The sequence below is a fragment of the Canis lupus genome, chromosome 31, assembly GCF_003254725.2.
Source record: "Canis lupus dingo isolate Sandy chromosome 31, ASM325472v2, whole genome shotgun sequence".
Taxonomy (NCBI): Eukaryota; Metazoa; Chordata; class Mammalia; order Carnivora; family Canidae; genus Canis; species Canis lupus.
The window spans coordinates 34,032,560-34,104,648 of NC_064273.1; the positions used below are offsets into that span (position 1 = coordinate 34,032,560).

Here is a 72,089-nt window from a genome sequence, read left to right on the forward strand (position 1 = left end):
TGAAAGTGCAGGAAGCCTTTGCTTATTTCAAGGCCCGTGTGGCTTATTGCGGACCCTTGCCGTCTGTTTGCAGAAAGCCTGGCATTCACGGCGTCCTCGGGGACGAAGCTGGGGTCTCCTGGGCCTTCCCTGCGCCCGGGTGCGCGGGGTTGCTGCTCGGCGGTCTGGTTGGTGCTCGGCGGCCCGGTTGGTGCTCGGCGGCCTGGTTGGTGCGCGGCGGCCTGATTGGTGCGCGGCGCAGCCTGGCCTTGTAGGGGCTGTTGTCGAGCGTTCAAAGTCAGTGGCCGCTTTTATCAACCAATCCTGTCTCCGCCTGGCGGATCCCCCTCGTCCCGGGCCAATGGCCTGGGAAGTCCGCGCTGCCCGCGCCGCTGGGGCAGGCGCAGGGCTTAAGTTGCGGAGGGAGGCGCAGGGGCTCAGACGGCGCTGGGCGGCCGCCAGCTCGCACCTGGCACCTGCACCTGCACCTGCACCTGGCACCTGCTACCTGCTCGGCCGGGCCGCGGTCGGGATCCGTCTAGCGCCGCGTTCCCTCACGGGGGTGTGTTGGGGGGAGCCCTCTTTCCGACTGTCAAAATGGTTATCAAAGTGTTTGTTGCCACATCTTCTGGTTCGATAGCGGTAGGTGTCTGATGGAATCCGTGGGGCTTTCTTCCTGTCGTACTTTCTGAGCAACTCAGACGGGGAGGCAGAAGCAGCGGCTGTGGCCCAGCGTTGGCCTGAGCTTTCTTTTATGAGTGTGTAAGTCAGCCGTGGCTCTGCAGTCAGCCCGCGTGCCTTTGCTTTCTGCGTTCGCTTTAACCGTGCTGGAGAAGTGTGTAAAATGAATGATCCGGGCCAGCTGGGTGTGAAAGGGATTCCAGGAAGGGGGCGTGTTTGATACTAGAATTTTTAACATGTGATTTGTGTCGTGTTGTGTTTGCATATATTATAGAATCAAAGTTTTTTTTTTTTTTTTTTTGGTGGGGTGCAATGTTTCTGCCAATCATTCTGTAAGACTTAGACTAACTTAAAGTTGCAAATACATGACACTTTGTGTAACAAGGCCGCGATGAACCAGATTCCTGGGTGTAATTACAGTTGACCCTTGAACAATGGTGGTGGTGGGGGGTGGTTGCTTAAGGGCTCTGACACCTCCAGAGTCAAAAATCCATGTACAACTTCTAACTCCCCCAAAATTCACTAATGGACGACTGTTGACCAGAAGATTTAATGACAACATAAACAGTCGATTAACACATATTCTGTATGTTCTATATAATATAACCTGTATTCTTACAATAAGTAAGCTAGAGAAGAGAAAATATTATTAAAATCACGAGAAAGAGAAAATAACATTTAAAGCAATTTCTGTATTTATAGAAAAAAATCTGCATCTAGGACCCATGTAGTTTAAAGCTGTGCTGTTCAAGGCTCAATTTTACTTGTGTGTGCGATGCAACCATACCAAAAGTGTAAAGTTAGCATGTGTAATCGTATTATTTCGGGAAAATGATGTCACAGTGACAAGAGCAAACATCTCTAAGGCCACAGTTTTAAACCCTCTAGGAATTCAAACGGACCAAAAATAGGTACTAAGAGCCCACCCCATAACACTGTGCATCTGATTTCTCTGGAACCAGGCTCAGAGTCACCCCTCCAGTTCCTGCCTTCATTCTGTGCAGGATAGACCTGCCTGAAGAAACAAGGATGATAGAAGGAGCCAATTCTCTTTGATCTTAGGCTTGATTCTTCTGTGTCTATCCGAGACTGACATTTCAATGAGCATTTGAGCATTGAGGGGGCTGTGGCGGGGGAGAAGCTGTTTTATCAGTCCTCAATGTTGGATGCCAGCAAGGGGGCTGTTTCCTTTTATATCTGGTTCCTGGGCCATCCTGCAGCTTGGATTTCACTCAGCCAGGATGATACCCTCAGCCAGCAGCTGGCCGGGAGCAGCCCCAGCGCTGGCTCTTGAATACCCCCCGTCCCCCACAGTCCTGAAAGTTCACGCATTTTCCAGAGGGCAAGAAGAGAACAAGAGAGAAGAGGCTGGTTATTCCTCTGAACACAATTCATCAGCAACTGCTTAGTATCTGTGGAGCATCTTTTAACAGAAACAGATGAGAGTAAATTCCAGATGTAAAACCACAAAATCTTTTGTGGCTGTTGATGACCTCAGAAACTTTTAATTGATCCATGAAGAGCACATTTTTCAGATTATTAGATTAAAAATGATTTTTTTAATTGAATAAAATGGCTTTAGTGGGCTTTCAGTATGCTGTTGATGCTCATTGATGGAAACTTTTACCACTGACCTGCCAACCTTCTACATGTTCTGTAGGCCAGGTCTAAGTGCCCTATGCATCCTTCCACAGACAGTGAACAAACTTGGGGTTCTGTTAGGATTATTTGGTATCTTATCTTTTTTTGTATATTTTTTTGTTGGAATTTGATTTGGTGTGGTGTCTTATATTCTTGAAGTTTGGGTGTATGATTGAGTTAGCCTCAAAGGGTCTGGAGAGGAACTGTTCACTCCAGAGTCCTGGAAAAGCCACATTAATTCTGGTTCCCTAAGCAAATGTTTTGTTGCCACTTGGAGTTGTTTGACCTTGGGAAAGTTATTTCACCTTGCTGAGCCTCAATTTCCTTATCTGTAAAATGAGGATAAAAATAGTACTCATCTCATGGCGTCTTATTCCTAAATCCTCTTGAGGATTTAGGAAATAAGCATGGAATACCTTACATAGTGTCAAGTGCTCAATCAGCGCTTAATACATATTATAATTATTCATTAATTTTATAATTATTACATATGGCTACTTAATATTATGATAGTTATAACTATTAGGTATTATAATTATTAGCTAATGTTAGTTAATGTTAATCAGTATTATGTAGTTGTTCTAATTATTAGTTAATATTAGTATATGTGAGTCTGGATTATGTTTCAGAAGAATTATCCCAAGCCACATAAGTGGAATAATTTCTGTCTTATCCTAAAGAATGAAAACTGATTATTCCCATATTATAAGTGCTAATGATTTTTCCTGAGTGGGGAGATTTCACCCAGAAGCTTCTTTGCAGGAGAACCCCAGGGCACCTGCCAGTGTGTGGGGTGGTCAGTCTGCAAATGCTTTACTGCTTGTTTCTTCAGTCTCCTTACTTTAAAAATGGATTCTTGCCTGCAACTTAGTTAGCCAGGGCATATGACTTCTATGGGATGAATTAAATAAATGAAAAGGAAACACCTCTTTTTGAGGGCTTACACATATGCAGCTGTGTGTCACATCTCTAAACAGTTGATGATAAGGTGCTGTCACATGTTTTACTGCTTTACGGAGGAACATGGTGAAGAGACCTTGGGAGTGGGAGCAGGTCTGTGTTGTCCCAAAGGCCTGTGCTACAGTAGGCTGGGGACCAAAGGGAGAGAGGACAGCCCTCACTCTCTTCAAGATGCACAGCCCCTGGAACCATGATCTTCAAGGACAGATCCTGATGGTGGCTCCTGGGTTTCTCAATCATTTTTTTTTTTTTCAGCCTTGCTTGAGTGTAAATATAGTGGGCAAAGCCTCAGCCCTTGAGCAAAAACTCCATCTTGAACAAGATGGATCTGGGTATAGATCTTGGAAAATTCCTTAGTTTAATGGTGCCTTAGCTTTGTTATTTTAAAATGATGATCAGAGTACTTAACCTGGCTTGGGAACCAGGATGAGTCAGAGGCTCTCACCTCGTCCAAATGTCATGTTCCTTGGTTCTCACCAGAATCTGAGGAGGGTGATGCTTTACCAGCTTGGCAGATGAGGCAATTCAAGAGTGGATCGCTGCTCAGTGGATCGCTGCCTTCTGAGCCAGGGCGGGAAATGCAGGTCACCTCTGCTCAAATGCAGTTTTTCACTAAGTGCAGGGACCTAACTGTGTAAGACAAAAAAAAAGGAGATGCCAAGCAAGTGACTCAAAGATCACTCTGATACATTCCAGTAATCAAGAGTGGCTGGTGATTTCAGGAAAACAACACTTTCTTAAAAGTAAATATAACAAGATAGGAAAACAGAGCTCTCTGAGCCTCTGCTGAAGTCCCAAAGGCTCCAAATGACCCAGACCCCAGGGACCCCCAGATCCTCTAGAGGGGCTGCCTAGAAAGAAGGTATAGCCTGGGGAGCCAGCAATGCCATGGTGCTGTAGAAAGAGGAGAAGGGGTAGGATGTGGGCTGAGAGGGTGTCTGTGGTGAGAACCACTGGGTGCTGTGCATGCTCCTCTCCCAGGGGCTATAGAGGGAGATGCCCTCTGGGAGCTGATGTCTCTGGTGGTCAGCTGAGGAGGCCACATGGAGAAGAGCTGCACTTTGCATGTGAAGGTCTGTAGAGCTCCTTGAATAGGAGGGAGGACTGTGGGAGAAAGGGCCACACTCAAGGTGGCCATCAGAGTGTAGGCAGAGGCATCCATGCCACCAGGTGAACTCATGTACTCCCTGCTCCCCTCTCCCCTTCTCTGGGCTCATCCTAAGACCCTTCTCCAGCCCCAGGCAGAACTCGGGTGCTCCAGACAACCAGATGAATGATGCATTTAACCCAGCTTAAAGTACTGGTGTTTGGGGAGGATAGAAGGACAAATTTTTCTTCTCTCTCTCTTTTGAGTGAGAGGCTGAGAAATAGCACTTAACACAAGATCATGCACCTAACATTCCATTAAGTTCCTGCAGATGCAATTGCTTGTCTTGCAAGAAATAACAGCAGACAGATCTTCCCATCCCATTTTCTCTATCTCTCTTTGATTTTCTAACCAAAGAAACACAAGTCAGGATTTTGGGAACTGTTTTTCATCTGCTCAGAAATCTTGGAATAAAGTGAAACCCTTTTATTTAACCTTAAGTCCTGAGGCATGATTAATAGAGGTGGAAATAACGTTGGTGAGGTGGCAGTGGACCTCAGCCAGGCTGATTTGGGTTCCTGGGAGGGTACCTGAGAAGGAAGGAAGACAGGATTTTGAACAGAATAAAAGATGTTACTTTTAATCAAAGAATTAAAGAATAAAAGATGTTACTTTAATCAAAAGTAAACCTGCCTAAAACAAAGACATCTCTACTCTTCAAACAGCAAAGTTATCTCTGGAAATAGCCAAAGGAAAAAGTAGTTTATAGAGTGGCATGGATAATTGTGGACAAGTTGGAAAGTAGGTATAGAAAACATGATTAATTAAAATAGTAATTTAATTCCAACAACCTGTCATCAGGTCTGATGGGATTTTGTAGTATTCAGAAATTCAGCTGTGAAGCTATGGAATTTGGAGCACAGTTTTGGTGGGGAAAAGCAGAAGGTACGCCAGCCTAGATTTAGGGGAGGGCACATGGTGGAGAAATCTGAGCTCCTCCTTTGCTTCTGATATATGTGACACTCAGGAATGTGCCAGAGTGCTTGTGCCAGAAGCTTAAGGGAAATTCCGTCACCCCACACCTATCTGTATGACTTTTATTTTTATTTTTGTACATGCTTGCCCCAAACTGAATCTTGCTGATTAGGTGTTGTATTGTAGCTAACAGCAGCCTTCAATTTATTCATCTAATGCTTTTAGTCGAATTATCTTTGTTATGTTGATGGAGCAAATGTTAATTAAAAAGTAAATGTGTGATTACCATTAATACATACATGGGTACATAACTTATATATTCACTTTTATATGCAATTTATATTTACTTGTAGAAAATTAGAAAGTTATTTAAATTCATTTATAATTAATATAATATATACAATCGGATCACCACCCAAACCAAGTTATATAGAATTTGGTTTGGGTGGTGATTTGCTTCCAGAGCTTAAGCATCCATGTGTGCTTTATTTTTCCTTATATTAAGAAGGAAATACTCTACACATGAATCACTGATAAACTCATTAATTTTGGTAAAAATGAATAAAAAATATATGTATTTGGTATACAAATCTACAGAAGGAATTGGTTTTGATCTGAAGAGGGTTTGAGGCTAGGCTTTAGGTTTGGGACAGGCCTTTTATAACATTTGTTTGGTATTCTCAAATTCTGGTACCTCTGCTGATAAATGAGTTACAAGAGAATGACAGGGGCCTCATGCTCTGTTAAGCATTTTTAGTGACTTGTTTTGATATGAGAAAACATTGTATGCAGAGGAGTTAACAAGTTAAGATATTAAATATTTTTATGTCAAAGAAAATACTTAAAATTTTACTCTTATTTTTAAGCAATGACTTCTTTTGCCTCTTGATTATTTTCAGTATGTTCAGTCTAGAATGTACAAATTAGTTCTTTGAATTTTAAAAATTTTTAAATTTTTCTAAGATTTAATTTATTTGACAGAGAGAGAGAGAGAGAGAGAGAGAGAGAGAATAAGCAGGAGAGCAGTGGGGAGGGGCAGAGGGAGAAGCAGACTCCCGCTGGGCAGGGAGTGGGGAGCGGGATGTGGGGCTCTATCTCAGGACCCTGAGATTGTGACCTGAGCTGAAGGCAGATGCCTAGTTGACTGAGCCACTCAGGCACCTCCCACCCTTTTTAAAGAGAGTTCTTCACATTTTTTTCCACATGAAGAATTTGGTATACTGTTTTGTGCAGAGTAGAGTGGATAAATAAGTGTTGATTGACTGTTGGGTTGACCACTCTGGACCTCTCTCCCAGAGAGTGTGCTCCAAGTTGTTTACTAGGGTGTATGAAAAAGGGCATTGTGCATTCTGGAAGTGGATTCTTTGAAACAAGAAAATGGTTGTAATTGTCTCTGGGAACAGAGGTCTGAGCCATGAAGAGGGCCACTTTCCTGAGCAATGGTGGCTGGTAGACAAGAGCCTCAAGTAGGGAGATGGGCACAAAGAGTTGTCTCTCAGGTGGAAAGGAGAAATCCAAGGGAGAACAGGTTTTTGTTTTGTTTTGTTTTTGTTTTTGTGAGCTGGGAGACACAGCCACTGGCTTTTTCTGGATTTTCCTCTGTCCTTTCCCCTTTCACTCATTTTAAGTGGGCTTTCCAATCTCTTATATTATTTCTAAAGGCATTTTTGTTCAATGTGCCCATTTTCATAACTGTGCGTGGAGTTCTTTTTAGTTGGATGTACTTGGTATTTGAGTTTTGTAGTGAATTGTCTTTTCTCCCTTTCCTTCTTGCTATTCTTCCAATCCCCCCTTTTCTTCATAACCAATCCTTATTTATTTTTTGGCATTAAAGCTTAGGAGAGGAGATCCCTGGGTGGCTCAATGGTTAAGCCCTTGCCTTTGGCCCAGGGTGTTATCCTGGAGTCCTGGGATTGAGTCCCACATCAGGCTCCCTACATGGAGCCTGCTTCTCCCTCTGCCTGTGTCTCTGCCTCTCTCTCTCTCGATTAAGTAAATAAAAATCTTAAAAGAAAAAAATAATTTAAAAGCACGTCAAAGACCTCAAGTAAAAGCTATGTTGAGGGCATCTCTATTCTTATTAAGTTGATTATATCATGATTGAAACATTGGTGGAATTAAAATTTTAGAATTTTAACAATCACTCCGTTGAGTCTTTATAATGAAGAGGTGTGACTTCATCACTTTCCTTGTTTAAATAATAGCAAGATTATTTTTGTTATATAGTATAATTGGAGAAAGGATTTAATTTATATAAATATAAGTAAAACATTAAAAAAATAAACCTAGTTTAATAATAACCTTTTTCTATTCTTGATCAGATTAGGAAGAAACAGCAAGAAGTAGTGGGCTTTTTGGAAGCTAATAAGATCGACTTTAAGGAATTAGACATTGCTGGAGATGAAGACAATAGGAAGTGGATGAGAGAGAATGTCCCTGGAGAGAAAAAACCTCAAAATGGCATCCCCTTGCCCCCCCAGATCTTCAATGAAGAGCAGTATTGTGGGGTGAGTATTCAGTTTCTTGGAAAATTCTTCTGCATGTGTGTTTACCAGAAATTGTTTAAAGCCGACTAATTTGGGGGCACCTGGGTGGCTCAGTCTATTGAGCATCTGACTCTTGATTTCGGCTCAGGCAGTGATCTCAGAGTCATGAGATCCAGCCCTGTATTTAGCTCCACACTGAGTAGGGAGTCTACTTGAGATTCTCTCCCTGCCCCTCATTCTCTCTCTCTCTCTCTCTTTCTAAAAAGAAAAAATAAATCTAAGAAAATCAGGTTAATTGGGAGGCAGCATTTGAACTTGTTGACAGTTTTCAGGACATGATCTATTATACCAATACCTGGATGGTAGATCCACCATGAGTCATCAATATAAAAATTTACAAAAGGATAGAAACAATAAAATGGTGATTTGGAAATTCTTAGGATTATTTTAATTCCCTTATTTCATTTTGAAGAGTTGAGGTCACTTGTTCAAAGTATACTTTTAGCTGGAAGAGAATTCTGATCAGCCTTATGATGTACACATCCATGAACCCAGGCAGACACAGGGTAGGCTTTCACTTTTATAAAGAATGATTTACAGAAGGAAAATCTTAATAGAGTTATAAGATAAATTTGTGTAAATGTATCTAGATACTTTAAAAACTGTTCTGGACATTTTGATTACAGCAGCAATTTACTTCATACATTTAATAGTTCATTTAACCTGAAAATCACTTTTCCCCTAGAGTTTACAATCCTGGTTAGTAAATCAAATTGTTGAAAAGAAACATTCAAAAACTCAAAGGACTTCAGAGCACAAGAACTGGAGGTTATCTTAGGGGTCATCTAAGCCTTCTAGTTCATTTTTAAGATGCAGTAATCAGCACAACTGCTGTTTTTTTTTTTTGTTTGTTTTTTGTTTTTTGTTTTTTGTTTTTTTTTTAGGTTAGCTCCTCTTTATTATTGTGTTTCTCATCTAAAGCAGGTATGGTTCAATTAAAGCCTAAAGGCCAATGCCTGTAGCTACCTGTTTTAGTAAGTAAAATTTTACTGGAACACATCCACATGAATTCATTCACCTATCACCTGTGGCTGATTTTGCACAATGGCAGAGCTGAGTAGTTGCAACAGAGACCATATGACCTCCAAAGCCAAAAGTATTTTCTATCTGCCCATTTACTGAAAAGCTTTTGGCCCTGCCTCTGATTTGAAGCACAGAGTGTTTGGTTATTGGAGGTTTGTATCAGTTTTGTAGGACTGATGTAACTAATGAAGCATCACAAACATGGTGGCTATTATGGGCTATATGTTTGTGTCCCCCTCCTCCCAAATTCATATGTTGAATGGTGATGATATTTGGAGATAAGGCCTTTGGGAAGTGATCAGCTTAGATGAGGTTATGATGATGGGGCCTTTGTGATGGGATAAGTGCTCTTAAATGAGGAGGAAAAAAGAGAGAGAGAGAGAGAGAGAGAGAGAGAGAGAGAGAGATCCCTCTCCACCTTGTGAGCACACCGCCAGAAGGCAGCTGTCTGTCCTCGCTGGAATCCAACTGTACTGGCACCCTGGTCTTGGACCTTCAGCCTCCAGAGCTGTGAGATGATAAATTTCTGTTGTTTCAGTCACCCCCTGCCCCCAGTCCATGGCATTTTGTTATGTGACCCAAGTTGACTAATTCAGTGCCTTAAAATAACAGAAATGTACTTTTGCACAGTTCTGAAGGCCAGAACTGTGAAAGCAAGATGTCAGTGGGGTTGGTTTCTTCTGGAGGCTATGAGGGAAAATCTGTTCCGTGCCTTTTTCTTAGCTTCTGGTGATTGCCAACAACCTTTGGTGTTCCCTGGCTTGCAGATCTATCTCTTCACCTCAATCTCTATCTCACCTTGTGTTCTCTTTGTCTCTCTCTCTCTGTTTTCACTTGGCCTTCCTAAAGGACAATAGTCATTGGAATAGGGCTCACCCCATTCCAGTATGACCTAATTGTAACTAATTACATCTGTAACTATCCTATTTCCAAATAAGGTTGCTTTCTGACATTCTGGGTGGACATGGATTTGGGGGGGGAACATTATTCAACCCAGCACAGGGCTGTATAGATATACATAAGTGTTTTAGCATTCTTCAGAGGCTTAGCTCAGTCCTTATATGTGCACACTGAAAATTTTAAGTGGTTCAAAAATTGTCTCCAGTAAAAATTACTCTCCCTCCCATGTAAGACTCCTGTGACTAGTTCCTTTCCCTGAGGGGACTAGCTTCATTGGAACTGTGTGATCGGGGAAATCCTGCTGACCCCATGCTTAAGAGAGCTCTCTGCTTGGTCCAATGCCCTGCTGTCTTGAAATCCACCATAGTTTTTGAAAAAGGGACCCCATGTTTCATTTTTGCATGGGGACCTCACAAATTATGTAGTCAGTCCTGCTTTGACTAATGTTGGCAATTTCTTGTTTGACCTTCAGAAATTTTCTGTGTATCCATAATATAGTATACATTATATAAATATATAGTATATCACCTGAAAATGTGAGTGTGCTATGCACATTTGATTTTTGTTAGCTAATAACCACATCTCAGAGATCATTGTATAACTGCACATGTTCCTTATTTTAATAGCTGCAAAATGCTGCGTCATATGTGACATATTTATCAACACAGTCCTCTAGTGGGGAACATTCGGGAAACAGCATACAAACAATGCTGCAAGAAATCTCTTTATACACACAGATCCTTGCATTCAGAATGAATATATGTATGTAGGATAAATTCCTGGAAGATGTGCTGAGTTGAAGCATGTATACACTTTTCATTTCAGAAGATATTGGCACATGGCCTTGTATTGCACTTGTGCCAACTTTTCTTTCCACCAACCTAATCTGTGAGTGGCTAGTTGAACTCCCTGTGACTTTGACAACATTCTTTATACAAACCTTTGGATCTTTGCCAATTTATTGGATGAAAAATATATTCTCACTGCTTTGACTTGGATTTCTATCTATGTGAAAGAGGCTGAACATTTTTTCCTATTTTTTGAAGGTTTTATTTATTTATTAATGAGAGAGAGAGAAAGAGAGAGAGAGAGAGAGGCAGAGACACAGGCAGAGGGAGAAGCAGGCTCCATGCAGGGAGCCCCACTTGGGACTTGATCCCGGGTCTCCAGGATCAGGCCCTGGGCTGAAGGTCTTGCTAAACTGCTGAGCCCCCCAGGCTGCCTTTTTCCCATGTTTATAAGCTATCTTTTTTCCCCCATGACTTGCTATTTTTCTTTTGGGTTACAGATAATATTTATTGGTTTGTAAAAACCTTCATTTGTGAAGGAAAGTAGCCCTTTTATTACCATAGATGTTGCAATTTTTTCCCCATATTTTTTATCTTTTGACTTTTTAAAGTGATATATTTTGGAATGCAGAACTTAAACATTTTTTATGAAGACAAATTCATCTATCTTTTTTCTTTATGGTTCCTGATCCTGAGTCTTGTTTATAAAAGCTTTCTGCACTCTAAAATTATCAAAAGAATAATTTCATTTTTTCTTCTAGTACTTTTCCAGTGAAAGTAGTATTTTAAATCTTTTGTTTATTTTAACCATCCTATTATTTTTTGTTTTATTTTTTAAAGATTTTATTTATGTATTCATGAGAGACACAGAGAGAGGCAGAGGGAGAAGCAGGGTCCATGCAGGGAGCCCAGTGTGGGACTCAATCCCGGGAATCCAGGATCACACCCTGGGCTGAAGGCAGGCACTCAACCACTGAGCCAACTAGGGATTCCTTAACCATCCTTTTAAATTAAGGTTAGTTATAGTAGAGAAAATATTGAACTATGTAGCTTTCAATCTATGTTAACTCTTAGGGTAAAAGTTCTGCAATTGATTTTTGCTATGAAAAGAAAACCTTGAGGGCATTTCTTATCCTATTTTGATCTATGATTTTTTTCATTTAGTTGTGAAAGAAAACGAAGTTTCCTCTTTCCTAGGGAAAAAACTTCTACTTTTAAAAAAGATTATATTGTAATATTTGAATATGTATTTGTAATACTTCAGTACATATTATATTATAATAGGATATTTGAATATTATTTTGTAATATTTTATATAATATTTTATACATATGTATATGTGTATAATATTTTATGTTATATAATATGGATTTAATGAAAGGAACCTGAAAATTATTATTATTATTTAAAAATTAAAAAAAAAATAAAAATAAAAATTTTTTTAATTTATTGAGAGAGAGAGTGCATGCATGTACCACCAGGGGGAGGGGCAGAGGGAGAGAAGAGAGAGAGAGATTCAAACAGACTCCCTGCTGAGCTCAGAGCCTGATACAGTGTTTGATCCCAGGACCCTGAGATCATGACCTAAGCCAAAATCAAGATGCTTAATTGAGTGAGCTACCCAGGTGCCCTGAGCCTATAAATCATTTTATGTTTAACTGTTAATATTAATTCTTTTCAATTCTGCCTTCAGAGAGGTATTAGTAGTTTATCTTATGAGCAACTTGGCTAAATTTGCTTTTCTGCAGTCTGTGGACACTCTTAGCAAAAGGGGATTAATGAGACAGAGGGCTTTGTTCCAAGAAAGTAGTTAAAAATAGTCATTTGTATTGTAGCTTCAGATTTTAAACGGAGACTCAAAGGTTCCCAAGGCTATGTCAGGCTTAAAATGGTATAAATCTGGATGGCCAGTCCAGTGTGTCTTTCCACGAGATTGAAATGTTTACTATAAGAATAATTATTATTTATATTGAATCACTAGTCTCATCTTGAATGGTCACCCATATGCCACACCTGATGATGGTGGTAGGTAGAGGGAACCTCAAGGACAAGCAGTGGACTTTTTGCACTAGGGCAGTAAGAGGACTGGATGTCAAGGATAGTTCTGAGTACCATCGTCTCTGCCAGTGTGAACTCCTGCTGCTCTGTGCAAAACAGATGAAGATATTATCCCAGGGTGTGGCAGACAACTGTTAGCTAGAGAAAAGAGACACCCGATGGGAAGCCAGGCGCAGTGGAGGCCAGGTTACCCGCCTGGCAGAGGAATGCTAACTGGAAGTAGCAGACATGTCTGTCAATTCCAAGTTGGACTCTGTGCATTTTAGCCCAGGTAAGGGCTGGGTGTTTGCCTGGGCCTGAACACAACCAAAGGGGACCTTGGCCATTGAGCACAGGAAAGTGCAAAGGAGGGTTGCAAAGGAGGCAGGATGCAAGCCCAGTTGCGGGGGGGAGCAGGGCACTCTCCGCACACACAGAGGTTACTGGACAAGCTATTTCACATCATTAAAAACTTAGTATGAAATGTGTCATGTGATAAAAATACAGAGCTTAAAGAGCAATAACAACATGTACAACTGTGTGTGTGCCAAACATTAAAAGAGCCTTCATACTTTAATCACCACTTCCCTATTTACACATGTTTTGATTTTTTAGTACTTTTGTTTGTTGGCCGTCATTGCACCACATAAATTAGACACTTCTAATTATTGTTTTTATAGTCAATACTTGTTTCAGTTTAGATTTGTGCACATATTTATTAATATATTTGCTCATTATTTCTTCTTGCATTGTAGATAATACATCTGGAATCACTTTCCTTTGGTCTAATATAGCCTATAAAAGTTTCTTTGAGTGTTTATTGGTGATAAATTCTCCAAATTTTTGTTCAAAAATATTTTTTCCAGAAAAATGTCTATTCTATCCTCATGTCCAAAAATAGTTTCACTGAAAAAATAGTTTCACTGAGTCTAAAATTCTGGATTGATAATTGTTTTTTCTAAAGACATTGAAATTATTATTTCACTTTCTTCCAACTTCTTTGTTGCTGTTAAGAAGCCAGTCAGTCTAATTGTCATTCTTTTCCTGGGGAAGCTTTTTCTTTCCTCCTTCTGCCTGCCTCCTTTACTCCCTCCCTCACTGCTGTCCTTTTATAAAATTCCTCACCATGAGTTCTAGGCTTTATCCACTCCAGCCTTTACTCTCCATGGCATCAAAGTGGGCATAAAAGATTTACTGGTTTTGTCAGGAACTCAGCCTTGGTATGTGCTTATTCTTAGAGTGCCTGGTCTCACCTGGCAATAATCTTTCCTTTTGTATCAGCTCAGCAATGTATCTAGACTTTTCTTATTCTGGCTTCTTAAAAAAAAATTTTTTTTGAGATAGTGTTTCAGGGCATCTAATCTGCTACACTAACATGACTGGAAGTTGAAAAAACATTTCATACTCATTATTTTCTGTATCTATTTGTTAGTGTCAAGTAAAAAATAATGACAAATTGTTGCTGAGTCAAATTAGAGAAATTAAAGAAGCCATTTGGGCCTAAAAAAAGAAAGAAAGAAAAAAAGATGTTATTTGGATCTAAGTTGAAGCAAAAGACAATTCACTCAATAAGAAAACCTTTCTTGATTTGAAAGCTTCTAAATCTGGCCAACCAGAGAAGTTACAGATGTTTATAGAATTTTTTAAAAAATAGAATAAGTTCACATTATATTTTGCCTACTCTCTACTAATGTGTTCTATCATGTAATCTTTTAAAAAATAATTATTTATTTGTTTTAGAGAGAGAAAGTATATGAGCAGGGTGGTGGGGAGGGCACAGGGAGAGAGAATCTCAAGCAGACTCCTCACAAGGTATGGGGCATGATGTGGAGCTCAATCCTACGACCCTGAGATCATGACCTGACCTGAAATCCAGAGTTGGATGCTCAATTGACTGAGCCACCCAGGCGCCCCTCTATCATGTAATTGTTAACAACATCTAGCAAGTGCATGCCCCAGGAATCAATACCAAAGGATTACTTGCTCTTGATGCTCTATTTTCTTCAACTAAGATTTGGGGAAGCTTACAAAAAATGCATTCAACATAAAAGAATACAATTAACCACTGAGCAAGTCTGAGCAACGGGAGGAAAATAAAGGTTTGGATAAGATCAACACACAAGAATACATGACATTTTTTCCCCCAATGTCAGTGGCTTGTATTTGGTTTTAAGCTTCTTAACACACATAAGAGTAGAGGGCAGTTACATGGCTAAGTTTGAGTGCTGTCTGTCAAGCTGGGCCAGACACACCACCCTCGGTGTGTGAAGAAACTGATCGCTCCTTGATGACCAAGATTGGCATTCATGAAGTAGTCTGGTGAATATTTCCTATGTTTTAATTATATGAAATGAAACTTTTCTGAGCTATTGACAACCACACTACTGAGGTGTGGATTTAGGGATGGACCCCTGGGTGGGCTCGTGGCAGGGTGGATACAGCTTTACTGAGCTCCAGATTTTAATCAGCTACCATGTTTCACCTTACTTGGTAGTTTTTCCCACTCTGCCAAAACAAGTGCCACTGTAAACCCTCCATAATCCTGTGGCTGCTAGTGTCAGAAGGTCTGATGATAGGTCTTGTCCTATAGAAGCTATTACATAACATTAGAGAAATCCTGTGTTGTTTTAGTCACAGCTGATCAGGGTCCAAATCATAGGGCCAAATTATAAGGAAACCAGATAAAGATATGAAACTTTTGGAGAATCTTTTCACTCTGTATATCTGAGTCTTGTCTGCAGTTCCTGAGCATGAACAGGTGTGTGTGTGTGTGTGTGTGTGTGTGTGTGTGTGTGTGTGTATGTGAGTTCTCATTGCTCTGTATTCCACAGTGAAATGATTAAAAACAAATGTAAAGTTCATGGTTAGAGATTTCTTAACTTTTGGGGTTAGTCATCTTTGACAAAACAAACTGGGATAACCTTTTGTGTTAGCTTCTAACTTAATGACTAATAAAAAAGACCAACTTAGGTAAATATTCTGGCTCACAGGTGTGCAATGTGGTTTAAACATTCTTTCCCTTTTCCTCAAGGATTTTGACTCTTTCTTCTCTGCAAAAGAAGAGAATATTATTTATTCATTTCTTGGTTTGGCTCCTCCTCCAGGCTCAAAGGTAAGCTTGAATACCCCATTGGGGCCCCATAGAAGTCAGAGTAAATGAAGCTAGAAATCAGCATCCAAGACTGTTTAATAAGTGATGACCTTTAAATTAAGATGATTCTCATATATTCCTTATTCTGATGAAGTCTTATGCATAGAGATAATGCAAGGTTTTTACTAGAGCATGTTCTAAAACTATGCTTTTCATTTTTTTTTGTTGTTTACACCTTGTTGTAATAAGTTTTGCTTACTTATAAATACCAAGATTAAGAAACATTGCATTCAATAATCTCAAAAAAAATAAATAAAAATGTAAAGATTTGATTTCCCAGGTTGCATTTCTGAAATTATTTTGTAATGATTTAACTTCTCATGTAGCTTATCTTGGTTAATTTTATAATAATATATTACCCTATATTAATTCTTTATGTTTAAAATGTGTTGACTTTGCTTTTTTTTTAGAGAGTGGTAAGGTAAGATCTAGACACAGAATAAGATAAATCTCAACAGATTTTTTTTTCCTTCTGGTGTTGTTTCATCTTTGATTACATATAATTATGTCATTTAAACACAGAATTATATTAATGAAGCCAATATCGTGAATTTGTCTAATGCAGACCATCTGGCTCAGTCTATGCACCAGCCACTGTATCCTTACTTCTCCCAAGAATCTCGCACATGACTCTCCAGAGATACAAGTACACATTTGTTTAACTCATTTATTTCTTAATTAATTTGTTTGTACTCAGCTTCATTTCAAAAGAGATTTGTGATGACTGAGTCCAAATTAATTCTCATTGTAGGAGAAACAACTCAAAATCCTACCTTATAGAGATGGGTTTGTCTCAGAGGCATGTGGCTGTGCTGTCTTTCATATGTCAGCATTCTTCAGGTAATGCCATTTGGGACCTCTTAGTGCTTAGGTTATCATATGTAGGTCTAGCGCCAATTCTTTCTCTGAATGTAACATGTAAATCTCACAGTTGGTTAGTGGTTTTATATGAGGAACAAAATATTCCCTTTTAGTGAAATAGCTTTCTGGCTTTGGTCATCTTAAATGCAACACATTTCACACCCTCTGTTAACAGTTTAAAAAAGGCTATTACATGCAATTCAATCTTTTTTATTTGGCATAGGAGTTTGGTATGGAAGTTTTATTTGGTATAGGAGTTTGTTAATTGGGTCATGTTAGTTTAGTTATTACATTTAAGACATGGTGCCTTGGTGTTAAGGTACATTTCTTGGTGGGGACACTCAGGTCACTTGTGTCTTGAAGATTGGAAGAAAAGGTGGAGGGAAGACTATTTCAGGCAAAGGAAAGAACAAGTGAAAATTCCCCGAGGCAGGATAGAGCATGGAAAGTTCTAAGAGCTGCCATGAGCCCACATTACTGGAGTGAGGGGTGGAAGTACCACAGGAGATGGGAGCTACAGGTGGGCATCCCATGAGCCATTGTGGTGCTCTGGATTCTATCTTAGGTGTAGTGGAGACATTGTAAGGGGTTTAAGCAGAGAAGTAACCTTATTTCCTTCTTGAAAACTCATTTTGGTTACTATAGGATGAATGAACTGCACGTGTACAAACTATCATAGTAATACAGATGAGATGTCATGGCAGCTTGTACTAGGGTGGTGGGATAGAACTACACAGAAGTAGGTGATTTTAGGGCCTATTTTGGAGGAATAATTGATAAGACTTGCTGATAGATTGAATGTGGGGGTGGAGATGGAATGAATGATTGCTTCTAGTTGTTGGGTGTAGACATTCACTGGTGGAGGACCACATTTACAGGGGGATATTTGAATGAGACATCTAAGTAAAGAAGTGAGGTAGTTGCAGATTGATCTATGTCTCATTGAGGTCTGTTTGAAGATGCACACATGGAATCTACTAGCGTGTGGATAGAGCTAAAATACTGATAGAGGGTTGACAATGAGGAGCCCAGGCTTGGAGGTGCTCCAAGCTTAAAGCTGGGTAGATAAGCAGAGGTCACTTGAAGAGGCTAAGATGGAGAGCCTTAGAAGCAGGAGACCAGGAGCATGTGGCATTAAGGCAGCCAACGAGGAATATTTTTCAAAGAAGAGGGTCCAATGCTTCTGAAAGATTGAATCAAGTGAGGACAAAAAGTGACTATTGGCCCAGACAACATGGAGGTCCTTGGTGGCTGTGACAAAAGTAGTTTCTGAGGAGAGGTGTAGACAGAAGCCAGGCTTCAGGGGTCAAAGAACTATCTGGTGATGAGAAGGAGGGATTATACATGGTCAGTTATCTCTGGGGGCATTTCCCATGGACAAGAGAATATGACAGCATCTGATGATATTATTTCATTTTATTTTATTATTTTATTTTGGGGAGAGAGGCAGAGGGAGAGGGACAGAGAGAATCTTCAGCAGGCTCCACACCCACTGTGGAGCCCAAAGCAGGGCTCGATCTCATTACCTTGAAATCATGACCTAAGCTGAAATCCAGTTGGATGCCTAACCAACTGAGCCACCTAGGTGCCCCAACATCTGATTGCTCAATTAATTAATTAATTAATTAAGAGGCATCACATTTCTTAATTAAATTAATTAATTTAAATTCAATTAGCCAACATGTAGTACATCATTAGTTTAGATGTAATATTGAATAATTCATCAGTTGTGTATAACACCCAGTGCTCATCGCATCACATGACCTCCTTAATGCCATCTGATCATTTTAAAGAGTGCCTGTTCATTCCTGCTGCTGGAACTATGAGTCATGAATCTAGGTGCTCTACTCTGCTTGTGCCAGGTGCCCTTGCTTTCTCACCCTGCCACCTTCTGGACAGATTCCTGTTACTTCTCAGTCCCTTCTTTCCAGACCTCAGACCAGTGGATGGTGGAAGGAGAGTCTAGATTTTACAGCTGAAGACCTAGTAGGGGTTTTTTGTTTTGTTTTGTTTCCTTATGTTTGTTGGTTTTTGTTTTTTTAACAAAGACTTCTATCCCAGGTCAACAGTAGTCTGGCAAAGCTTAGAAAGGAGAGTTTTCCTTTAACCTTTTATATGTCAAATTCTTAGGCAGAGACACCTCTTCCCCAGGAGTCACAGTGAAGCACCCTCTCCTTAGTTGCAGCAGATCCTGGGCACTATGTTCCCTTCATGTCTTTACTTGTAATGGTGTGCTGTTTTTCACAATGCTCATGAGCATGTGATCCCTTTGCCTAATACTCCATTAAATGGATGTATCCTAATTGACTTTATTCCTTTATTTATTTTTATTTTTTCTTATTCCTTTATTTTTCATCTTTACTGATTGTATCATAAACTCATTTCTGCTGTGACAGCCTCACAGCAGTCATTTATTTTTCAGTCACTTATTTACTTTTTAAAGATTTAATGTATTTATTCATAAGAGATGCAGAGAGAGAGGCAGCGACATAGGCAGAGGGAGAAGCAGCCTCCCTGTGGGGAGCCCGATGCAGGACTCCATCCCCAGACCTGGGGGATCACACCCTGAGCCAAAGGCAGACACTCAACTGTTGAGCTGCCCAGGCATCCCCTCACAACAGTCATTTAAATAGTTCATGGAATATTCTATCAAGTTGGTGTGCCATAATTTTTTTTATTGTGCTTATATTTTTGAATATTTGTTGCTCAAATTATTCTACAGTAATTCTTGATATGAAACATGTCGTCTTTCTTTTGGACTATTTCCTAAGGATACATTTCTGGTAGTGCTTTTAGTGAGACAAGGGTGCATGAATGTCTTTATGGGCTTGAAATGTGCCTCCAAATCTCTCTCTGGTGGGCTAGGAATATTTATCCTGCACACCCTGGCATACCAGCTTCACACAAAGACCAGTGAGCATGTTTAATCTCCTTGCTCTTAGGACCCTCAGATTCTATTTTAAATTTTAGTTTCTTTAAAAAATTTTTAAAAAATATTTAATTAATTTATTTATTTGAGAGCAAGAGAAAGGAAGAGAGAGAACAAGCAGGGGGAGGAGCAAAGGGAGAGGGAGAAGCAGGCTCTCTGCTGAGCAGGGAGCCCAATGTGGGGCTTGATCCCAGGTCCCTGGGATCATGACCCGATTGGAAGGCAGATGCTTAGCTGACTGAGTCGCCCAGGTACACTAGAATTTAGTTTCTTTTTTTCTTTTTTCTGTCTTTTAGTTAGGATTTTTTAAAAATAATAAATTTATTTTTTATTGGTGTTCAACTTACCAACATACAGAATAACACCCAGTGCTCATCCCGTCAAGTGCCCCCCTCAGTGCTCGTCACCCTTTCACCCCCACCCCCCGCCCTCCTACCCTTCCATCACCCCTAGTTCGTTTCCCAGAGTTAGGAGTCTTTATGTTCTGTCTCCCTTTCTGATATTTCCCACACATTTCTTCTCCCTTCCCTTATATTCCCTTTCACTATTATTTATATTCCCCAAATGAATGAGAACATACACTGTCCTTCTCCGATTGACTTACTTCACTCAGCATAATACCCTCCCGTTCCATCCACGTCGAAGCAAATGGTGGGTATTTGTCATTTCTAATGGCTGAGGAATATTCCATTGTATACATAAACCACATCTTCTTTATCCATTCATCTTTCGATGGACACCGAGGCTCCTTAGAATTTAGTTTCTGATTTTATTGTGCTATGAAGAGGAAATGTGGTGTTGATGAATTTCTATCTTCTTTTTTTTTAAGATTTTATTTTTATTTATTCATGACAGAGAGAGAGAGAGAGAGAGAGATTGAGAAAGAGAGAGAGAGAGAGAGAGGGAGAAGCAGGCTCCATGCAGGGAGCCTGACGTGGGACTCAATCCCGGGTCTCCAGGATCACACCCTGGGCTGAAGGCGGCGGTAAACCGCTGGGCCACCAGGGCTGCCCTGAATTTCTATCTTAAGTGCATCTTTGTGACTCCATGTGTATTTTCATTCCTTTTTTTTTTTTTCATTTCTTAATGAAAAGATTATTTCTTGAGTATTAAAAATTAACTTTGATCAAATTGTATATGATCTCATAAAGGTCTGATGGTGCCACAAGGATTATCACAACACTTAGAAGGCCCCACCTCAAACCTACATCCTTCACCTTTCCTTTCTGGTTTGCTCAGGCACAGAATTCTGACAAATGGGAGGAGTCCATCTGGGAAGTGTGAAGGCGCTGCTCCGTGTTCTGTCTAGATTTGCAGAGTTGCTCTTGCAGAGCCTGATGCCAGCCTGTCTCTTGATCTTTTATTTGTGTGTGCTTCTGTTTTTCTCATTTCTGGGAGACTTAAGGATCGTTTTTTTCTGTTTTGAAGATAAGGTGCCGGGTAGAGGTCTTTTCCTTGTTATTTGTGCTATGTGCTTGCTGGGCCCTTGGAATCTGCAAAATCATGCCCTTTGGTTCTGGAAGGGGTGGGGGTGGGGTATTACCTCTGTGGTGGTTCATTTCCTGTTAGTTCACATGTTCTTTTCTTCTTTCTTTTTAGAATTCCTCTTATTTGAATATTAAACCCTCTGGACTAATTCTACAATTTTCTAATCTCTTCACTTTCATATTCAAAAACATGGATGTTTTTGTCTTTTTCTCCTTTCTGGGAGGTTTCTTCCACTTTCTACTCCACTTTCTGTTTTTCCCCCTATCATATTTTACTTCTTTCAAGGTTTTTTTGTTTTCTTTCCTTGTTTTGGGCTACTCCCTTATTAAATAGCTTCTTGTTCTTGTTATACAAGTAATTTTTCTTAACTCTGAGTTTATTAAATAAGGCTTTTCCTTGTATACAGTTTCTTCAACTCTGCATTCTGTTTCTCTGTGTCCCCTTTCTCTGTTTCCTTTTTAATTTTATGTAAGATATTTATCTCAGATGTCTGGGGATCTTTGTTTTTAAGAACAAGGTGCTAAAAAGTTGAATCCATGGTCACAACTTTCTGTGTGGTAGACTTTACCACGGGACAACTTAAAGATGACTTGTTGGTTTTTTTTTTAAAAAGATTTTTCTTTATTTATTTGAGAGAGAGAGAGTGCACACAAGTGAGGGGAATCTGCAGAGGGAGAAGCAGATTCCCCACTGAGCAGGGAGCCCGACATGGGGCTTGATCCCAGGACCCTGAGATCATGACCTGAGCTGAAGGCAGATACACGCTCAACTGATTGAGTCACCCAGGCACCCTGACTTGTTGGCTTTCTGTTAGGGATCTTGGACTGTGAGCTTTTGCTGTTGGTTTAGCTGAGCTTCTCTGAGAAGGAACCTTCCATTTTCTGAGGTGGTAGTGGGGGTAGTTGAAGTGATGGTGGTGGTGGTGATGGTGGAGGTGATAGTGAAGGTGGTGCTGGTGGTGGATATGGTGGTAATGGTGTTGTTGATGGTCGAGGTGATGGACGTAGTGGATGTGGTGGTAGTGATGGTGAAGTATATAGTGGAGGTGATAATGTTGGTAGTGGAGGCAATGCTGATGGTGGGGGTGATAGTGAAGGCAGTGATGGTGGTGATACTGGTGGATATGGTTCTAATGGTGTTGGTGATGGTGAAGGAAATAGTGGAGGTGGTGATTGTGGTGGTAGAGGTGATGGTGGTGGTAGAGGTGATTGTGAAAGTGGTGAGGGTGATGATGGTGGTGGAGGTGATGGAGGTAGTGGTTGTGGTGGTGGTGATGGAGGAGATATGGTGATGGTAATGGTGGAGGTGATGGTGATAATGATGGTGGTGATGGTGGAGGCAATAGAGGAGCTCAAGACAGTGGTGGTAAGTGGTAAGTAAATCTTGTTGCCAGTGTTCTGGGAGCAAGTTGGAAAGGGTGATAGGAAATTGTTCCTTTTCAAGATGTGGACTTCTCAGATAGATCCCTTGTCCTGGCTCTGGTTCTCCACCTCAGCTGGCCTCGTGACTAAGAGGCCAGGGTCCCACTGGTTCAACTTCGCAGAGACTAAAACTGCTTATTTAGGAATGGGCAGTCACCTGCCATCCAGGGATGAAGAGGAAATCTAAATCTCCTTATTCCCCACATTCCTTTTTGTAAGATATTAGGTCTTAGATTTTTTTCTAATTATTTTCTAATTATTTTTCAAATTATTATTCAACTCTTTCCTTTTCTGCCTTCAAAATTTATGGGCATTCTTTTTAGGCAGTAACCTCTCACCTGTTCTTTTTGTCCCTTACTGTAAGTTTATCCTTTAAAAGAAAATGTCTTTATTACCATGTCAGTGGGGTCCTGGGAAGAAGCCAAGGCAAATATCTGCATTCAATTTCTCATGAATAACTAGAAACTGCCTGTCATTTTCAATGACCCCAATCTTTTTAAAAAGTATCATTCTGTATTCTATTAAGTTCTTGCCCTATGTCAGTTAATTCTATGTAATTTATTTCTCAGTTATGTGATGAAATTAAGTGTTTAATTTTTGGTTGTCTTTTTAAAAACACTATACTGAGATGTAATTCACATAGCATAAAGTTCACTCACTGAAAGTGTGCAGTTAATGGCTTTTTAGTATATTCACAGAGATGTGCAACCATCATCACAATCTACTTTGAAACATTTTCATCAGTCACCCCTCAAAGAACCCAGCACTCCTTAGCTGTTCACCCCTACCCTCTGTTCTCATTCTCCCAGCCCTAAGGAATTACTAATATAATTTCTTCTATATAGACTTTCCTCTTCTTGGCATTTTTTTTTCCTGGCATTTTGTATAAATGGAATCACACGACACTTTCCTCTTTCTGCCTGGCTTCTTTAACTTCGCATGTTGTCAAGGTTTGTTCATTCATTTTCTAGTATGTATCAGGACTTCTTCCTTTTTATGCAGAATAATATTCTATTGTATGGGTAGACCACATTTTATTTATCCACCTGCCGGTTGATGAATACTTGAATTGTTTTCACTTTTTGGCAATTATGAGTAATGCTGTTATGACCATTTGTGTATTTTTTTCAATTTTATTTAAATAGTACTATTTTGTATGATAGGCTGCTGTGCAGTAGAGTCACTTGTATAGTTTTAAAGATTCAGATGGGGATGCCTGGGTGGCTCAGTGGTTGAGCGTCTGCCTTTGGCCCAGGGCATGATCCTGGAGTCCCGGGATCAGGTCTCACATCGGGCTCCCTGCAGGGAGCCTGCTTCTCCCTCTGCCTATGCCTCTGCCTCTCTCTCTGTGTCTCTCATGAATAAATAAATTAAAAAAATCTAAAAAAAAAAAAAAAAGATTCAGATGCCTGAGTTCTACTTCAGACCCACTGGTCTTGAATTACCGGGGAGAGGACCAAAGATCTGCATTTTAAAAAAGTTCTTTGGTTGATTCTGATGTACGCTTCTGTTTAGCAACCACTAATCCATGGACTCATTTAAATATTTATGGATGTGCCTCTCTAAAATGAATGTGATACCATATTTGCTTTAGTTAAAACCCCAAACATTACAGAGAAATCATGAGGTCGCTCTGCTTCCTTCCCTCCCTGGGAGCCATCAACATCATGAATTAAAAACAAAATCTATATAAAAAGCTATATATATAAACTATTTATTTATCTACACAAGCAATACATATATTGTTTGGTGCTTTTAATGGCTGATTGGTATTACATTGTTTAAAATGTTCTATAATTAGTTCTTTAAAAAACAGCATTATGCTTTGAGATATATCCATACTAGTATATGTAAATCTATTTCAGCCTCTGCTATGTTTTATCTTGTCCCATTAAAAAATATCTAATTTCAGGGGTGCCTGGGTGACTCAGTTGGTTAACTGTTTGCTTTCATGCCTGGGTGACTCAGTTGGTTAACTGTTTGCTTTCATGCCTGGGTGACTCAGTTGGTTAACTGTTTGCTTTCATGCCTGGGTGACTCAGTTGGTTAAGCATTTGCCTTCGGCTCAGGTCAAGATCCTAGGGTTCTGGGATCAAGCCCTGCATTGGGCTTCCTGCTCAGTGGAGAGTCTGCTTCTTCCTCTCTCTCTGCCCCTTCCCCCACTTGGGCTTGCTCTCTCTCTCAAATAAATAAATAACATTTTTAATAAAAAATCTAATTTCAGTTTTTAAATCCTGCCCTGACCTGTGCTTAAGTACTGTCATATTGTATGCAATTCTCTTTAGCTAAGTGGAAGAAAGGAATGGCCATGGAATTATAAAATGAAGCCTGGAGAAAGCTAAGAGACCATCCAGTCCAGATTCTTCTCTTCCCAGAGGAGGGGGCTTGAAGCCCACAGCGTTTACATGATTTGCACAGATACCCACTAGTTAGCAGCACAGACTGTGCTAGAACCTCTGGTGTTGTCAGCATTGCTTGGATTTATAAGTGTTTATGCATGTGTACACGGGGGAAGTCCTTCAAGTATCCTTTGGGAAGACAGACACTTGATGATTTATGGAAATGATATAATTTGTCAGTGTCATTTTGTAGTAAACAACACTGTGGACAAGTATCAGCAAGGAAATTAAGCTCTCTCTAAAAATAGACATCTTGACAATTACATAGAAAATATATGCTTATAAAATGATACTAAATATCATACACAGCATTTTTGCTTTTGGAATATTGTTCTTGTCTAAGGCAGGCTGTATGGGGCCAAGCATGAGGCCAGTTTTGCCCAAGAGGGTTTTGCCAATAAGCCTTGGCTCCATAGAGGCAATTTTAGTTCTTTAAAACCATCTGATCATGTTTGATTAAATGAGCATCATTCTCAAAAGCACACTCCAGGCAAGACTTTGGTTGCATACCCAGTTTCCAGTTATGCCCTGGCAACAAGAAATGCACACTCTTATTGAACCTAGCCATAGCTATATTGCCATGAAACACAGAAAAACTTTAGAATTTTTGAGTTCTGAAGGGGTCAGAGAGAATATCACTTACAAATGTCTCATTTCAGCATACAAAAATAGAGCCTACTACATTGTTTTGACTTATAAAAAGCTTAAGAGGAAAGACAGGGGCTTCCTTCTATATCCAGAAAATAGGACATTAAAATAACATCAACAGTATTCCATACAAAAATTAACCTCATCTTCACTGATTCATTCAGTTCTATGTAATTGATTCTCTTTCCACTGGATCTGGGGTTGGTGGTCACACAAACCCATCTGCTTCTCAGCCAGAGTTCTGGAAATCCTGACTCAGTCCACTAGTATGGCCTGAATGATCTTTAAGTGTTGCCATCAGAAGCCTATACCCCAAAGTGCCTGGCATATAATCCTTTTCTAGGGGCCTCTGGGTCATTTTATGTGGAAAGTGAGGCAGTCTGGCTTGTAGTAGACTGCAAAAACTTTTAGGGAAGCATCAGAGTAAAACAAGCTAAGAAAAATATCAGTGAATGACAAAAGACTTAAAATAACTGTGGTTGGGCAGCCCGTGTGGGTCAGCAGTTTAACGCCGCCTTCAGCCCAGGGTGTGAACATGGAGACCCAGGATGGAGTCCCACGTCGGGCTCCCTGCATGGAGCCTGCTTCTCCCTCTGCCTGTGTCTCTCTTTCTCTCTCTCTGTGTCTCTCATGAATAAATAAATAAAATCTTAAAAAAAATAACTGTGGTTAATGTTTGATAATTTTCAAAGGTGAAATGCTTTATGGGGATTAAAACAAGAATAATGCACCTGATACGAAAATTTGGTTGTTTCTGCAACATTCAAAATAAAATAATAAAGTCAGTTCAAAAAGTTTTAGACAAAATATCTATGAACATAATCCCAAAGCCTGTTTTCAAAGATAGCAAACATTATATCTTATTTGTAAAAATGGATGGATAGAATAAAACTCTTGATATGATTATATACAACATACTATACTGTGAATATACCAAGCATATGTCCCATGAAAGATACCATGATGCCAAGCACATTCTTACCATAGATGATAGGAATATATCAAGAATATCAAGTAAGGAGAGTCAGTAGGTGTGGAGTAGATCCTAAACAACTGTATATTAATAAAACTATATGAGTAGATGATAAGAATCATCTAAGTGAAACAGTAGTTTTTACTTCTAGAACATGCTAGATTGAAATGAAAGAAGTAAATATATGATCAACTTAACATTTAAAGCAAATTACTGAAGTGATGATTGATAACCTATACTGTGGTTGTCAAATGTCTGGCAAGGAATCACTAAGATCAAGGTCTTTTATTTTTTTGGAAGATTTTATTTATTCATTTGAAAGAGAGAGAGTGCATGTGAGTGGGGGAGGGGTAGAAAGAGACGGAAAGGGAGAGAGAATCTTCAGCAGATTCCCCACTGAGTACAGAGCCCTACTCCAGGCTCAATCCCATGACCCATGAGATAATGACCGGAGTAGAAACCAAGAGTTGGAGGCTTAACTAACTGAGCCACCCAGGTGCCCAGGATCAATGTCTTCTTTTTTCTTTTTTTTAAGATTTTATTTATTTATTCATGAGAGACACAGAGGGGAGGGGGTAGAGACATAGGCAGAGGGAGAAGCAGGCTTCCTGCAAGGAGCCCGATATAGGACTCAATCCCAGATCCCGGGATCACGTCCTGAGCCGAAGGCAGATGCTCAACCGCTGAGCCACTCAGGTGTCCCGAATCAATGCCTTCTATACATTATTTTAGTCAGGGGAATATTATTAAGATATCAGTGGCAAACACCCACTTATATATGTAATTAGATTTCCCCTGGCTGGTGGAGATGAGGATGGTCATGCCCATGTCAGAGCATTGTGTTCACAGAACACTATGGGGATGACTACTGGGTGTCAGAATCCTTACATCCCAGGGAGGAGGGATGTCCTCCTCACTATCCCAGGAAGTTTTGAGATTCCCAACAGCAATACCAACATTGCTCAAAAGAGGCTTCCCATCCCTCTGGGGGTGGTCATGCTGCATCCTCTGTTGGAAGGTGGATTTGCTCTTTGAACACATCCACAGATGATATATCTGCATCATGGAGTTTTTGGTCCTAAATGATACATGATGATAAGTTTTGATACTCATTTTCTGGTGTGATTAGTTAGTGCCTGTTGAAAGCAATTTTGAGTAATGGCAAAAATATCTAAGTAAGCTCAGCATTTCCCAGTAACCTGTGGAAGGAAGACCAACCGAGCGGCTGGATCAGGTGCCTTCCACTGAACGAGCATGAATGATGAAGCCAGAGGAGACCTGGAAAAACATTTAACAGGAGCCGTAAGAGGGCTGAGTCTGGAGCTCGAGCACCTGTTCTGGGATTTGCTAATTTGAAACTGCAACATGGACAACAGACAGTGGACACAGCTGAGGCCCGATCCTGCTTCCAGGAGCTCAACAGGGGCAAATACATCAAACATGAAATAAAACGTGATGAAGTAGAAACCATGCGTGGAAGCCAGGAGTTTGGAATTCAGACACAGGAGACCTGATCTATGAATAACAGGAGTTCCAGAAAGATCAAAAGGCCTGATGGAAGGAAGAGAATGAATAGTTAAAGAGACAGGGGAGGACCTTCCAGTTGAAGATGCTACTACCCCTTGTCTGATGACCATGCAGGAAAGCCCCAACGATGCTGTCTGAGGACCAAGAACTAGGGAAGAACACTTGGAAGATGGGAGGCAAAAGGGCTGATTTGAAGGGGGAAACTAAGGCCAGGCCCTGCCCAGGTGGGAGTGGTTCACAGGGCTCTCCCTATCCCTAGGAGGTGGATTTGAGACACAGGAGGGCCCAGGGTGGGAGCTGGGAGGTGATGTGGAGCAGCCTGGAAGGTGGAAGCCTCCATCCACCTGCATCCTGCCCTCAGCCCCTCAGTGGTCAGTGGTCAGCAGAAGTGCCTGTTCCTGGGTGGGGAGGGGTGTGAGCTGGGTGGGGAGGCAGGCAGGCCCCGGAGAGGGTCCTCCCTAGAGGGTTGGGAGAAGGCTACATCCTGGCAGTCAGCCTCAACCCGGGCTGCACTGCAGGAGCACCTGGGGAGCTGTTAATGCTATTGGATGCCAGGGCTGCCTCCAAGCTCAATGAATGATGAAAGCTCCCAGATGAATTAAATGTGCTGCTAATGTCAAGAGCCACTTCTGTGAAGGAAAACACTGTAATAATAGTGACATCAAGAATTTTAAACTATCTTGGGGTGCCTGGGTGGTTCAGTGGTTGAGTGTCTGCCTTTGGCTCAAGTCATGATCCCAGAATCCTGGGATCAAGTTCCACATCAGGCTCCCTTCAGGGAGCCTGCTTCTCCCTCTGCCTCTCTCTCTCATAGACAAGCAAACAAACTTAAAAAAAAAAAAAAGAATTTTAAACCATCTTGGAAAAATCCAGGGGTTGTGGGAGGGAGTATGTGAGAAAGGGAATATCCATTATGGATGGGGAATATGGAGAAAAGAAAATACAGGTGTTCTGAGGGTCTCGTTTTATTTTTATTATTTTTTTCAAAGACTTTTATTTATTTATTCATTCATGAGAGACACAGGGAGGGAGACAGAGAGGCAGAGACACAGGCAGAGGGAGAAGCAGGCTCCGTGCAGGGAGCCCCACGTGGGACTTGATCCCAGGTCTCCAGGATCAGGCCCTGGGCTGAAGGTCGTGCTAAACCGCTGAGCCACCCAGGCTGCCCTGAGGGTCTCCTTTTAATTGGAGGAAGGCAGGTAAGCCATTTTCATGATCCTATGTATTATATAATTGGATATATTAATAAAGAGTTCAAAGTTTTAGGAGTAGGAAACTAAGCAGCACAACAAATAAAATTGAAATAAAAAATTCAAATAAAATTGAAATAAAAAAAACATTTCAGAATATTTAGATGAACAAGGTAGAGGACAGAGCTGAGGAAGACAGAATGGAGAGATGTGAGCCAGCAAAAGAAGGAGAGTAGTCACATGGGAGAAGCCAGATGAATAATGAATAATGGATTAATACAGCAAAAGGAATTGAAGTACATCAATTGTTCTACTAAATTTAAAAAGGCTGAAGTTCTTGGCCGTCTCACCCCCCCCCAAAAAAGAAGGAAAACAGAAGAAAAAAGACAATTTGATTTCTTGCATAGTCGTTTCACAGCTGATGAGAGGGGGCGTGCTCAGATCTCCAACTACAGTTGTGAATTGTCTGCTCCTCCCTCTAATCCTGCCGATCTACGCTTTGTCTAGTTTAAAACTCCATGGTTAGGCATGTTCGTACTGATGAGTGTTATGACTTCCTAATGGTTGACATTTTTATCCTTATCAGATGTCTTTTTTTTTTTTTTTTTTAGAGAGAGCATGAGTGGGGTGGGGGTGGGGCAGAGGGCAAGAGAGAATCTCAAGCAGGCTCCACGCTCAGCACAGAGCTTGACACGGGGCTTGAACTCACCACCCTGAGATCATGAGCTGAGCTGAAATTGACAGTTGGGCACCTCACCAGCTGAGCCACCCAGGCGCCCCATCAGTGTCACTGTTTTAGTCTCTGGTAATACTCTTTGTCTTTCTATCTTTTCATCATGATATTAACAAACCCACTCCGGACTTCTGCTTGCCATTTGCGTGATACATCTTTTACCGTCAGTTCATGTTCAACCTACCTGTGCTTTTGTTTCTATGGTGTGTCTTTGCAGACAACGTAGAATTGGCTCTTGTGCATTTTCATTCATTCTGACAGTGCCTGTGATCAATTGCATCATTTAGTCCATTACCTTCTTTTAAAAAAAATTCTATTTATTTTTGTGAGCGTGGGCATGAGCATGAGCTGGGGGAGGGGCAGAGGGAGATTGCTGAGGGAGAAGCAGAGTCCCCACTGAGCAGGGAGCCCTGTTTGGGATTGGATCCCAGGATTCTGGGATCATGACCTGAGCCGAAGGCAGATGCTTAACCCACTAAGTCACCCACGTGTCCAATCTGTTAACTTTTAAGTAATCATTGAATTGGTTTTGTTTAGATTTATTATTATTATTTTATTATTTGTTTCTCTTTGTCCCCATCCTTTTATTCCTTTGTTCCATGCTACTTTGCTTTCTTTTAGGTTGAGTGTATTTTAGGATTTCCTTTCAATTTATCTATTGGATTTTGAGCCATATCTCTTTGAACTACTTTATAATGGTTGCTCTAGTGATTGTTTTTTTTTTTTTTTTTAATTTTTTTTTATTTATTTATGATAGTCACAGAGAGAGAGAGAGGCAGAGACACAGGCAGTGGGAGAAGCAGGCTCCATGCACCGGGAGCCCGACGTGGGATTCGATCCCGGGTCTCCAGGATCGCGCCCTGGGCCAAAGGCAGGCGCCAAACCGCTGCGCCACCCAGGGATCCCTCTAGTGATTGTAATATATGTTCTTAGTATTTCACAGTTTAGAGTTAGCATTATAGTGAATATTTTTTTTTAAAGTAATCTAAACGTGCCACATGGAGCTCAGATTCACAACCCTGAGATCAAGCGTCACATGCTCCACTGATTGAGCTTGCCAGGTGCCCTGAGTTAGAGGTTAGTATTGTAACGCTGTATAATATGCGGAAACATTGCAGTCAAATATCTGTGTTTACCAGACCCATCCTTTATGCTGTCTTATCATATGTATCACTCTTGTGTGTATATCAACTCTACTATATAACATCATAATTTTTGTATTGAACAATTCTATGTGTTTTAAAGAAAGTAAGAGGAAAAAATGTTTTCTGTTTACAAAGACATTTAAAAATTTTTCTTTTTTGAAAATTTTTTTTTAAAGATTTTATTTATTTATTCATGAGAGACAGAGAGAGAGAGAGAGAGAGAGGCAGAGACACAAGCAGAGGGAGAAGCAGGCTCCATGCAGGGAGCCCGACGTGGGACTCGATCCCACGTCTCCAGGATCAGGCCCTGGGCTGAAGGCAGCGCTAAACCGCTGAGCCACCTGGGCTGCCCTAAAAATTTTTCTAATGCTTTTTATTCTTTCTGAAGCATCAAGTTTCCATCTAGCACCATCGCTCTTTGACCCAAAGACCTTACTTTAGCCTTGTGCATTGTTCTGTAGCACATGTTTGCTGGCAACAGGTTCTCCTACTGTTCTTTTATCTGAAGCGGTCTTGGCTTTCCTTCTTGAAGAATGTTTTCTTTTTTTTTTTTTTTTTTTGTAAATTTATTTTTTATTGGTGTTCAATTTGCCAACATATAGAATAGCACCCAGTGCTCATCCTATCAAGTGCCCCCCTCAGTGCCCGTCACCCAGTCACCCCCACCCCCCGCCCACCTCTCCTTCCCCCACCCCTAGTTCGTTTCCCAGAGTTAGGAGTCTCTCATGTTCTGTTTCCCTTTCTGATATTTCCCACTCATTTTTTCATTGAGCATAGAATTCTTAGTTGATGATTTTTTTCTTTCAGTGTTTTAAATGTGGCTTTTTAAATTTTGTCTTGTGGTCTCTATACTTCAGATAAAACATGAGGATTTTTTGGAATCCTCGTTCCCTGTATGCAATGTCAGTTTTCTCTGGCCACTTTCAAGACATTCTCTTTTGCTTTGGTATTTAGCCATTTGATTATGATGTGCCTAAGTATAATTTTCTTTGCATTTATCTTTATTGTGGTTTGCTGAGATTCTGTAATCTGTAAAATTGTCTCTTTTACCGAATTTAGGAAAATTTTTGCTATTAATTTTCAAATATAATTTCTGCTCCATTTGCTCTTGTTTCTCCTTCTGAAACTCCCATTATCTATATGTGAAAACTTTTGTTATTATTTCATACTTCCCTGATGCTTTTTTCATTTTTAGAAAATCTTGTTTCTATCTGATCTTCAAATTAGATGATTTTATTTATTTATTTATTTATTTATTTATTTATTTATTTATTTATTTATTTATGAGAGAGGGAGAGCGAGCAGGGAGGGGCAGAGGGAGAGGGAAAGAGAGCATCTTAAGCAGGCTCCATGCTCAGGATGGAACCCAACACAGGGCTTGATCTCATGACTCTGAGATCATGAGCTAAGCTGAAACCAAGCGTCAGACACTCAACCAAATGAGTCATCCTGGCGCCCCTAGATGATTTCTATTGATCTTTCTTTATGTTCTTGTATTTTTTCCCTGTAATTTTCATTCTGCATTCTGCATCCAGTCTAGTGAGGTTTTTTTTTTGTTTTTTGTTTTTTTTTTACTTTAGATGTTATCTTTTTTCAGTTCTGGAATGTTCCATTTGTTCAATTTTTACAGTTTTTATTTCTTTTTTTAAAGATTTTATGTATTCATGAGAGACACAGAGAGAGGGAGAGAGGCAGAGACACAGGCAGAGGGAGAAGCAGGCTCCCCGCTGAGGGACCCTGGGATTAGGACCTGAGCCAAAGGCAGATGCTCAACCGCTGAGCCACCCAGGTGCCCCTATAGTTTTTATTTCTCTGCTGGTGAACAATTTCCCATTGTTTCATCATTGCAAGCATATTTTTCTTTACTTCTTTGAGCACGGGTAGGATATAATTGCTTTGAAATCCTTCTCTGTTAATTCTAACATCTGGGTCCTTTCAGAGGTTGTTTCCATTTATTGTTTTTTTCTCTTGAGAATGGGTCATATTTTCTTGTTCTTTATATCTCAAGTATTTTGGGTTGTCAGATATAGCAAATATTGTGTTGTGCAGACTATATTTTGTTGCATTCCTCTGAAAAATATTGACTATTTTTTGTTTCAGTAGACATTTACTTTATGAGAATCAAACTGCAAACTCTATGTATCTGGTAGCAGCCCAAGTCTCTGCTGAGTTATTTGTGCTTTAGTTCTGTATTCTGATTCTTCAGACAAAAACCCCTGAGTTTTCTGTTGTGGTTTTATCTCCCCCTATTCTCAGACTTAAGCCCTGAAAACAGTAACTCACTCAGTACCATTCTCATCTTTCTTTCTTTTTTTTTTTTTTTTAACCATCTTAACCATTTCTTAGTGTATAGTTCAGTGATGTTAAGTATATTCATATTGCTGTGTAAAAGATCTCTAGAAATTTTTCACTCTGCAAAAGTAAAACTCTATACTCATGCAACTCCCCATTTTCTCCTCTCCCCAGTCCCGGTAACCAACATTTTACTTTCTGTTTCTATAAATTTTACTATTTTAGATATCTCATATAAGTAGAATCAAACATTTTTTTTGTGAGTGACTTATTTAATTTAGCATAATGCAATCAAGATTCATCTGTGTTGTGGCATGAGACAGGATAACTTCTCTTTTTAAGGCTGAATAATATTCCATTGTAGGTATATATAACATTTCATTCATTCATTCATTCATTGATGGACATTTGGATTGTTTCTATCTCTTGGCTACTGTGAATAATGCTGCTATGAATATGGATGTGCAAATTATTTATATCTTTTAAATGTCAGGTCCTTCTTGAATCTTCTTACTTTGGCTACTTTTTCTCTTATTTTTTCTTTTCTTTTGTTTGCTCATTTGTTTGTTTTTTAAAGTAAGTTCCATACCCAATGTGAGGCTTAAACTCATGACCCTAGATCAAGAATTTCATACTCTACCAACAGCCAGCCAGGTGGCCCTCTTTGTTTCTTTTTTTAGATTCAGAATTCATAGTCATTATCTGTTGGAAGGTTGGGTTCCAAAGGAGATTACTTGGCTATAATGGAATTAGAGTTGACAGTGAAGTTGGATTTTAACAAAGATTGAGCCACATGTTATTTATGAGAGCATAATAAAACATTCATTTAAAGAAAAATTGAAATAAAGGAATGAGTATACAGCAGGCATATACAAATAACAAGAAAGCTGGAGTGGCATTAATAATATCAAATAAAGAGGAATTCAAGGCCAAAAACATTAACTAGGTGAAAAAGGTATTATATAGTGAAAAATGATAAAAATCTATGAAGAAAATATAGTAGTCATGAATTATTATGGATCATGCTACATAACAGTCAAATATATAAATTAAAAACTGAGAAATACAATGTTTCTTTCAATAGATACATAGTACTTATCAGGTAGTACTTTAAGCATACACACAAAAATAATTAGAAAATTTAATATATATAGGATGTACATATGCCTACACACATGAATAACTATATAGATAGATATTAATAAAATGTATTCTTCCCTTGTACTTATTAAAATAATTTCCACAGCTATCATATACTTGGTCACAAAGAAAACCTTCATAAATTTCAAAAGGAGATAATTTTATAGACTACATTCATATCCCAAATACAGAATTATAATATGAAAGAAAAATATCTTAGAAACTTAAGAAGTAAATATATACCATTTCAAATAACTCTGTATCCAAAGAAGAGAAAACTGAAATTATAGGGGCATCTGGGTGGCTCAGTTGGTTAAGCACCTGACTCTTGATTTTGGCTCAGGTCATGAGCTGGTGTCATGAGATTGAGCCCTGTGTGGGGTCTATGCTGGACATGGAGCCTGCTTGGGATTCTCTCCCTCTCTCTCTGCCCCTCCCCACCAACTCTCTCTTTTACTCTCAAAAAAAAAAAAAAAAAAACCAAAACCAAAACAAACCCCTGGTATTACAAATCATCAAATAGTAAGAGAGGTTATTTCATACCTAAGCCCCAATATATAGTCAGATCTCTATACAGAGCAAAATTGTTAACTTTAAATATTCTTATAATTAAAAAAGAAAGGTAAAAACTTAGTAAAACTGTTGATTGATTGATTGATTGTAGGCTCCACCCCTGATGTGGAGTTGAACTCACAACCCTGAAATCAAGGCCTGAGCTGAGATCAAGAGTCAGACACTTGACCAACTGAGTCATTCAGATGCTCCTAAAATAAATATTCAATTTGAGTAATTAATAACAAGAAAACAAAATAAAATATAGGCAGTATGAACCAATAAAAAGAAAAGGCCAAATCAATTAAATACAAAAGAGGGAGAATGTGTCTTTGTGCATATGGACAGGCATATGTACATATATATTTGATTCAAATAAAAGTAATTTGAATACATATATATGTAATTTGATTATAATCAAATTATATACAAAATTGATATACACCAGTTGATACCAGTTGATATATTACTTAGAATATTTTCAGTTTACAGAGATCAATTTCTGTTATAAACATAGAGGGGAAAAGTTTAAATAAAATGTTAGCAAACTGTATAATACAAAGCAGAATTTATTCTATTAACATAATTACTTACATGAACTGATTAATGGAGTAAACCCATATGATTCCTTACATAAATACCAAGAAGATATTCCATAAAATTCTTCAGATATTCTTAGTTAAAATTAAAATGGATTAAAATACAAATAGAAATAAATTAATTAAACATGATAAAAACCAAATTATCAAAAGGCAGCTGTAAGTGTCACAGTGAATCCTGACATGTTGAATCATTTCTATTACAATTAGAAGCAAGAGAGGCATGTCTGTCATTACTATTAAACTTTGTTTCAGAAGCTGTAGTTATTATAGTCATGTAAGAAAATGTGTCATGTATATGTAATATATATGAAATTTTAAAATGGTCTTTATTTGTATATAATGTAATTGTATACCTGGAAATCTCAAGAAACTCCAATAAAATCTATTAGAATTAATGAGTTTATTAAGTTTCTGGATAAAAGAAAAACATTAAAAATTAGCTTTTATTTATATCAACAATAATGGATAGGAAGTTAAAATATAAAAATCAAATCTCATTCACAGTGGTGATAAAAATCTATAAAATATCTAGGAATAAATTTATCAGCAACCATATAGAGCTTTGTATTATGAAGAACATAATTTTATTCTGAAAGACACCCACAAATAAAAATGTAATAGAAAGACCTACAATGTGTCTGGATAGGATGACTTAACAATAAGAAGTGAAAATTATCTAAGCTAATAAATATATTTAATGATATTTTATCTTTTTAAAGATTTATTTATTTATTTTAGAAAGAGTACAAGCAGGAGGGGCAGAAGGAGAGGGAGAAAGAATCTTCTGGCAGACTCCATGCTAAGTGTGGAGTCCCATGCTGGGCTTGATCTCACAACCCTGAGATCATGACCTGAGGCAAAATCAAGAGTTGGAAGCTTAACCGACTGTGCCACTCAGGCACCCCTATTTAATGCTATTTTAATCAAAATCTTATTTTAAAAAATTTGACACTAGGAAAATGACCTTAAAATTTATTGGAATAATTAACATCTGAGAAGAGCCAAGAAAAATTTATTTTTATTTACCTACTTATTTACTTTTAAATATTTTATTTTTTTATTTATTTAAGAGAAAGAGTGAGAGAGAGAGAGCACAAGCGGGGGTGGGGGCGGCGGCAGGGGACAGAGAGACAAGCCGACTCTGTGCTGAGTGGGAAGCCCAATACAGGACTTGATTCCAGGACCCTAGGATCATGACCTGAGCTGAAGGCAGATTCTTGACTGCCTGAGCCACCCAGGCACTGGAGCCAAGAAAATTAAAAACAAAACTGTTTAGCAACTTGCCTTTCTGAATATTAAAATTCATGTTAAAAGCTACACTGATAAAAGCAGTATATTGGCATGGAAACTGATAAATATATTCATAGATATGTCTGTATATTCAAATATATGATGCTATATAAATAGTGCAGACATGCTTTGGTGTTTATCTGGATGAAAACAGAGCCCTACTTTACATTATAGGCAAAATTAAATTATAGAGGGATCAAGGCTCTTGTTGTTCATAAATAATATAAAATAACAGCATTGCAATTCAGAGAATAAGAATTAGATAAATTTACTTTTTATAAAAGGCTAAAAGACTAAAAAGTACAAAATTTGCAAAAATGTATAGACCAAAAATTAAAGTTGTAACTTGACAAAGAGCTAATATTTCTATTATGTAAAGAACCTCTAAAGATTAATAATAAAAGACAACTCAAATAAAAAGGGGCAAAACATGAAGGCAAGTATCAGAACAGGAAATGTAAGTGGCTAAAACTCATGAAAAATATGCATTTCTCTTCTAGTAATTAAGAAAATGTAAATGGGAACAAAAACAAAAATTTTGTTTTCATTTTCTCCCCAGTGTGTTGGTAGAGACCAAAAAGAGTAATCATTGGTCATGAGGATAAAGGAAAAGAGGATGTTAATTTATTTACTGTGGAATATTAATTGCTACAATTTCTTGTTTTGGAAAGAAATCTGATAAAACCCCCACCATTTTATTCAGCTTAGTATAGTGTTTATTGAAGCACAAACATATAAATTCTGGAAAATTATTGGCTGGGAAATATTTGAATAAGTTATATATTTAATATTCAGCAGATATTTAAAAAATGAGGCTACAACTATTTGAATTAACCTGGGCAAATGTTCAGGATATATCAAGCTAAAAAATCAATATGTGCCCCATGTTCCCATGTCTGTTTTAAGAAACACACACACACACAAAAACAAAAATAGCAACCAACCAACCAACCAAACAAACAAAAAAAACCTCTATGATGTATTAGGATAGATTTAGGTATATAACAAAATTTTAATATTGATTACCATAAGAGCATGGTACTAGAGGGTGTGTCAATGGTTTAACTGCCTTTGTAATAAAAAGAACTGATTTCCCCCCCAATTTTGTTGAGATATAACTTACATATAACATTGTATTAGTTTAAGGTGTACAATGTAAAGAACTGATGTGTGTGTGTGTGTGGGTGTGTGTGTGTATATATTTATAGTGAAATGATTACAGTAGGTTTAGTTGGCAAACATCACCTCACACAGTTACAAAATTTTTTCTTATGATGAGAAAAATAACTTAATATTTTAGAAGGTTGGCAACTGTGGGTAAGTCCGAAGAGCATAAAGTAGGAGGTGTAGACCTAGCCCCATCCCTAATTTGCAATGTGACACTTTATGCCTTGATTTTCTCATCTCTTAAGTGTGAGTAGTAGTGATTGTCCTACTTACCAGGCTATAGTATTGTTGTAAAGATAAAGTGAGGGATGAAGACAAACATTACTTGGTTAGAAGATGTTGAAATGCAAGTTATTATCCTCAAGAAAATTCTCTAACGTTCTCAACTTATATGATGCAGGTGACAAAATCATCCGAGGATGCATCTTCCCTTCCCAATGGTGATGTAGTGGGAGAGGTACAGAGCACCGCAGAGGTAAGAGTTGATATCTTGAACCATCTTCCCCCAGACTAGCTTCCTCAGAATGTCTGCTTGGTTCTCATTTTTTCTGTCATTCTACTTTACATAGATAGAAGATCTATCTATCATCTATCTATCTATCTATCTATCTATCTATCTATCTATCTATCTATCTATCTAATCATCTATCATCAATCATCATCATTCATCTCCATCCATCATTCATCCATTTATTATCTATCATTCATCTATCATATCCATCATCCATCCTTCTATCCATCCATGTATGTATTCACTATCTATCCCCTATCATCTTTTTTTCTCTCTAAAATGATAAAACCTGCCTCCACTTAAGCAACAGAAAGCAAACACTGTCTAAATATCAAATCATTTGGAGTTTTCTTCATAAGCCTTAAGTGGGTGAATTACAAGCTTCTCATTAGTGAGTTTATTTCTTTACCAGGCACATGACTCAGATCTATTGACTTACAACAGCAGGTCCAATGAGCAATATAGGGGATTGGTGATTCTATACTCTAGTGGCTAAGTGACCTAATAAATAGGAAGTCTATGTTTGCTTTGTTTGTATAATGTGTATTCAAATAAGAAAACCATAGCATGTGTAGTTTGCTTTTCCCTTGAAAGTTTATCTAAGGTTAGTGATACCATGGTTTGCTTTACGACCAGGGAACAGAGAAGACTGAAGAGGCTGGAGAAAATGAGGCACAAAAAGAGGACAATGAAGATGCAGGCAACCTCACTGAATCTCAAGAGAAGAATGTGAGTGTTTGCATTTTGCACCATAGTTTTCATTGGATTCAGGTCAACAAGCATTGAAGCACCGCCCAGGTGCCAGGAATCTTCCTAGGCACACTGAAGAGAGCACAGAAGTCAGGAGCTGAGGGTTCATCCAGGAAGGAAGCAGGAGGAACCGTTAACCACTGTGGTCAAGGCAGGTAGGGGACTAAAAGGAAACCAAGGAAGGACCCTGAACCCAGGCCTGGAGGGACAGACTAGACAAGGCTTTAATAATCTGTAATTGTGTTGTTAGGGTTAGGTTCAAGTTTTTTATAAAACAAGGAACCTTATGAGTATTGATGGATTCCCAGCAAAACACCCACCAAGAACACTGCCTGCTTGGGACACAGAACTAGAGGGGTTGGACATTTTGTGGGAAGCCGACAGGAGCTGGGGAGAGAGAAGGGGGTGCCTCAGGGAGGGAAACCCACACTCAATTCAGATCCAGTCATGGGAATATCAGCTGCTCAAAGGTCTGTGATCTAATTCTACAAGCGTCCTAGTTCAGAGGCCACAGGATAAAGGGCAGGGGGTATGGGAGGGCTGGGGTGACTCTAGTTCTAGAATGGCCAAGCTGAGAGAATGGGGAATCAGATGGGCCACTGAGTCAAGGAATACTGAGAATGTAACCAGTAAGTCAGGTAAGGGGAGACCCTGGTGCACAGGGAGCTGAGTGGGTGGGGTTGCTGGCATCGGGCTGAGCCAGTGGTAGAAATGCACTAGGCCAGTTGTAGCAAAGACTGTTTACTGAACCATGATGATTTGCATCTTTACCTATTTATGATTCTTTTTACCTATTTATAGATACGTAGGCATCTTTTAAGATAGTTGGACTCTCATTCCCAGCAGATGGAATGTGGTTAGGAAGGGTACTAGGGAAACATGCTATGGGCGTGTTGGGGTGGGGGTGGGCATCAATTTGTCTGCATCCTAAGGAATTTAAATTTGGAAGGGCCAGGGCGGTAAATTCCTCATATTTAAAGATTGCTGTTTCAAAGTGTTAATAATTTAAGACTATTTGAAGTCTTTTGTTTGGAAGAAAGACAAAAAATCTTTAATCCTGACCCAGAATTTAGATGGAATTTCATGGCAGTCTGTAAATTCAGAAATAATAAATTTTAAATTAAATATAGTGACAATTTCATTACCCCATAATTTAAAAATCCATGTTTTTATATGTTTTACAGTGTTATCAATTTATACTTTTTGAAATCCAGTTTGGTTCTTTTTTTTTTTTTTTTTCCAGTTTGGTTCTTTTAAAACAGAGAGACAAAGATAAGAAACATTACATCCCAATCCCTTTCTCCTGGGTACTGAGAGGAAGGTAGCATTTTCATAACTACAGCAAGGATGGGTCTGCTTCCTCTTCTCAGCTATTGTTCAGGGAGGTGGTAAGCCATCAAAACCAGCATTTTTTTTTTTTTTTTATTGAGAACACTTTACAAAGTAAATTATAATTTTGTGAATGCTGATAGGAATGAAAAAAAAATCATTTTTGTTATTTTCACCTGAGCTGTGATGAAGAAGTGACTAAGTAAAATCATTTTAATTTTGGATGAATGTATTATTCACATTCATGATCAAACTCATTTTTCAACTCTTTAATAATATTCTACATAAAGATAGATTCTGACTTTTTCCAATTTGACAAGTGATCCGTGCTCTTTGACCTACTTTAATCCAGTTATATAAAGGAAAAGAACCCCATGATTTGTCAGTAGGCATTACAAATGACATAATATGATTGCCTTTGGGATTGAATATATAGGGTAATGGATTGAAATTTGAAAAGGAGACAAAACTATCTGATATTTAGAATGGCTGTATTTTGCACTTGAAGAACCTCCTATCCATTTTATTTTTCATTTTTCATTTTTTTCCCTCTTATACATTTTAATAGTTTTGGGGTTTGTTCCTATTTATTTATTCATCTATTATCTATCTATTTAAAGAGAGAGTGAGCATGCACATGTGCATGCAGAGGGAGGGGCAGAGGAAAAGAGAATCTCGAGCCGACTCCTTGCTGAGCGTGGAGCCAGATTTGGGGTTTGATCTCAGGACCCTGAGATAATGACCTGAACTGAAATCAAGAGGTGGATGCTTAACTGACTGGGTCACCCAGGTGCCCTTTGGATTTGTTTTTAAAGGTTAAGGTGGGAAGGCCACCTAGGCTGTTCGTCATGACACCTTTTGGCCCACGGTGCCCACAGACTTAGATAAGGCTTATTTGTAGCAAACAGAAAAGTCAATTAGATTGCTGTGTTTTGCCTCTTTAAAACTTGATTTCCAAAGTACTCGACCCATCCTGGTAGGTTTTTCTAGATGTTATAGCTCAGATCAATCTGATGCTTTTTAGACGAAACTCTGGCTCTGTTGAAAACCACCTGGAGGAGATGTCACGGAGTCTTACCTTTTGCTCCTTCTGGCCCATTTTATTCAAACAGATCAGGGCTCCCTCTGCTTGCTCCATGGGGGGTAGAAGGAACATAGTACCCGTCGGCCTCCATCTGGTTCCTAAGATGTGTGACAAGAATATCAGCTTCCTTTATTTCTCGAACAGTGTGAGATCTACTTCACGCCTCCACCTCATGCTGGTGGGAACTTCCATCAGGGTGAGGGGCGTTGAAGACCCACTCCCTCCCCAGGGACTTGGGTTATCCCGAGTCATCAGTGGACGGAGGAGAGGGCTCCGATTCTTCGTGATGGTCACTCTGTGACCTGGCTGTCCTGCTGCCTGTAGTAGCTGTTGGGCGCTGGCCCCTCGGCTGGGCAGGGCCCTCTGCCCTGGTGGGATGTTGGTGGACATGTCTCTGATGGAGCACAGTGGCTGCCCCTGGGTGCAATGTCACTTCTCCTGCCCCTCTGTCTTCAGTCTGGCTGCTTCCATCAACCCAACTCCAAGCTTAAGCTCCAAGCCCCATTGTTTAAGGACCATCTAGCTTCACTGCCTCTCCTAGCTAGCCTAGGATTTAAAAAAGCAAGGCCTATCATTTCTTCCTAGGAGCCCAGAACTATAAATCTGCAGCTGTCTTCTTGGAGTGTGGGAGCGGCACTAATGCTCCTCCCTTTCCCCATTTTGTGTGGTATGAGCCCAATGTAATTCATATCCTAGTAGTCTGTTACACTATGTATGACAAAGAGTACACACATATCTTCACCTTCTATTTTGAAATAATCATAGACTCACAGGGACATTGTCCAGAATCCTGTGTGCCCTTCGCCTGGCTGCACCCAATGCTGACATGTCAGGGAGCCATGGTACATGGTGGAAACCAGACACGTGGTGCTGGTGCCTCTCTGTTAAGTAGACTACAGACCCGATTCAGTGTCCACCATTATTTCACACCTTTCATCTGTGTCTTAAAAACCATTCATTGGTGTGTTAAGAACAGTTTTCAAGTGTATCATGGTAGCAACTGCCTCCAGCAGCTGGCCGTGATAAACCAAGTGATGAACCAGCTAAGTGAGGTGTGGGCTCGTTCATCTGATCCAACTGTCGCACGTGCTCACTCAGGTCGCACTTGATGCCATTTTAATGGGGAGGAGTATTTATCTAAGAATAGCACTCTTGATTTAAAAAAAAAATCAGAAGTGGAGACAGAAATCGTGACTTCTTGAAATGAAACGGCCTCCCCTGACCACCAACCCCAGCATCCCAGCTCTTAAATGCCAGATGCCAGGATGTGCACTAACCATGTGCTGGCAGGTTGGGGGCATTTGGGAGGCAGGATAGTGAACACTGGGAAGACTGTTCATTCATGCCTGAGGAGATCTCCTCTGTTGCTCCAGACCCCAGTAGAGGGGTGACTGTGGTCGCCTTCCCTGCTGGCCTGGAAAGGACAAGGGGCTAGGGCAGAGAGGCAAGGCTTGTAAATGGTACCTGAGGAGGAAAGGAAGGAAGCAGAAGGTCACCCCAGCTTCAGGGCACACACTGGGGAAGGGGCTGCAGACTGGGGGCCTCATGAGCACTTTATGGGAGACTGTACCCGCTGCACCCACTGAAGTAATATTATTTTAAGCTGTGTTCCCTGCCAACTCAGTGGTCCTCTCCAAAACCTTTTAAGACCTTGGCTTGACTGACTACATGATGATGGCTTGTGAAGTCCACTCGGCTTCCTCCAAAACCTGTCCTGAGGAAAGTTGCTTTCTCGAAGGGCGGATGTTGGCTTAAGTTCTCGAGCTGGTAAGTCTCAGGCCTGAAGATCGAGAGAACTCTGCCCTTGTCCCTGACATTTCCAGCCACTCTGAGGCCACCTGCCCCCCTCAGGTCACTCTGGGCTGGCTCTTGGCTTCCTTCCACACCAGCCACCTGTCCTAATCAGCCACTGCCTGACACTCACCACAGCCAACACCTGTCCATAGTCCTGGCCACTTGCCGCCTCTGTGGCCTGCCTCACTGGCCAAGTTCCCAACAAGAATAGTTGCTGGTGAAGGTTTCTTTCTACTTTTGGGGCTTCCCCTGACTAGCTTTCTTTACAAGAACAACAAGGTAAAATGATTTTAGGTTGTAGCTTCGTCCAGTGAATGGTGCATAGCCTGTCCTAAGATTTGCAAGAACTTAGCTCAATTGACCATGTGATCACAATGATCTTAAAAAAAAACCCAGAAAACTTTTTACCAGTATAATTTTTTGTTCATCATAAAGGTCCGTGCAAGCATTGAATATGAATGGCTTTTTAAGGTTCTGCCTAATTCTGATATTTTACAATTCTGTGACCTAAGGATGGAGGTTTAAGTTCTGTTTCCATAATATATCCCCTTCCTCCTATGAGGAATTCGAGGCAGAAGTAGCATATATAAATGCATCCATTCAACCTTTTATTGACAGACTGTGCTGCCATATGCCAGGGAGAATTCTGGGTACTGGGGACAGAGCAAGGAAAATGACAAAGTCCCTGCTCCCACAGAGCTTATGTTCTAGTAGAACTGGTGATCGTAACATCTGGGTTCTTCAAAGCATATTTGATTTTTTATGATATTCTTTTTTTTTTAAGATTTTATTTATTTATTTATGAGAGACACAGAGAGAGAGGCAGAGACACAGGCAGAGGGAGAAGCAGGCTCCATGCAGGGAGCCTGACGTGGGACTTGATCCCGGGTCTCCAGGATCAGGCCCTGGGCTGAAGGCGGCGCTAAACCGCTGAGCCACCCTGGCTGCCCCCATATTTGATTTTTTTTGTGGTGAAGTATTTCTATAAATTCTCTGGGCAATTACTTTCCCCATTTAATTAAGAAATTGAGGTCAATTCAGATATTGATGGAGTCCTAGGTGCCTCGGTAACTGCTGCTGGCTAAGCTGTAAAAGTTGAGACTTATGCTTATTCCTGTAAGCCCCCCTACTGTCCTTCAGCCTCCCTTTAAGGATAACCCCATTTTTAACAGTGTCTATCTCGTTGATGCATTTGTTTCAGCTGAATTCAGTTCATACAAATAACTGAATTTAGAAAAATGTGGAACTCTATGTAGCTGATAATTGTCTGTTACATATTTTAATTTGATCTCCTGTGAGTAAGAGGAAAATTAATGTTCTTCGAGATCCAAACAGTTACTGGCAGAGTATACGTTCATTTATCTGGTCACTTAGCACATTTATTGAGCTGACATCTTGGTTCCAGATAGTGGCTGGATCCTGGAGATCCAAAAATGAATAAACACACAAGTCGTGCCCCAAGGAGTACACAGACTCGTCAGTGAGATGGATAAATGATGGTCATGGGAACAAATAAGGGGGGTCCCATAACTCAGCCTATGAGTCAGAAAAGTCTTCCTTGAAAGTGTCATTTTAAGGGACGCCTAGGTGGCTCAGGTGGTTAAGCATCTGCCTTTGGCTCAGGTCATGATTCCAGGGTCCTAGATCCAGCCCCACATTGGGCTTCCTGCCTAGTGGAGAGCCTGCTTCTGCCTCTGCTCCTCCCTCCACTTGTACTCTCTCTGGCTCTCTCTTTCTCTCAAATAAATAATTTTTTTTTAAAAGAAAATGTCATTTTAAGCAGTGCCCTGGAAAGTGTGGCCGATGTGAGAAAGGGGCACATGGTCCACATGGCTGAAATAAAGAGTGGTGAGGGACATGGCAGGGGTGGGGGTGGGCAGGGGCCTGATTGTGATGGCCTTTTGGCCATCCTATGAATAATGGATAGAAGTTCCTTGAAAAGATGGAAGTTTTTCAACATGAGGGAAGCAAAGTAAGGTGTGCTGTCTTTTATTACAAGATACCTGGCCACTGTGTGGAGAACAGGTCAGAGATAAGGAAGACTAGGGCACCGTGCCCCGAGTGAGAGAAGCTGGAGGTCATGGATGGGAGGGCCAAGGCATGGGAAGACTTAGGCAGTGCTAGGGACGTCCACTCAACACGTTGCTGAGAAGCCAACAAGCATGGACCTCTCTTTTCTTGGACATTATTTTAGCACTAAAACTTGGTGCGTTGAAAGAGGGCTAAGGATTAGTTTGGAGATTCCCTGTACTAGGCAGACCTGTGGGGCTGACCCGGCCTGGCCAGCTGGAGCAGCCTTTGAGGTTCTGTATTTTGCCTGCCAGCCTCAGAAATCTGATAGTGTGGTTCCGGAACTGGCCAAGGATACAGGGCTGGACTGAGGGATGTGGTGGGTCCTTATCACCGCCTTCCATGATTTTGCCTTTTCTGTTATTGATCTTGAGATGTATCACAGAGTAGGAAGGACACTAAATGAGGGGCCAGGAGCCTTAAAGTCAGTCCTGATTGTGTTGCTTACTTGTCCTCTGACCTTTGGCAAATTGCTTAACTCTGTGGCCTCAATGTCCTCATCTGTCCAAAGGAGGGATTGAGTGAGAGGTTATGGGAATGCAAGATTGCTTTTAGCTCCCCCAAGTGCAAGATTCCGTAAGCTCACTGCCTGAGTAGTAAGGCATGAGGAATTTTTAGGGACTGCTCCCTCCACTTAATTAAAGCGATTTTAGGGATCCCTGGGAGGCACAGCGGTTTGGCGCCTGCCTTTGGCCCAGGGCGCGATCCTGGAGACCTGGGATCGAATCCCACATGAGGCTCCTGGTGCATGGAGCCTGCTTCTCCCTCTGCCTATGTCTCTGCCTCTCTCTCTCTCTCTGTGACTATCATAAATAAATAAAAAATTAAAAAAAAATAAAGCAATTTTATTTATTTATTTATTTGAGAGAGAGAGAGAAAGAGAGAGAGCATGAGCAGGGGGAGATGAGGAGGCTGAGGGAGAGGAGAGAGAGAAAATTTCAAGCAGACTCTGCACTGAGTGTGCAGAGCCTGACACAGGGCTGGATCCCATGATCCCGAGACCACGATCTAAGCTGAAATAAAGAGTCAGATGCTCAACCGACTGAGCCAACCAGGCGCCTCTATTTGTTTAATTTTTAGACTCAACTTAAAACTTAACTGAATTCATATTTTTTCTTCAATTCCTATTTATGGACCTAAGGAAGAGGCGAGAGAGACAGTGACAGAAGAGGTACAGTAGCATATTTAACAGCGGTGCTTAATAAAAACATCTTTTAGGTCAGAGAATTGCAGCTTAGCCATGTTCTCTTTGTTCTTCATAATATGAAGAAGCTGATGTAGCTGGCATCCCAGAAAATCCTCCTTTAGCCTGCTGAGAAGGGAACTTTAGCAAGTTGGAGGTAAATGTAGCAAAGAGACGTGGATGGAGAAATAGGGTGTGGTCATGGACCATTCCTGAGCCTCCTATGGGAAGGTGTTGTCTGCAGAGTTGGGCTGGGCTGGACCAGGTCATGCTTCCATTCTTCCCCTCCTCCTTCCTGGGTAGTGTGTACAGTTAATGCAGCTTGCATGGTGTTTAGCAGTGTTGTTTTGATTGCCACCTATTCAACTTATTGGTGAGGGAAGGATTCCCTTCCTATGGTCATGGGGATGGCTGATACACAGAACCTGACACCGGGCAGATGAGATTGATGGCAGTTTATTACATATTCTCCAAGCCCAAGGGATGAGAACATCAACACAGTGTAGGGACACAAGGGGAGCACTTGGGACAGTGTGAACAGTTGGGGGTGTGGGAGGCAGGCTTTGTGGTATCAAGAGGGCAAAGTGTGCCTTGGTTCACATGGAGGATGTGATTGGCTTGTTGAATAATTCCAGGGGATGGACAGGCACTGTGCCCGGGTACTCGGTAAAGCAGGCTGCTTGGGTAGGAGACCTAATCCTAATCTGTGGGAGCTTTGGCCAGTGTTTAGGCCATTTCTGGCCTTCCAGATTTTACTAGTTGTCAAAGTAGCATATAACACTGAGGTCAATTTTAGATGTTTCACTATAGCTGTGTATCATAGAAACTATGAAGTTTAAACATGCAGCTCCTCTTTAAGTGTCTGGAAGATATGTGACATTAGGAAACATAACATGGTGGGAACCTATCCAGGGAGAGCATTACTGATTTGGGAAGAATTTCTAACCTGCCTCTTCATCTTGAGGTTATATTAGAGCACTGGTTCTCATCCACTGGTGTGCAATAGAGAGCCTCCTGGAGCCTGTCTCCCATGGCCAGTGGATGAGACCCTGTAGGCCTTGGTCTGGCATGCCTTCAGTTGTCTGACAGAGTTGAGGTTGAGAGTCTATCTTCATTTTAGAAGGCCAGGATTGAAGGGGATGAGAGATCACATAGATAGCAGGAGCCTCCAATTCGCTGTTCGGGGCATTGCCTGCCTCTTTGCCATCCTCCTAAGCCCATAAGAGAAAACACTCACTGAAAAGAAAGAAAAGGATTATAAAAGGAATTAAAATTAAGGATGTAAAGGAAACATATGCATTCAATAAGATAAAGGATTGAAAAAAGAAATGTCTTCTATGAATAAGGTAGAGTAAGAAGAACTTAAATGTAAAAGAATCAAGAGTCACAGAGATAAAAGATTAAGAATCCTACAAAATAAATATTCAAGAATTAAGAGTACTGAGGATATAAGATTTAAAAGCACAATTAAAGCATTAAAAGATAAGCTGGAGGGGCTCTTGGGTGGCTCAGCCGGTTAAGCCTCTGACTCTTGATCTCAGCTCAGGTGTTGGTCTCAGAGTTTTGAGTTCAGGCCCCATGTTGGGCTCTGCTCTGGGTGTGAAGCCTACTTAAAACACACAAAACTTAACTAGAAAATAGTATTAAAGCTATTAAAGATACAAATTAAGGAAATAAGATTTATCCTCTGTAATGGAATGCAATCTATTCTTGGGTTGGCTGATAGGTTTGTTTATGGAGTCTGTGCTTAAATAATAACCAACATTCCCAGGTACAATGGAAGACCTCAAGTCCTAAGTTTCGAACTGAAGGTGGTTTGACCAACTGAAGAAGTCACTTCAAGTGCTCAGTTATAAAAACGTAGAGGCTTAACACTTTTACTCTAACTTGAAATATATAAACGTATACTTCCTGCCATGTTTTTGATGTAAGATAAAGACTATTTCTTTAAATAAGAGTCCAATGATTGGAGTTACCTGTTGTCTTTCTTTTTTTTTAATTTATTTTTTTATTGGTGTTCAATTTGCCAACATATATCACCCAGTGCTCATCCCATCAAGTGCCCCCCTCAGTGCCCATCACCCAGTCACCTCCTGTTGTCTTTCTAACATAAACATAACTCATTTGTCTGTCTAGAAAATCGGTTTTGGCTTTTTAAAAATAGAGCAGAAATTTAAAAATACAATGCAAGCTAGGTGCATAATCTCTTTGGGTTTTGTGAGTCTTCCCTGCCATCCCAGCTTTTTTTATTTTTTTTAAAGATTTTTATTTATTTATTCATGAGAGACAGAGAGAGAGAGAGAGAGGCAGAGACACAGGCAGAGGGAGAAGCAGGCTCCATGCAGGGAGCCTGATGCAGGACTCGATCCTGAGTCTCCAGGATCACGCCCTGGGCTGAAGGTGGCACTAAACTGCTGCGCCACCCGGGCTGCCCAATCCCAGCTTTTTTGATACCTCATTTGATGATAAGTTTTTAAGATGACTTACATGTACAGAGTCTTTTCAAAGCATTCCGTTAAGTTCACATAGAAAACAAAATATCCTTTCATGTTCTGATTTCCATGATGCTTATGTAAATGATGTAATTACATTAGACTATAACTTGCATGCACAAAAATGTGAATAAACATAACGCACCCTGGAAAATGAAGGCCTCAGTGGGTAGTGATGCCAAGCCTACTCCTTGGGAGTGCTCATCATGCTCTGGTTATCAATTGATGTGATTTAAGGGAGGGAATAGAGATTGTGTTGGAGGTTCTCAAAGTGGGTTCTCAGAGCAGCAGCAGCAGCAGCAGCCGCCACATCACCTGAGAACCTCTGTATATACAGATTTTTCAGGCCTGGTGCCAGCTCTCCTGAATCAGAAACCCTGAGGTGCAGCCCAGCAAACTGTGTGTTAGCAAGCTCTGGTGTTTCTGATGCCCCAGAAAGTCTGAGAAGCACTGGATTAGGTCATAAATTCTAGGTCACCTGAAGTGTTGGCAAGGGAGTTGGATTGCAAGATCTACTGTTTCGATGCTCATTGTAAAAAGTCCATCTAATTTCAAAGACAATACTGTTTGTTTTATATTAAGAACTCGTGTTTAGTAAAAAAAAAAAAAAAAACCAAAACAAAAAATCAAAAAACAACGAAACCCAAACCCTTAATTTTCTTTCAGTGATTGAAATGAGTTATAGGAAATGAGAAGGGGGAAAGAGACCCCAGACCTGGGGAGATCTGTAACTCGGCTTAAGTTTTTTACGAATGAATTCTCTTCTTTCCCTTTCTTTTCCTGCTTGCTGAAATATCCTAATGCTTCCTGTTTAATTGTGAAAGCTTCCAAGAATGAGCTTTTGCTTGTTTGAGAAATTTTGTTTTGCTTTCTATTTGTGCTGGGGCAGGGACTTCATTATAAGGAATTTTGTGATAATTTTCATTAATTTAACACTGCAAGGGCAGCATGCTATTTTTATATTGCTGCCGCTGTGCAAGGGGTGCTATGTGTCAAAATGAAGCCGATTGCAATTCTTGCCCAGCTGCTTGCTTGTTGAACCTGTGGCTCCTTAGCTGGGCATTTGGAGTAGTTTTTTTTTTTTTTTTTTTTTCGGAGTAGTTTTGAATTTAAACCCTCACAGGAATGGAATCATGTCTGTGTGGAGAGGAATCAGTTGAGAGAATGTTAGAGGATTCTGAGGGCAGGTCCAAAGGGACATTCTCGGATTCTCCCTCTTATTCTAGCTCCTCAGGTTAGCTGACTCTCAGTGACTTCCATTGTAATCAAGAATGATTTTAAGAATATTGTGAATGAACTTTTTTGATTAATTGTTTTAAAATGCTAATCAGAGAGCTAAATCAAAACAAGAACCGAAGAAGAGGGAAAATAATTTACCAAAAATCACCCAGTGTATTGTCTCAGTGTTTCATCAAGTCCTTTGTTGCTGAAGGTCATCAACATTAAAGAGAGTCTCAAATGTCATAAGAAATTCCCCTAAAAAACCTTTTATTGCTTTTTTTTTTTAAAGATTTATTTATTTATGTATTTATTCATGATAGAGACAGAAAGAGATAGAGAGGCAGAGACACAGGCAGAGGGAGAAGCAGGCTCCATGCAGGGACCCCGATGCGGGACTTGATCCTGGGTCTCCAGGATCACACCCTGGGCCAAAGGCAGGTGCTAAACCGCTGAGCTACCCAGAGATCCCCCCTTTTATTGCTTTTTATTTTTTTATTTTTTTAATTTATTTATTTTTTATTTATTTTTTTATTTTATTGCTTTTTAAAGTTAGAAATAGTTCATGATTGGGCATCTGGGTAGCTCAGTCAGTTGAGCATCCTCTTGATTTCCACTCAGGTCATAATCTCAGGGTCATATGATAGAGCCCAGCACAGGGCCCTGTGCTCAGGGTGGAGTCTGCTTGTCCCTCTCCTCCCCCTCTGCCCTCCCCCTGCTCATGTGCATACACCTGCTCTCCCTCTCTCACTCTCTAAAAGATATAGATAGATAAAACTTTTTTAAAAAAAGGAATAGTTCATGATCTTTATTTTTTAAAATTTTTATTTGTTTATTTTTAGAGCAAGAGAGTGTGAGTGGGAGGGGGGCAGAGGGAGAGAGAGAGAATCTTAAGCAGGTTCCATACCCAGCATAACGGTACTTGGGGCTCAATCTTACGACCTTGAGATCATGACCTGAGCTGAAACCAAGAGTCAGATGCTCAATCAACTGACCCACCCAAGGGCCCCAGAAATAGTTTATGATCTTTATAAAAAATTTAGAAAATACAGATTAAAAAAAGAAAATGAAAATAGTTTGTAGCCCAATTACCTGGAGTTAACCGCTATCTACACATACACACACATCAAATCTTGATGAATACTCTTTTGTAAGCTACTTTCATTCATGTAATGTGTGTATATTTTTTGGGGGGGGGAGAGACAGTAAATATAGATCTGCTTCATTATTTTTAATGTCATTTTGTCAAATTAACCCCTGTTCCTAGGCCTAAAGGTTATTTCTAGCCTATTCTATGCTCTGCTTTTTAAAGTTATAGGTTACATCCTTCCAATAAGTAGCTTCTTTGTTGTTAGACATGTTTCCATTTTTAAAAATCCCATTTTTATATATAAAGATAAGAGAAAGATACTACTAATTTGGAGGTAGTTTCAGGTTATATGTATGGGTTGCTGATGACTTTGGCTTGAAAAAATTAGATTGCTATAACAAAATATAACCAACTTCTACATTTAAAAGCTTCATCTTTTTCTGATAAGTTCTGTTTGCCGAGATTTTTTCATATTTTATTCTTCTAACTGCCTCCCAAATTTTTAAAGGTAATTTGATGAGAATAGTGCATTAATATGAGTAAAGACTACATACTTAAGAGAAATCATGATACTCATTAGAATTAATGTAGTGCTCTGCAGCACCATTCCAAATTGTGGGGTGTGTGTGTGTGTGTGTGCTGGGTGTTGTGTTGCTCTGTGTTGTGTGTATGATGTATGTTGTGTGTAGTGTGTGTGTGCTGGGTGTTGTATGTGCTGGGTGTTGTGTGTATTGTGTGATGGGCACGTGTACTGTGTGATGTGTGTGGTATATATTGTGTGTGTGATGTATGTCATAGGTTTTTTGTGTGTGATGGGTGTTGTGTGTATTGTATGTGTGATGTGTGTGTGTGAGTGTAGGGTAGGGGTGTGTGAGAGGCCCTCATCTCTAGTCTGAGAGTTTGTATTTCTTTCCTCGCTGTATCTGTGACCTTTCTCAAAATTAATGAAATTTTTGTTAAAATTAGACGGAAGAGATCACTGATGAGGGAGCAGAAGGGGAAGCAGAGGAAGAGGAAGCTGAGAAAGGAGAGGAGGAGCCAGAAGAAGAAGAAGAAGCAGAAGCAGAAGATTCTTAGGCCTTTTCATGCTTCATTTCTCCCCTCTTCCAGGTAACCACATGGTCCTGGGTTGTTACAACGTTGGGCTGATGCTGCCTCTCCCTTGGTGATGGGAGAAGGACCCCAGGTCAGGCCACGCGGTCTTCCCCGGGCCCCGGTGGCTCTGCTGGAGCCACAGGGCTGCTCAGCTGCCCCCCACCCATCCCGTGGGTGAGGGTGTGGAAGGCCATGGTTTATATGATTTCCAGGAAATGTGTACCCTAGAGGCAAGGCGCAGTTGGCTTTGTGTTATTTATTTCCTCCTCTTCCTCTGCGTGACCTTCATTTAAGGGAGAGCACGGGGAGTGTTCTGTGACCGTTGTTCTATTACCCAGACTCTCCTGCTGCCCTGGATATACGTACACATCTATAGGGGAATGACAATCGAGTTCACAATGGTGGCAATAAATTACAGCCTTGAAAAATCACAACGCTGGCTCTTCTTGAAGGAAAAATACTGCTGCTCGAGATTGAGTGATAAGTACTTGACAGACATTTTCATTTATCAAATATTAACCGGAATGCTCGTGTAGAAACATCATGGAATATGGTGAAAATCACCTTAGTTCCTTGGACAAGTACGCTCGCCGCCTTGTCACTGTAAACTTCTGACAATGCAGGATAGTTATGTAATTCTGCAAGTGCTGTGTGAATACATTAATAAGATGATGATAGTATCTCATGAGAGTGGGTATTGAGGACAAATATTGTGGGCCATACAGATAAGACATGGATGAAAACAACTCGAGATCAGTAAGTGCTGCAGCGATCTCTGGCTATCGCAGACACTTAGCAAATGCCTATGCAAGAGTTGTATTCTTAAATAATATTAATAAGAATATTATTTAAACTTGTGACCAAATTTGAGGCAGCAGATTATTCTCTAGGGCGCTGAGGTTTGCTTTGGTACTCTAAAGGTTCTTTTCAAAATTGAAATTAAAATTAGAAAAATTCTTTTAGTCTCCTTACTTACTAAAAGTTTGTTTAGTCTCCTTGCCTCCAGTGAAGCACACAAGGCAGATTTGGGAGGTGCAGATATCGGGGATCTGGGGAAGGAGAGATGGAAGGTGAAGCATTGAAGTGTAGGGTGGTTTTTCAGTAAAGGCCTGTGGTGCATCTCAGAGCCCTGTCTCATGAAGGGTCGACAAAAGTTAAGCAGAGGAAGGAAAAAGAAATCCCCGGTGCTTTGTAAATATTGGCTGAGAAATAGCTCCGCTCTATGCACCAAAGACCAATTTGATTAGTATGAATCTCCCCCCTTGATATACTGACAGTCACTTATGCATAAAAAATTGATATAAATTTTTTTTATTAAAAAAGCGTAGCCCATTCTTATCAGACCATGCAAATATCACTATTCATTTATGTAAATTACAAAGGAAATCTAGCCCATCATTTGACATTTCACAGGTGGTTTCTTTCATGTTCTGGACACACAGACCTCACCTTTTAAGGCCTACTGATTGTCATTTTGGAAGTAATCCCATTTCTTTTCTTTAAAAAAAAAATTCTTCTGTTGTTACTATCGAGAAATCTGTTGTTAATCTTATTAGTGTCCCTTCTTAGTGTCTCAATTTTAAGGAGTAGTTTGGGACACATTTTTTGAAAAAAAAAATGAGCAAGTTTGCTTTTAGAAATTCTATCTGAAGAATATTGGGAAGGAGAAATATCCTGATTATTTCTTCTTCTACCAAAAAGCCCCAAACAGTAAAAACTCATAAGTACTGTTTAAAATCCATTTCTATTCACCCTGCTTATGAAGTTCCTTTTATTTTATTTCTTAAAAGATTTTATTTATTTATTTATTTATTTATTTATTTATTTATTTATTTTTAATAAATTTATTTTTTATTGGTTTTCAATTTGCCAACATACAGAATAACACCCAGTGCTCATCCCGTCAAGTGCCCCCCTCAGTGCCTGTCACCCAGTCACCCCCACCCCCCGCCATCTGAAGTTCCTTTTAAAATCATGCAATTTAAAAAAATAAAATAAAATAAAATCATGCAATTTTATAGTGTGATAACGAAAAAAATATGTTGATTGTGAAGTGGCACAGCTGAGAGCATCCTTCATGGAGCCAGATGGCTTCACAGACTGATTCAAAGGAGGAAAAAGAAAAGGCAAATACAGCTGTGGCCAGCAAGCATATTTGCCTGTTCCACTGATTCTGTAGTTTGAAATCCCATCCACAGGAGTCTGTTGTGAGGTCAAAATGCCTGATAGTGAAGGAGTGACTCAAACACCTCCCTAAAATCCCACCCCCCAACCCTGGAGAGATTCAGTATCCTTTCATATGCAACATGGCCATGCAGTCATTCATTGAACTGGGCACCACGCCATTCAGTGTCCAAAGCAAACCCATCTCTTAGCTCATGGAGAATCCAGGTGTTTTATTTGACAAGGTTTCACTTTAGGGGAAACTTGGAGAAGCCAGGGAGAACAGGGAATAGAATGGTGAAGGGATTCTCATATCCCATGTTCAAAATTGATGCTAACTTAATGCTCCAGGAGAAATCATCTGTAGTATGAGACCGAATGCTACCTCCCCAGGGGCTGCTGCTCAATACTGCCCTGCAGTCAAGGCATGGGCCATTTAAATTGCCCTCTCCAGTTCCGAGCTTGTCAATTTGGCCTCTCCATTCTCCATGAAATTTCAGTGGGGAAACTGCCATCAGAGATGTTGACTTCCTTAGGGTGTTTGATATGTGTTAGTACAGAGAAAGGATATAAACCTGATCTGGGTTTCCATGAAAATAAATCATTTAATTTTTCTTTCCTTGCACTTGGAAGCAAAGGGTGAGTAGTGCTTTAGAGAGTAAAAGGGAGCACTTGCTTCTAACACGTGGTAAGTAGTGAAGATCGTGGTAAACATTGGCTTTCTCTCCTGACGTCCTCTCCCTACTATTTTCCCTTTCTTTTAGAAAACTCAAGCCATGAAGCAGTATTTCAACTGTCTCCCCACAAACCAAACTCAACAAAATGCTTTGGCGTGAAGCTAGCACCCCTCTCTCGGTACACCCGGGGTTCCCCAAGGAATTGTACCTACCTGACATGGTTAGATGTACGCGGGTATGTCTATCTAATCTTAGCAACGTGAGAGTCCATGTGAAGACAACTCCTCCATACCTTCATGTGCCTGACATCTTTGGCTTTTGCTTAATTTTTTTTTTTTTTGCTCTGCATGAATAGATCTTCTTACTAATACCCTGAAAAGAAATGATTTTGAAACATGATTTCCAAATATAGAACTTCTCTTTGTGATGTAATAAAAGCATTTCTTCGTATGTGCCTTATGCCACCTGTCTCAGAATGAGCTGAAAATAAAGAGCTTTGAAAATAAAGAGCTTTCCAGAGAACAATCATACAAATAAAGATTAATAGCGGCTATCTTCCCCGAGGAACATTAATTTCTTTATTTATAGTCTCTACTTGTATCCGGCTGAACTCAATGTGTCTGTTGCCAAGTCTGAATCCTTTGCACAACCTTTCTGTCTGCACTGGGACGGGCATTTTTTGTTGTGCTGGTTATTCAGCTCGTGTTTTCAAATGACACTGGTTGTCTTGTTACATCATATTTTGTGTGATACACACAGCTGTGCACATTATCTCCAAGGCCTTTTTTAACTGTAAGCCTGCCATCCGCTTGTGTAGAGATGACAGTAGGGACAGATAGATTTGCACCCCAGTGTCTTTGCACGTTTCTGCGCCGAGGGAGTGGCTGCTTCTGTTCCTCCTGCCTCTCACTGATTTGCAGCCACGGCTGCGAGGTGCAGAGTGCACGTCTGTAGTTGTGCCTGCTGATGCCAGGGTCCACCGAGAGCTGGTCCAGCCCCGACGACTTGCACACCAGGTAGGCTGGCAGCGTTTCTGTGCTCACGTACCCCATCTCAGTTTGTCAAAGGGATTTTTCCTTTCTTGCAAGGTTTTGTTGACACCCCTCCCCTCTCGTATCTGTGCTGGTCCTTGTATTTCTCTTGCTGCAAGCAGTGCTTCCGTTCTGTCAGAAGAGCTTGTCCCCCTCCATGTGGTCCTATTTAAAGGCAATTATGGCACTTCAACTCGGGGTGGCCATAAACTTCACCTCCTCTTCAGTCTGCCTATTGATTTTGCAGCCAAGGCTGTTTGTGTCATCCGGGAACGTATTGTGTGTTGGCAGAGATTGTGTGCATCACAGGGACTCTGAGAACAGCTCTTTTCCTGTTACCCTAGTAACAAAAAGAGGCACTTTGAAGAGAATTAAGATTATTTTGTTCCCAATTATTGAAAACGACCTTAGAAACATTTCTTTCTTGGCTTAAACTAAGGTGAGACTAGGGTGAGATGAAAATTCATGTGATTAAAAATTAATTTCTATTTCGTACTTTATTGCATTAAATGTCCTATCTACAGAGCATGCATAACTTTGTAGCAGCTCCACTCATGGGTAGGCCTCAAGCTTTTTGCTATTTCTTGGGCTGACTTGTAGCTCTTTTGTGGTGGAGTCGGATGGAGGAACATTTATTCAGCTGGGTGCCAATTTTCCTCTTGTTTCTCATATTGCTAAAGGAAAATAACTATTTGTGCTAATAATAAGCAAGATGACAAAGATGACTACTTACTTAAATGGAATTATTTTTCTCTTATATTGTCTTTCTGTAATCAGAAAATTGACATTGTATGAGTGTATCTTTTTTTATTCTCACTTCCATTTCCTTTTTTTGGGAAGTATTATTGCAATGCAGACTCCACTTAGGTCTGCCTGTATATGGGATGCCATATAAACAGCACCAGCTTAAGTGGCTAAGTGAGCCCGGGGACACAGTAAGGAAGATCCCCCAATAGGGACTATGCAATATCAAAATAGAGTTTTTTTAACCTCCACACATTTGTCAGTATAGGAAACTTCTAGAAACCAAAAAGCATTATGAATACGTAAAAAAAAAACAAAACAAAACAAACAAACCCAGAAGAAAAACCCAAGCAAATAAGCAAAATCCTTCTGAAGAAAGGAAAGGCCAGAAAATGGAATAATTGTCTGTTGATCTGAAGCTAATAGAGGTACAAAGAGTTTGATTTATTAGTCTACAGAAGGCCCAAATTCCAAGTAACGGTTTCTCTTTTCTTTGCCCTTTTTAAAGTAGAAAAACAACTACACAAAAATCCAAGAGCACTTTTCCTAAGCCCTGAACAAGAAACACTCCCATCTCCATGCTGTTCTCTTCCGATCAGGGGTCTCCTTGCATTTCATTGGGTTGGAGTCTTCATCTGGTGCCTGGATCCAAGATGTGTGATAAAGGCAATGTGTGGTTTTGGGGAGTTCTTAGTTTTCTAGACTAAATGTGAGAGGTGAGAGAGTTCCTTGAGGAATATTTTTGAATATTTCCTTTAAACAGTTTCAATATGACACCTGTGCTAAGCATGGTCATGCACAGGGACTCTAGAGAATTGTAATAATGGAGAAGTCCATTAGGTGGTGATAGAACATAAACTTCTGGACACAGCGTACTGCCCCCCAGAGCCCCCTGGCAGCATGTAAAAGGTTGGGTACTGTTGAAATCAGAAGGTGGGCATATGGGATTTGCCAACTGGACAGAGGAAGAACAAACAGAAACCTTGCATGCCAATTGGTCAATTAATTAGCATATCATTTATAATGCTTTTATCCAAGATAATTTATCATGAGCAAAATGATGTGCATTCTTAAACACCATTAAACCAGTAATCGATTGTTTGAATTTCACACCATTGCATTACACAGAAGGAGTCTAAACTCAGTCAATGATTCAATGATTGATCGGATATGGACACTTTTGGTAAAGGTACAGGATTTTCCTGTAGCCTCTGAATGGTGCTAGTTCCTCCCAGTAGTATGAACAGAACCCTAATGAGCCAAGTGGCTGATTGTCCCTCCCCATTCCAGCCCTTCAGCCCTAAAATAGTGTATTTCCAAATATTTGGAGATATATTCATTATCCTCACAAAAGTATTTCTTTCATGATTGTCTAAGATCCTCAGCTTTTTTTTTTTTTTTCCTGTTTGTTTTGGACTTTGTTGGAAGTAGAGAAAAATGAGTTGTGAAATCATGAAAACCTCTCAGCAGGTTGGGTTGTTTTCCAGAACTAGAAGTCCGGAGATTGTTTGAAGACATGGTGATGCTCTCAGGGGCGGAAGATGCGCAATGGGAAAGGACTCGGCTGGGCAGGTGCGTGTGGGGGTCAAGGAGTAACTTGAGTGGAATGTGTTCAAATCCAGCAGGTGGAGAGTGTTAGCACCTGAGCATACCCCCTTCTCTCACCAGCTCACACGAATCAAACTCACAGTTTATGATTAAAATTAGGCCTCTGGTTATTGTGTTTCATAGTGTTTTTATTCGCTAACATTTGTTGGGTGCTTGCTGTGAGTCAGGCTCTGTATTAAGGGCTTCACGTAATCCCTACAGTAACCCGATGAGGTGGACACCATCCTCATTTGACAGATTAAGAAAGTGAGGCAGCATAGAAATGTGGGGACAGAGTGTTAAGTACTTGTGTAAGGTCACACAGCCCAGAAATGGCCAAGCTGGGACCGAGATCTACCTGGGTTCCACCCATGGCCATGAGCAGCCTTCCCAACAAACCCTTTTCTCTCTGTCCTTGACTGTGGCCATGCCCCCTGGACAGTTCCCAGTTGGGCAGTGGGCAGTGTGTGCCTTGTCCTCAGAGAGTCTCCTTCCCTGGGCTCTGATGGTCCTTACGTTCTGCTTGACTCAATGCCATGGTCATGAAGTTCAGGCCCTGGAGGGAGGGAACTGGAACTTCTCAGCTATGATCCACATATGCTGATTTCTTAGTTGAACCGTCAGGGGGGACATCTCCATCCCCTTCATTCTCAGGTTCTTGGGCTGCTTGCTGTGGCCACCAACGCCAGCCCCAGTTATAGAGGCAAGTGAAGCGCTGTCAGCCCACAGTACTCCAGAAGTTGGTCAGTGGCTTCCAATACGAAGTCTTAGGTTGCAGAGAGAAAAAACTAAAAATTGTCATCTGCTTTTTCCAGTCTGGTTGTCCTTGGGTACACTCCACTCACTGATGCTGAAGGGTACACCCAGAACTCCTCCGGGGCTTAGCTGTCACCGGCCACTGAATGATGCGCTGGTGTCGCAACTAACTCCTCACGGTATTTTTAGCTGAGAGGATGGTTCCTTCTGGCTCTTTGTTGAGGGAGATTTAATGAGGCGAAATACTCTTTAGTCCCAGGACATGAATTTTAGTTTGCTAGTTTTGTAGCAGATCAGATTTCTCTGTGTTCCCTTTATAACAAAGCGTTAGTCTATCGCTGAAAGGCAACAGAAGTTACCTAGGGAGGAAAGTAAAGCTCATATTAAAAACTTCACACTCATAGGTTAATTTATCTTCAGATTCTGCAAAAAATAAAGCAGAGAAATACAACCTGGTTTTATTTTGCTCCAAGGAGTAGAGAAATGTTCTCCATTTTTGACTAAATTCAGAGATCGAAATAGCATTAGGCCACATCCAGTAAACAGGCAACTTGATGGTGTCTCAGAGTGGTTAGAAGGGATTTCAGTGCTATGAGGTTTTTTTTTTTTTTTTTTTTTTTTTTTTTTTCTGAAATATTTAGACAGAGGAATGGGAGTTCTAGATAGCTCCCGAACAAAGCGGGTGATGGCTCTCCAACTGGTTAGAATTCCTGGGGACTTACCGTACAATGATGGTGTCTTCGATCCACTCTGAAGGTACCAGAGTATTTTTGGAAGCTCCTCGGTTGGTTGAGATGTGCAGCTGGGTTTAAGAAATGCTGCCCAGGAGGAATCTAAACTCCAGGAAACAGCGAAGCCCTCATTCCCTCACCTGCATGGGCCAATCAGACTGATCACTCCCAATGGTCTCTTACAAAGGAACCAGTGGTTTTCAAATATATATATATTTAAGCCACGGAATCTGTTCACATGGATTTCCAGTATAAAAATCAGATGGAGGAGAGCTGCTCTGAGTAGTTTCGAGTATGCCTTGACCCCAAGGGGACCCACCAATGCAGAGAACAATTTGAAAACTCTTTGCTTGGTTGTAGATTTTTCTTTTTAAATCAACTTCATTGAGGTTTACTTTATACAATAATATGCAACTGTGCTGTTTTTCCATCATTGGCCAGTTCTCCAATTTTCTGACACCGATAGGTGTCATTTTTTTTTTTTTTTTTTGATAGGTGTCATTTTAATTCAGTTCTGGCACTAACTCCTGGGGTTAATTTCTGAGCTTTTTAATAGAGGTTTCCTAGGTAGGCATGTATCAGGTAGGCACAAATCACTGGCCATTGGTGACTGAACTCACTCTCCTCCTCCCAGATGTCTGGGTAAGGTGGGTGAGAAGGTCTAAACTTCTAATCCCATGGTTGGTTTTCTGGCAACCAGCTCCCATCTCCCATTTCTCAGGTCCAAAGGGATCCAAAGGGGCTTATTATGAATAACAAAAGACACTCTGAACACTCAGAAAATTTCAAGGGTTTTAGGAGATCTGTGTCAGGAACTGAAGACAAAGACCAGATATATTGCTTACTATATACTCCAGCACCTATTCGGCATGTACAGTTTGATGCATTCTTACATCTATGTATATTCATGTAACCCATACCCCTATCAAGATCCAGAACATTCCCATTACCCTATGAAGTTCCCCTGTGATCCTTTGGTAGCTGCTCCCTCCTCTCCACCACCTCCCCAGGCAACTACTACTCTGTTTTCTGACACTATGGATTTCCCTTTAGTAGAACTTCATATAAATGAGTAAAATAACTGTTTACTCTCTTTTTGTCTGGTTTCTTTTCCTCCTCAAAGTGTTGGAGGTGCATTTATCTTTGTGCTAATATCAGCATTGATCTGTTTCTTCTCATTGCTGAGTATGGAATCACCAGTCTGTTTATTACTGTGCCTATGGATGGATGTTGGGGTCCTTTCTAGTTTTTGGCTATTTTGGATGAAGCTGCCATGGACATTTGTGGACAAGGCATTTTGTTCACAAATGTTTTATTTCTCTTCAGTAAACACCAAGCAGTGGAATTTAGATGGTAGGTTTTTAAGGACGCAATTCACATGTCATTCATCTTTGTAACTCAACACAGTTGCTTTGAGTCTGTGTTAAATGAATTTCTTGGTTGGAATTTATGTTCACTATGTGCTAGATACTCTTTAATATTGTCGTCTTTAATCCTTCCAAAGACCATAAGACCTAAGTCTTATTTTTATAGAGCTTTAATTCTAGCTGGGGAAATAAAGGCACAGAGAAGTCAAGTAGCCAGCCTAGGAGCACACAGCTAGTCGGGAGTAGAAGTGGGAGTCAAACTCTCAGTTTGAGTACAAAGGCCAGGCTTATTGGTCATTACTATTTTTGGCTGCCTACCCAAACAATTAAGGCAATTTAATTTGCAAGAGAATCTTGACATTCTCCAGAGAGCCTCTGTGGGATAAGCAAAGGCTCTCCAGCCACTGAAGTGGGTCAGATGTTGCTACCATGAAGTCTGAGTCAGCCTGTGACTCTGGGATACTGACCATTTTGTCCTATCATTTACTGTTTAAAGAAAAAAAGAGAACCATCAGCTAAAATTTACCTGCATTTTCCGTGTTACCCCACATTTTGCTATTAAACTAATTACAAATTGCTGCCTTGTGGGAATTTAGACTAATTTTCTGGCTCTTCTTGTGTCAATTCGCATAAATGATGCTTCCACCATATCCACAGACTATTCTACAACCTTTTTGTTTGGCCTCCAGAATCTTCTGAAGAAAATGAATTTATGGGGATCCAGTGTTCTTTAAAATGTCATATTAATCCACCTCCTCTAAGAGGGCATGGAATACAGGAGAGCAGTTGCCACTAGGGTTCAGTATGGCCTATGGTCCCTCAGTGAGGACAGAGTGGGCTCAAATTGGCCCAACCTGCACTGGATGGCACTGGCTTAGTCACACTGGTTGACAAAATGCTGAACTACTCCAGCAATGGGTGAAGACCTCACTGCCCTGGCGCCTCTCCATGGGCCCTTTCCTCTCGGCTGCTCCTGGATCCAGCAAGTAAAGCATTAGCACCTATCTCTGCAGGAGGCCTCCAGAACCCTGTTCCATGCCATGGCCATGGCCCATTTCCTCTTCCCTGGCTCCCATGACACAAAATTGTTACATAGTTTGACTATAGCTCTTGGCTAAAAGTTGTTTTAAAAATAGAAATGTACAGGCATCAGGTCGGTTATGTTCTCACCCAATTTTTAGTATTTATTATTTATTTTTTTAAAGGCCTTATTTATTCATGAGAGACAGAGAGAGAGAGAGGCAGAGAAGTAGGCAGAGGGAGAAGCAGGCTCCCTGTGGGGAGCCCAATATGGGACTTGATCCCAGGACCCCGAGATCATGACCTGAGCCAAAGGCAGATGCTCAACCACTGAGTCACCCAGGTGCCCCTAGCTGGTTTGAAGAACACTGGATTCTCACAAATTCATTATCTTCAAAAGAAAAAAAAATTTGATTCACATCTGTTTCCAAGTTTTTCTGGTTGTGCCAAGGCATAGGCAGACATGTTATAGCAGTTTTGAGCACAGGCAGCTTCACTTTTGATTTTTGGTTCTGCTCTTTCCTCACATGTGTGATCTTTGGCGAATTATGGCAAATCACACACCTTCCTAACACCTCAGTTTTCTTACCCGTAAAATGAGTAATGTAACAGCTACTACACGGTTGTATTCATCCCAAAGATGAATAAGTTAATAGATGCCAACACCTCGCACCAAGGACTCCTTACATGTTGGCCACTGTATTCCAGCTGAATTCTTGTGGATTCATTCACTGCTGATGCTACTCTAAGATGTTTGAGGCTGTAGCTGTTAATTCTAAAGCAACTTTTATTATTTCCAACAGGCTTTACTTTGTAGAAGTTGATGTCAGCTCCATGCCTTTGTCTTCTTCTTGTGGTGGGAGATTATTTCCCTAAGGATTAATTGATTTAAGATAGTAGGAAGTTGGGTGCCTGGGTGGCTCAGTGGGTTAAATGTCAGACTCTTGATTTTGGCTCAGATTGTGATCTCAGGGTTGTGAGATTAAACCCCATGTTGGGCTCCATGCTTAGCATGGAGCTTGCTTCAGATTCTCTCTCTCCCTCTCTCCCTGCCCCTCCTCTAACCCCCACTCCAAGGGCATGTGCACTCTCTTTAAAAAATAAATATTAGGGGATCCCTGGGTGGCTCAGGGGTTTAGCGCCTGCCTTCTGCCCAGGGCATGATCCTGGAGTCCCGGGATCGAGTCCCACATCAGGCTTCCTGCATGGCCCCTCCTTTTCCCTCTGCTTGTGTCTCTGTCCCTCTCTTTCTCTCTCTGTGTCTCTCATGAATAAATAAATAAAATCTTTATATAAAATAAAAAAATATAGTAGGAAGTAAAGAAAAATAGGTTTTAAAAACAAAACAACACATGAAACTAAAAAGAAAACAAACTTAATGCTTGGATTTTGCACTTACACAGTCTTTACTCTTTGCAGACAAGGTTGGAGGGAAGGTACAATCATTACAGGCCTTGCATAGAAGATCAACTGAACAAAAAGAAGTATGGCTTTTCTGGGCAGAAAAGCTGTGAGTCATTGGGGATTTGAGTCTTTTTTTTTTTTTTTTTTTAAAGATTTTATTTATTTATTTGAGAGTGAGAGAGAGAACATAAGCAGAGAGGAGCAGCAGAGGGAAAGCTGAGCAGGGAGCCTGAAGTGGGGCTCCATCCCAGGACCGGGAGGTCATGACCTGAGCCAAAGGCAGATGCTTCACTGACTGGGCCACCCAGGTGCCTCTGAATCTTTGATTTTAAATAATGATGAGGGTTCCCTTTCTGCCCATCCAATCTTTTCCCTGATAAGGTTATATTTTGGAATTGAAAGAACACACAAAACTTAGGGACAAACGCAATAGTATAATTTATTCTAAAAATGTCAGGGGGATCCCTGGGTGGTGCAGCGGTTTGGCGCCTGCCTTTGGCCCAGGGCGCGATCCTGGAGACCCGGGATCGAATCCCACATCGGGCTCCCGGTGCATGGAGCCTGCTTCTCCCTCTGCCTATGTCTCCGCCTCTCTCTCTTTCTCTCTCTGTGACTATCATAAATAAAATAAAAAAAAAATGTCGGGAAATAATGCTGGAAAGATAGGTGTATATGTGTGCGTGTGTCAGAGAATAGAATGATACAGAGAAATGGAAACACTGAGTGGGAGAAGGAGAACAGAGCGCTTCTAGAAGGAATGCAAAGCTCCCCCTGTGGCGGTGCATCAAGCCACTGGTTCCTCTTGCGATCACACAAAGACTCAAGGAAAAATGATGACTGACGGCAGACAAAGTTATCTAAAATGTTGTGAACAGTCCCATATAAAGGTATTTCCTTTGTGGACATTTAATCTTGGTTAAAAGATCATTTGATTTATCTTGGGGAAGAAAGAAATAGGAAGAAACTAAGAAATATAACCAAGAACTGGGAGGTTTTTTTGTAAGTGACAATAAGATTCTTTTCAAAGGTACAATTGCAGATAGGTTTTTATGAAAAATACCAATATAATAGAGGTCCCAGACTCCTCTTTCCTTTTACCAGGATCATGTTGATGTCAAGTAAGATTAGCTGTTCTTTAAGATTTACTTAAATTTGGCTCAAATTCCTGTTTCATTCATAGAAGGAAACCTGCCCCCACTGTGAATTTTCTAAGGACAAAGGCTATCCTGGTGAAATGTTAGTTTAGTGGATAGAAAAACTGCAATGATCGCATTTTATGTATACATATAACATGTGCATGTATCTGGATCTGTCGCCGTTACTTTGCCAAGTGGCATAATTCCATTTGTTTGAGTGGACTTGCTTTCTACATCAGAAAGAAGAAACAAGGAAGGGAAGGCGAGCGAATCCTTCTCTTATGGGTCCTTTGGGAAATGATGACAACTTTCTTTTTTTTATAATAAATTTATTTTTTATTGGTGTTCAATTTGCCAACGTACAGAATAACACCCACTGCTCATCCTGTCAAGTGCCCCCCCCAGTGCCCGTCACCCATGCACCCCCACCCCCCACCCTCCTCCCCTTCCACCACCCCTAGTTCGTTTCCCAGAGTTAGGAGTCTTCATGTTCTGTGATGACAACTTTCTTGTGGCTGAATTTGGACCAGTCTGATCTTGATTGTCACATTTGGCTCATTGTGGCATATTTGTTATCTCAAGGGGTGTTTGTGCTTTTCCTGTTTTTGTTTTTGTTTAGATTTTATTTATTTATTCATGAGAGACACACAGAGAAAGGCAGAGACACAGGCAGAGGGAGAAGCAGTAGCTCCCTGCGGGGAGCCCGATGCGGGACTCGATCCCAGGACCCCGGGATCACAGCCTGAACCGAAGGCAGATGCTCAAACGCTGAGTCACCCAGATACCCCTGTGCTTTTCCTGTTAAACAGAGTTTAGTGGCTGATCTGGGACTCAAATCTGGATATTACAAGAACCCCAGGCAGGATGCTCAGGTGGGCTTGGGAGCTGCATGCAATGTTGTGGAGAGGACTGGGAATTTATCTGAGCACCTTGCCTCCAGTCTAGCCCAGTTCACGATCATCAGTCATATCAAACCTTATCATGTCACCTCAATGCTTGAAATCCTTCCTGTCCTGCCTCTTGCCTTTAGCATGAAGGATTGAGATGCTCTGGATTGAGAGCAATCCAGATTGCTCTCAACATCTAACAAGGCTCTAGGTGTTACAGCTGTGTGTTTCAAGCCTGCTCATCTCTCTGTATTTCTCCCACCACAAAAGGGATGTAGTTAATTAATTGCCTTTTCTTTTTCTTTTCTTCTTCCTCTTCTCCTCCTTCTTCTTTTAAAGGGTCCCGTGTTCTCCCCTATGTCTGAGCTTCACCCCTGCCATTCTTTCTCCTGAAATGCCTTTGCTCATTCCATACCCAGTAAAACCTCACCTTTCAGTTACAACCACCATATCTGTTCCTCAGTGCATCCTCACCGGCCTCCGCACTCTCCTTGGGCCCAGTTAGTCTCTCTTAGCAACAACACATACCCTGTTTGTTTAGAACTCCCACTGTCCTCTTGAACCATAAACCGAAGGCCATCCTGGGAACATGAAGAGGCAGCCACAGCAATCAAGACTTCCAGGAGAAGCAAATGGCCAAGCCCATTTGCTCACTCTGTAGTTCTCCTGTGTGACCCGTGCAGAAAGGAGAGGTGATCCAGAGCCTGCCTGTAGAGGAGCACCATTCCTACTGCTGGTGTCTGATCATGTAGCTACTGCTGACTCATCACAGAGTTTACTTCGCCGGGGCTGGGGAATGTGGGCAATAACAGCACAGGGCGATGGGCTTTCCAGTTAGCCTACCTTTATCTGGCAGGGGCAGAAGCATACCTATTCATGCCACTCCAAACACAGATGCATCTATAACCTAATCTTTGCTATGTAATCATTGTGTGCATGTATTCTGTGTATTTCTTTGTGAAACATGTCAGAAGAAGACAGAATCATGGATGAAATGGAATAAAATCTGAATCAATCAGTGAAAGAAATTCGTATGGATAGGTTGAGTTAAGAGGTTAAGTTCAGGAAGCTGGAATATGTAGGCCCATTTAATTACAAACATATTAACAGGTTGCCACTTAAATGTGATGCATCATAGCTCAACATGTAGTTCCCTCCCTGTTCTCTCTAGTTCAGCCATGCTAGTGCACTTGGCTGTTGCTCAGACACACCAGGTCTGTTTTTGCCTTTGATCTTGCTGTTCTTTGCCTGGCATGCCCTCACCCACCTCTAGGTCTGGCTTATTTAGATCACCTCCTTCCGATGTCTACTCAATGTCATTTTATCAGCAAGGCCTCCCTTGATCACTTGATTCAAAATAGAACTATCTCCCCAAAGGCTAAATGCAGAGTGACCAGATGATCCTGCAACTCCACTCCTGGGTATATCCTCAAGAGCTGTGATGACACGTGTCCACACAGAACCTTCTGCACAAATGCTCACAGTAGCATTATTCATAGTAGTCAAAAAGTGGAAAAAAACCAAGTGATGAGTGAATAAACAAAGAGTAGTAAATGCATACAGCAGAGTATTATTCATCCATGACAAGGAATGGGACATAGGCACATGCTATCACATAAACAAACCTTAGAAACATCATGCTGATTGGAAGAAGCTACACAAAAAGCCACATGTTGTATGACTCCATTTACGAAATTCCCATAACAGGTAAATCCAGAGACAGAAGGTGAATTAGTGTTTGCTGGGGGCTGGGGAGACAGGGCAACGGGGAAGCAATGCTAATGGTTATGGTGTTTTTTGGGGAGAGGTTGGAAAATGATAATGTCTTGGAAGGAGATAATGTGGATAGTTGCACAACTCTGTGAATACTAGGGATGTCAGAACTAGACAGTGTACAAGTGAATTTTATGGTATCTGAATTATATCTCAATGAAGATATTATTTTAAAAAAGTGACCTCCTCGACCTCCTGGAACATATGGTCTCCATTTCCCCTTTATTGTCCTGCTAAGCCCAACTTAACATACCATCTATTCATGTTGTTTACTATCTTGTCCTACTGGATTATAAGCTCCATGTAATTAGAGATCTGTATTGTATCTCTTGGGCCTAGAACAGTGCATACAGTAGGTGCTCAATAGATGTGTTGAATAATTGTGTAAATGTAGCCATATATACATTAAAGCTGGTACAAGACGTCATTTCCAAAAGATTATAAAAAGATGGCTGCTCAGGAAGAAAAAGAGAATGAAAATGGGGATGTTTTTGTGGTAGCCCACCGTAAGAAGTAGTGACACGAGGTTTGGGTTGAAAACCGTAGCTTAGACTTTGCAAGACCCAAGACTCTAGTCTCTCAGTGATGACTGAAGACTGCTTTCTGGGGTCACTTTGCCTGCATCTGTGTGGTCCCAGCAACTAACCGTCAATCCTTGACTCTCTTCTCTCCAGGAAAACTTTGTTTCCTTGATGTTTTCAAATATAATGTGTTAATAGGAACTGTGAGGCTCAGTATGGCCAACAGACCAGGAGACAATTGCCATTGAAATGTGAGTTTGATACAGCTCCCAAAGGAGAGGGTGCGCCACACTTTGCAATGGCAGGAGTGGGGGGCACACAGGGAAACACCAGAAGGGTCAGGAGTCAGAGGGAAGGGGGACATGGGGGCAGGAACCTTTCTTATGGTTCCCACAGGAGGACACAGCCTCGTCAGGGTAAGCAGGCCCAGGACAGGATCCTTGGAATAATTTCAGCAGATTCTGGGGCATAGGGACTGTCCCTTATTGTTTGGTACCTGGTCCCAGATGCAGGCATGGGGGTAGTGGTCCAGAGTATGAGAGAAAGTGGTCAGAGGTGTGGGCTCTGGATTGGTGGGTTTGCATTTGAAAAACATGCAAGTTGTCTGCTGTCTCTATGAATTGACTAGTCCTGTGAGGGCAGTCTCTCAGGGTCAGCAGGCCCCTGATGTCAGAAACAGAATACAGAGAGTAAGACATGGCGAATACATCGAGAGGGTAAACAGCACTAAACCTTAGATCTCAGGGCTCTAGATAATCCCCAAATGCCTTGTTTTGGGAACCCGAAACTACTTGGGGATACTCCTGGAATGGGTATGGAGGCCATTGGTAGGCGGGGGGCCATGTATGGTGGCCATACATTGAGGACATGGTCTGAAAAGCAATGACAACTGCCAGGTACACAAGCCAAGTCTATAGGAACCTTAAGTCCATGAAGATGCTGAACAGGTCCCGAAAGACACCAAACTGACTTGTGTCATAGTGCTGGTAGTGTTCATGGGCACTTAGGTGTTGTATATTTTAGGTAGACGGTAAAATGATTGAACTGTGTTATGAGCTCCTCGCTAAAATTTTGGCCGACCCCCAGGCACTGCTTACCTCCAGACATGTTTAGTTCTTACGTTGGAAGCTGCGAATGTGTGCAGTTCTTCATTATTCTGGCCAATATATATTGTTATTGAATAAAATGTTTGATGTGGGTGCAAAGTGAGCATTCATTTCTAACGATCTGTAAATTGTATTTCAAATGCTTAACACACACACACACACACACACACACACACACACACACACAGTTGCATCTGCCATTCCAGAGTCCCAGAATTGGCACAGCTATGTTGCTCTTAGAATCATGGAAACTACTCTGGTTCTTAGTTTAAAATATTCTGTGGAAATATCTCCACAAAACATGGAAATATTAGGGTAGCATTGTTTCCCTAAGCCTCATTTCTTTGGCGATCTTTGCTCTCTGCCTCCCAGGCCCCATTCTGAAGCCAATAAATGTTGCCAATGGCAGAAGATGACCTCTTATATTTTATGTAAGTCCAGCCAGTTCCTGGTTTTACTGCCTTTTCATGAGGAGGGTGGTTTAGTGGCCCTGAGTAATTCTGAGTAGCAACCCAGCCTCTGAGGTCCCCTTCTTGGCTATGCTCTGGAGAATAGACATCAGAACAGAAAGACCATTTCATAGAGACAAGAGGAGAAAAGGAACAGGGGAAGGCTGAGAGATTCAGAAGCACCTCAAACTGGAGCCTCCTTACGTCTCCTATGTAATATTTCTGTTTCAGTACGAGGTAGTTGGCTTGGTTCTTTCCTTCAAACTGTAAACAAAAAAGTGAACCCATGTGGTCCCAAGGGAAGGCCAAATAGTAAATTCTGGAACTAACAGAGATGGTTCAGGGGTCGTGAACATATACATGTTAGAGTCAAGATTTGAACCCTTACCTAAAAGCCCCCACTCATCTTCTCTCCTCCTGCTTATACACAGCAGGGTGTTGTAGATGCTGTAAATACTCCCACCACGAGGCCTCCCTCTGATTCTTCTTCCCCTTTCTCTCCTTCTCCATCTCTGCCTCTCCTTTGTCCTCCTCCTTCTTTCTCCAACTCACTTCCTCCTCTACCCTCTCACTTCTTATGGTTATTCAAGCTCCCACCGGTGACCGTTTACGGAGTCCCATGCATTGTGTCAAACCCTTCACCTACAGTGTCCCTTTAAGTCACAAAGTTGATATTACCACCCCCATTTTGCCACCAGGAGATTGACACTCAAAAACAATGGGGGGCTCACCTAAATCCTCATGGCCTCCAAGGGGCTGGGATCTGACCCCAGATTTGTCTGACTTCAAAGATGGTGCATTTAACTACTATGGGCATGGCTGCATCTATCTCTCTGTATATTCACTCATCTTTAACTCTTAATCATGCAGAAAAAGAGCACATAGTTTTCCCTTTTGGCATGATTCAGTTGTCCTCAGGCCTTGTTGTAACTTTTGTAAAATTTCAAGGTAAATAGTAACTGCCTCTCATATCATTTTATATTTATGTGGATTGGGTTGACCTTACCTTCATAATGACAGTAGAGCTTCTGGCCCATATGGAGCTGGTGATTTCTTTCTGCGAGTAGTGTGCTCACCATGGTGGATGCATGGGGCCAGCCTCTCATTGTCTCTCCAGAGATCCCTCCCGCAGCTCCTTATGGGATGGTGGCTATTCCTTCAGTATGTTTGCTTTCTTCTACAATCCAATATGGAACATCTGGGATTCACTGGAAGTAATTCTGATCTCCGGAAAAGAACTCATGCCTGCAAAACATAAATGATGGTTTTTAGTTGGTCACTGTTATTTGTACTTTATTTTAGTAATACATGTGTTTTGTTTTTTTTTTTTTTTACTTTATCGAAGTGACTCGTCATGGGATTCCCACAAAGACATGAAATAGACATAACATAAAGCCATATATGTAAAGTCATAAATTCCTCTTGTTAAGACCACACCGTGCTCACGGTGCTCTCAAATACTGGCACCCGGATGGATTACTCTCCTAACTCAGAGGGTCACAGTGGTTTTCCATTAAAAAAATAAAACCAGTAGAAACCGCATAAATAGACACTAAGGAACCAGTCTGTTTTCAAGAAATATCTGTAATCTGGAAAGCACACAATTTTTCCTGACAAACTATTTGTTGATTTGAAACTCCAATAGTTTAGCAGTTGCAGATGGCTTTCTAAAATCCTCTTTGCATATTTCTTTCCTCTTCCAAAATAGTTTCTCATATTTGACGTCAAGGACTAGTAATCTAGGCTAATTTACTAGCATGTGGTCCAGCCTTAAGTTTTATTTATTTATTTTTCCCCTGAGGCTTTTGTGGTGAGGTGTGGAAACCACAGTGGAGGGCCTGGTAACCATGGTGACAGCATTGCAGTGAAGTGGCTCTCAGAGCTGAAGGCACTCAGGCCGGGAGGCTAATTCCTATAACAAAGCCTTTTTTTGTGTTCAAGAAGGCCCAGGAGAGCTGAGGGTTGTGACAGTGGCTGACAAACCTTCAGCCCCAGG

General features: G+C 40.7%; 1 protein-coding gene across 2 annotated transcripts; it reads left to right on the forward strand.

Annotated features, from left to right (window-relative positions):
- The first annotated feature begins 304 nt into the window (after positions 1–304).
- Positions 305–56,088, forward strand: SH3BGR (SH3 domain binding glutamate rich protein). Of its 2 annotated transcripts, none has more exons than XM_025449898.3 (7): positions 305–621; positions 7,645–7,830; positions 15,649–15,729; positions 38,526–38,600; positions 39,273–39,365; positions 52,613–52,756; positions 55,669–56,088. In XM_025449898.3, exons 1-6 carry the CDS (start codon positions 577–579, stop codon positions 52,721–52,723), a joined length of 591 nt encoding a protein of 196 aa, XP_025305683.1. In that variant the 5' UTR covers positions 305–576; the 3' UTR covers positions 52,724–52,756; positions 55,669–56,088. The 2 variants fall into 2 exon arrangements, with proteins under 2 accessions (XP_025305683.1, XP_035565316.2); XM_035709423.2 differs by lacking the exon at positions 305–621 and adding an exon at positions 6,673–6,851.
- The last annotated feature ends 16,001 nt before the right edge of the window (positions 56,089–72,089 follow it).

What these genes read in the sequence shown, in the direction of transcription:
- SH3BGR (XM_035709423.2), top strand. Translation starts at nt 6,798, where the DNA reads ATGGGCACAAAGAGTTGTCTCTCAGGTGGAAAGGAGAAATCCAAGGGA. An exon ending in CTCCTCCTCCAGGCTCAAAG is followed by an intron (nt 15,730 to 38,525) that starts GTAAGCTTGAAT and finishes TATATGATGCAG; the next exon opens with GTGACAAAATCATCCGAGGA. An exon ending in AGGTACAGAGCACCGCAGAG is followed by an intron (nt 38,601 to 39,272) that starts GTAAGAGTTGAT and finishes CTTTACGACCAG; the next exon opens with GGAACAGAGAAGACTGAAGA.